The sequence below is a fragment of the Pungitius pungitius genome, chromosome 20, assembly GCF_949316345.1.
Source record: "Pungitius pungitius chromosome 20, fPunPun2.1, whole genome shotgun sequence".
NCBI lineage: Eukaryota > Metazoa > Chordata > Actinopteri > Perciformes > Gasterosteidae > Pungitius > Pungitius pungitius.
Genome location: NC_084919.1, coordinates 12875388 through 12947476, shown reverse-complemented (window position 1 = coordinate 12947476; position 72089 = coordinate 12875388). Strand labels below are relative to the sequence as shown.

General features: G+C 41.5%; 4 protein-coding genes across 7 annotated transcripts; 2 read left to right on the top strand and 2 right to left on the bottom strand.

Annotated features, from left to right (window-relative positions):
- The first annotated feature begins 15497 nt into the window (after positions 1-15497).
- Positions 15498-30118, top strand: agbl5 (AGBL carboxypeptidase 5). Of its 4 annotated transcripts, none has more exons than XM_037450333.2 (17): positions 15499-15655; positions 17033-17274; positions 17413-17584; positions 17695-17861; positions 17999-18176; positions 18306-18484; positions 19052-19583; positions 19754-19923; positions 20080-20215; positions 22738-22955; positions 23044-23246; positions 24187-24363; positions 26892-27028; positions 27169-27221; positions 27393-27580; positions 28146-28315; positions 28413-30118. In XM_037450333.2, the coding sequence occupies exons 2-17, from the start codon at positions 17069-17071 to the stop codon at positions 28470-28472; spliced, it is 2946 nt and encodes a 981-aa protein (XP_037306230.2). In that variant the 5' UTR covers positions 15499-15655; positions 17033-17068; the 3' UTR covers positions 28473-30118. The 4 variants fall into 4 exon arrangements, with proteins under 4 accessions (XP_037306232.2, XP_037306230.2, XP_037306229.2 ...); XM_037450332.2 differs by having other exon boundaries at positions 15499-15667; XM_037450334.2 differs by lacking the exon at positions 24187-24363 and having other exon boundaries at positions 15499-15667.
- A 125-nt stretch (positions 30119-30243) lies between these two features.
- On the bottom strand, positions 30244-30932 carry ost4 (oligosaccharyltransferase complex subunit 4 (non-catalytic)). The gene is made up of 2 exons (XM_037450337.2): positions 30797-30932; positions 30244-30363 (listed from the first exon to the last, which is right to left on the bottom strand). The coding sequence occupies exon 1, from the start codon at positions 30929-30931 to the stop codon at positions 30818-30820; it is 114 nt and encodes a 37-aa protein (XP_037306234.1). The 5' UTR covers position 30932; the 3' UTR covers positions 30244-30363; positions 30797-30817.
- Positions 30933-31958: 1026 nt separating this feature from the next.
- On the top strand, positions 31959-41298 carry selenoi (selenoprotein I). Its single transcript, XM_037450336.2, has 10 exons — positions 31959-32191; positions 33730-33798; positions 35462-35570; positions 36398-36472; positions 37050-37312; positions 37395-37503; positions 37679-37727; positions 37816-37996; positions 38099-38278; positions 39027-41298. Exons 1-10 carry the CDS (start codon positions 32135-32137, stop codon positions 39132-39134), a joined length of 1200 nt encoding a protein of 399 aa, XP_037306233.1. The 5' UTR covers positions 31959-32134; the 3' UTR covers positions 39135-41298.
- Positions 41299-54193: 12895 nt separating this feature from the next.
- On the bottom strand, positions 54194-65223 carry LOC119195369 (hormonally up-regulated neu tumor-associated kinase homolog A). Its single transcript, XM_062559833.1, has 12 exons — positions 64909-65223; positions 62782-62904; positions 62467-62636; positions 60163-60218; positions 59910-60048; positions 59629-59756; positions 58618-58753; positions 58101-58133; positions 56733-56877; positions 56567-56644; positions 55585-55885; positions 54194-55506 (listed from the first exon to the last, which is right to left on the bottom strand). The coding sequence occupies exons 1-12, from the start codon at positions 65167-65169 to the stop codon at positions 54728-54730; spliced, it is 2349 nt and encodes a 782-aa protein (XP_062415817.1). The 5' UTR covers positions 65170-65223; the 3' UTR covers positions 54194-54727.
- Positions 65224-72089: the final 6866 nt, after the last annotated feature.

Genomic DNA, 72089 nt, shown 5'->3' with positions numbered 1-72089 from the left:
TTCTGAGCTGTAATTTAAAAATAGCGTTTTAATAACACACCACTGCTACAGTACATTAATCTCAGAATTAATTATCTATCCCACCCCCAGCCTGTTTGCTTGAAAGAGGCTCTTTGGTGCATTTCTTGTGTTTTAGTTATATTTATTCCAAGAGCAAGCAGATAAAAGGATGCTTTTGGAGTGTCTTGTGTTAAGTGCAGTAATTATGCAGTTTCTGGTATATTACCAGTATGGATGTGAATACCAGCAATTGCATTAGTGAGTGTAAGGGTGCCATCGGCATAACTGGTCAGTAAGGTGTGATGTTCTTAAGTAGTGCACAATCTTTCTCAGACTGAGCAATGTAACAAAGAAGCAATTCAATTAAGGAGTAGGCCTACATTAAATAAGAAATGAGTGTCTAATCCAAAGATATTGTAGCAAACACTGTGGTGTAAAAAATAATTTAATTTTCATTTACATTTTTAACCAAGAAAACGTTTTTAATCAAACCATATAAAATGAATCCCGAAGAGAATAATGTGACTGCAAGCAAAGCCTGAGGGCACCAGAAATATTCAAAAACAATATTAAACTGCGATAAATGAAGAATAAATCTTCTCTGGTAATATTACAGCCAAGCATCAGGGGACCGTTGACACTTAATGCAAGTTAATGAAACACGAGAGTCTTGGTTAAAGGCACGGCAATCACTGGGCATTCACTGAGCATTGGTCGATAGGAGATGATTGTGTTGCTGAGCCCGCTGGCAGAAGTTGGGGGCTGACAAGAGATGAAGTTGAACACTGATGGGGATCATAAGTATATTAGCTGAATCCTCTCCCCCCCTTGCTTCCTATTTCCTTGATTGACTGATTGAATGACCTCGATTGTCATAGCTCCTCAGCTGTCAGTGATCTCCACATATGCATCACTTGGTAGGTTCTCGGCTGCGGCGCCGTGCACGAGCTCTGCATGAGGCAGCTGCAACAAAGGGAACCTTTACAAGGAGGGGCGGTTCACGCTTAACTCCCACATTCTCGCTATTACATCAAAGAATCTGGATGTGGTTCAATTCAGACACCGGAGAGTCAGTCAGGGCTCGGAGGGCATGGCTGATGTCACGTTTGTAACTTTAGTTATCATGAGGTGTAGTATAGGTGATAGTGTAGAGTGTAACATTGCATTTGAGCTTGTTGAAGGAATTTTATGGCTTCCTGCTGGTCTTTGTATGCCCTGGATATCTGACCATGAATAAGCCAAAAGCTGCTATTAATGTGTTAACTATATTTCATTTTTTTGCTATGTTTTGTCTTTAAATAAGTACATCGCACACATAGGGAATTGCCCGCTGACTTTCATTGAGTTATGAAATAATACAATTCTTACAATTAAGCCACGACAAAATTACAAAATTGTTTAACCATGTCCTTTATTGTGACATAAACCTCCTCACATTTCTCTGTCTTCTACTTGGCATTACTTTTGTTTATATCGAGACAGGTGGTTGTCAGTAAAAGTAATTTTGTCAATCAATTTTTTTCAGACTAACTATTTTTCAAATGAAAAAATAAGTTGCTAATTTTGTCAGTGCTCTTTCTAGACACTGCAGGTTTAATTGCTAATTGTTAACTGGGAATGAATGCATTTGCATATTAATTAGTTAGTCCATTTGCATTTTTAATTTGCTGCCTTCAAAGGGGGTGAGATAAAAGGTCGCACAATTCTGAATAATTTAAATAATTTATGCCCCATTGGTGAAAAGAAGCTGAACAGAAGTGTTCTGCGGATATTAACCCCTGAGAGCTTTTAGTGAATAAAACACTCAAAAAATTGTTTTAACAAATCTAATTAAACGGAAAAAGGTCTGAACACACAACCACCCAGAGCACTAGGCGCTAGAGTGTGTCCTCTGGAACAAAAACCGCTCTGGAGAGAATGATGGAGGGTGCACGGATACGGAGGACGAGACTTCCATCCAGCCCTCCATCCAGATATGAAGGCCTCTCGTAGTCTTTTCATCATTCAGATTGATCAAATACCCCTACAGGAATGCTGATGGAGTCGGTGCTTGGTAACAGTAATTCCCTCTGAAGTTAATCTGCTCTTTGCAATGTGTCGCACTCCATAAGCGATCAAAGAGATGCATGTACCCTTGAAAGTTAGCCGAGACTCATTTCTATGCGTCCGAGTGTTCATTTGAATGAAAGGACGCCGCTGACACAGGGCACGGGGTGAAGAAACAACGTAAAAAAAACATATGTTGCCATAGGTTCCTTACTTTAACTTTCTTCGGCTCATGTAACTACTAAGTGTCCATTAAAAAATAGACTTTTGGGTGCATTGTGCTAAAATGTTCTCTCCCTCTTCTTCTACCAGGTCCCGACTGCATTGTGAGACTGTCTCCTTGCCTTTGTCCCAGTGATCTTAATTACAGGCCCTGGGCCCTGAGCAGAGAAGCCCATTTAAATCAGAACACATCCAGCTTCCATTATGGGCTTGGCATTTGGTCTTTGTGCCCATGCTCTTAAATTACATGCTGCCAATCCTAGTGGGCACGGGCAAGATGAGGCACGGCGGATGGGTGAGAGATGGGGTGAAAGGGGGACGAGAGTCGCAGCGGAGGGGGCCACTGGCTACACTTGTCGAAAGAAAGCCCCCCCTCTGTCTCTCTCTCTCTCCTCTTCTGCCCTCTTTATCACTACATAACTTATGTAAAGTAGCAGATGAAACCCATTCCCGTTCACGTCGGCCTGATTGTCAGAATAAGCTTGCATTCCTTTGAAAAGTGATTGACCGTCTGAAAGGGTACAAATTAGGGGCCTGTTCGTCTTTTCTTCTCCGGTCGTGGGGTTTATTTGCGGCAGATTCACCCAGGCCCAAAATTAAGTGAACTCAGGCAGGGATGAATGGGAAAGCTCTGATTGAATAATTGATTTCCTTTGTGCGGCCTGTGTTTAAGAGGGATAACTAGACATCCTTTGGAGTGTAATGATTGTAATTACTGCGATGACTGGTCATGTCAAATATGACACAGGAAAGAACTGTTATTAACCTTTATTCTCCACATAGAACAAGAAACTAACCCAGTATCCTCTTGTCTCCGCAATCTTCATATGGGCTTCACCTCCGGCGGAGGCATCGCTGGCGTAGGTTGAATGCGTGGATGAACTCATTCCCTGTCTTCCACTCCTGGCCCATGAAAGGTAGATGGGTAATTGACTGTGCAGTCAGTGTCACTGGTGTGTCAATGACTCAGGCGGCTAGTGAGCCTTGGGGGTAACTCTCAAAGTACAATGCATTATGGCGGCAGAATTTAGTAAAAGATAGGAGTTATAGCCGTGTTCGTGATTTCTGTCAGATTCCCATATGCCTTAACCTCTCAAGCAGTGCGCCCCAAATCGCCCTTCAATGCACATGATGCATTTGAGGGCCGCAGTGAAACAGACATGAATCACGTGAGTTACTGCACATATGAATGCCAAAAACTAACTCTGATCTACTGCCCGGACCATGAGGTCTAAAGCAGCAGCTTTGTAGAGGAGTTTGGCTATAGGTGATAATTATCTGTGGGCTTGTTAAAATCAAGCTCTTTGTCATTACACATTTTTATTTGTTTCATTGATGATATCATGATATCAATGATATTGATTAGCGCAGCTTTAATTGGAGATGATCCACTGGACGAGTTAAATGGAAAAAATACCCAAAAATGTTAATTACATGCACAACTTCAATAATAAAGACCAGCTCTGATTTAAGTTAAGATGAACAGCAGAGAGTCAAACCAATCTTGAAGGTTTTTCATAGACGCTGCATAATTGAGGAATGGCCAAGTGTGAGTGCTCCTTTAACTAGACTAGAACTGGTAACTGCTTCTTCCTCTAATGTCTTTATCCACAGGGCGATGGTGGTGCATGGAGCAGTGTGATGCACTGAGAGCCGCAAGGCTGGCAGTTCGAAACCCGGCTGCCCCATGTGCCATGTCGAAGTGTCCCTGAGCAAGACGCCTAACCCCTAATTGAACCCCAGGCAGAATGTAAGCCGTGGGTTAAAATGCAACGTAAGTCACTTTGGATAAAAGCGTCAGCTAAATGACATGTCAGGCAATATCTTATCGAACACAATACATAGTTTGTTTTTTTTCCTCCATTCCCAGCAAAAATCATCAGATAATTGCCATCAGATGACATTACTCGTCACTGGGCTTCATTGCCCTTCAGTTGAGTTTCTAGAGTTTGCATCATCTGCCTTGCCAGTTGTGGAGACAACTGAAAAACTTCATTTGCAACTTAATTTGAAGCCTTTTATTAGGTACCAAACGTGTAGCGTAAAAAAAGCTTTGATTAGTCACAAAACTAAAGCATGATACAAATTAAATTCCTATCACCATTTGGCATGACATCTTTTGAAATCGGTGCAGACTCAAGTGGCATGACAATTACAATTCAGTACGTCTGAAATGATACGTTTGAGTGTATTCACACAAACGCATGTTGAACAATGATACACATGTTAAATATGGGCTGCATGAAATATACCTTCAGATAATTATTATTTGACAGCGTTATTGAATTCATCCCTGAATTGTTGGGGAGTATCTGGGGCATTGTCCTCAAGCCTTGGGCACCTATCATATGAGCTCCAGGAGGTATTTAGAGCAGAAAGTTGGATAAAAGATCAAACATATGCTAAGCAGCTATCTGTGTGTGTTATTTGACAAACCAATAGACACAGAAGATTTACATAGGAGTGATTTTCTTTTCAGTATGGCAGCTCTTTGTAACCAATGAATTCAAGTTGACCTTTCAATAAACCCAACATTGTTTCCTTGTGAGGTTTTGCATACATTATTGCATTGGTCTATCAATGGTAGAATTGAATCAAAGGCAATTCACTCAAATGTAAATACAAAGTGAGTTTTTTTCCTATCAGTTGATAAATGATTTGGTTGCAACTGTGCCGTTATGTTTCATAATTACAGTGGAGAGCAGTGGCAGGAAGCCATCCAGGAGCAGGTTTTCTTCCATGTCGGGGTGTTCATGTAGGCCTAAGTTACATCCTCATGTCTGGCTGCAGGCTGTGCCTGACCATCTAAATGAAGTTCCAACAGCATTACAATACATTCAGGGCTAAACAATGAGATGAGTGATTCTCTTTTATTGATTGATCTGTTTTCAAGATCGAGCTCTGTACATCATCATTAACATTAGGTCCAGTGGACAATAAATATGGTGTTTACTACTGTCTTGTAGGTTCCTGTTTCTGATTGCGTGTCCAAGGGCATCCCTCGCGCAGCCCAGGTCCACCTCGAACACTGGACAGACTGTCCCAGATGATTGGGCGATGGACCAAGGCCCGGGTACTGAGTGCACTACACTGTGTAGTGAACTACACACACACAGCATTTTCTCCAAAAAAGAAAACACCTGTCAATCAAAACTAAGTCAATATTTGCAGTCACTTTATGAAGATAACTACGTTTAAAGTCACATGAAGTTCTTAGGGAATGTTTTTCTCAATAATCTGAGCATCAGGCCAACTGAATATTAAAGACTTCTATGTTTATGCAATGCTAATGTCAAGAGCTTACATTACATTTTTCTAATATATTAAATTAGTCAGAATCATGAAGCAGCTCTTTTAATTTCCGGCGCATTAATGTATATATTCTACTCTCTAACCATTTCCCATCAGTGTGGTGACCACCTTTCACCCAGGTACAGACGTAGTGCTTCTTATTGGCTAAACTCAGAGTCACACTTGGCCAGCGTTCACAGTAATCACAACCTGTACTGCAGACAAGAAACTAATCAAGTTTCCATAGAAGAATAGAAATGATGAAAGTGTTCGTTCACCTTGATCAGCAATTGTTAGATTTTTTTTTTTCTTCTCCTGTGTGTTTGTGTGTTCTTTGTTGAATTTCATGAAGCTTGTTAAGGTTAATAACTTAATATCTCTTACAAATCTGTGTTGACGTTCAAAGTAGACATTATCATTGTTCCATCAAATTTGCATATGTCTGTACTAAATGGCGTTTCACCTAAATAAATTGATTGCATTTCAATCCGGCTTTGGGGTGGATGACGCTGCCGTCTACCTGCAACACAGATGCCTCTCTCACCTGGAAAACGCTGGTGGCACTGTGAGAGTCATGTTTTTTGGATTTCTCCAGTGCCTTCAACACCAACCAGCCTCATTGGAGCACTCCTAGAGACCTTCTTTGACTCTGTCGTGGCACCTGCCATCTTTTATGCAGTGGTGTGCTGGGCCGACGGGAAGAGACTCAACAAGAAGGCCAGCAGTGTGCTAGGGTGTCCCCTGGACGTGGTGGAGGTAGAGGGTGGCAGGAGGACGATGACTATGCTATCATCCCTGATGAGCAACACCTCCTACCCCATGGTGGATGCTCTGGAAGCTCTGTACAGCTGTTTCAGCCCGGCGGCTGATAGGCCCCCGGTGTGTGAAGGAGAGGTACAGCAGGACATTAAATCACTGAAAACACCACCAAACATTCAAACTTATATAAATAAATAAGATGACAATGTGCAATACAGTGCACAATCCATATTTTAAGTATTGCAGTAATAAGAGAAAACCCTTGGCTAGGCTGCATGCTAAGACAAGTCTCTGGATGTCACAAAGAACAACAAAGACAGTAGAAACAAGCTTGTGGTGTCTTGCTTAACCACAACGTGGTCATTCAGTTCAAAATGTTACATACCTTGAGCGTACGGCTTCAATTTTGCACAAAGATTCACTTACACCTCATGCGGCTCCTCTGCACCTGTGTGGCGGCTCCCTGAGGCTTTGACAAAAAGTAACATGGAAGGAAATTGTTTCTTTGTTTTTTTTTGCAACAATCTTTGAAAAAGGAAAACCTGTCAAGTTAGAGATTGAATTAATATTGTTTCCCTGAAGTAAATAAGGCTTTAATGCTTTGTCAATTCATATTACGCCGCTGTCAACCGCCTTACCCTGCAAGGGGCTCAAATATAAAGCCACTTCCAGTACAAGTTCACTGTGTTTATTGAAAAGCATCGACCTGGAGATGAAGAAAAAAAGCCATTCCACCACTGCTGCAACAATCTGAAGTAAAGACTGTTACTGGTCAAAATGCTTGTTGCCCTTTTATTGGTGAACAGGAAGCAGGCTGCTGAGAGCCTAGGGCTCACCAAGCAGTGCACACGCTAAAGGCTGGAACATCAGCTCCCAGTCACACCCATCTAGCACAACCACGGCAGAACATCCTCCTCTCCCCTCTCTGCCAATCATGTGTGACCCCATCATCATCAGGACCTCGGATGCCTCTCAGAAAACATGACAGAATGGTTCATTCACATATCTGGGCATCCAGAATGTATTAGCACTTCACCTTTTCCACATTAAATTAAAAGCTTGACCAAAACCTTTTTCAAGTTTATTAAAAATGAACAACAAAAATATAACATCTACATGTTTACAACCCTCAATACTTTTTGAAGCATTTTTGGCAGCAATTAAAGCCTCAAGTCTTCGTGAGTGTCATGCTAGAAGCTTGGCACACCTGTTTCTGGGCATTTCTCCCATTCCTGTTTGCAGAACCTCTTAGATTTCATCTGGTTGGATGGACACAGACATTTTCCGATCTCTCCAGAGATGTTCAACGAGGTTCAAGTCAGGGCTCTGGCTGGGACACTCAGGGACATTCAGAGTTGTCCCAGGGCCACTCTATTGTTGTCCTGGCGGTGTGCTTCCGGGTCATTGTCTTGTTGAAAGATGAACTGTCGCCCCAGTCTGAGGTCCAGCGCGCTCTGGAGTAGGTTTTCATGGAGCGAGTCTCTGCTGTATTCATCGTTCCCTCAATCCTGACTAGTCTCCCCACAGCATGATGCTGCCACCGGCATGCTTCACTGAAGGGACGGTATTGGCCAGGCGATGAGCAGTGCTTGGTTTCCTCCACACATTATACTTGACATTCAGGCCAAAGAGTTTAATCTTTGTTACATCAGACCAGAATTTTGTTTCTTGTGGCTTCAGCCTTTCAGCAAACTCCAGGCGAGCTGTCATGTGCTTTTTACCAAAGAGTCTCTTCCGACTTCCAACTCCAAGAGGAGTCCTGGTGGTTCCAAACTTCCTCCATTTCTCGATGATGGAGGCCACGGTGCTCATTGGGAACCCTAATGCTGCAGAAATGTTTCTGTACCCTTCGCCAGATCTGTGTCTCGATACTCAATTAGCTCAATTTTGAGTGTCATGGCAAAGGCCGTGAATACTACTACTACAAGTGCAACTATAAACATTTTATGCTGTGTATAGCTGTTGCATCTGAATTCTATTTAGTGGAAAAAAGCTGTTCAGATGGTAAAGGTGGCAGGCGCCTGGCGATCCCATCAAAAAAAACAATGAAAGGTAAAAGACAATAAAAATATAGTCAAATAAAATGAAAAACACTGGTTGGAAATGTTCACCAAGTAGAAAGTAACAACCTTTTTCCCTCAGGTTCTATAAAAATGATACATTAGTGGAGATTAGTTACCACAATGTATTTTTCTGCCTTATGCATTTACATGAAAATAAACAAAATCCTCATCATTCAAGTGCAGAATACCAAATTCCTGTTAGGAAAAGTTCATACAAACCCACACCTCCACTTCAGCACGCTGGTCAGATCGCTCAGAGCAACAACCCATCTACCGGGCCACGTCTGATCTAGGATGGAGACAACACTGTCATCTCACAATGTAGCATCTTCCACCATTGTTTAGTTTCTCAGACGACAAAGTCTTTTATTATCCTGTTTTAGGCCAAGAGGAGAGGAGTAGAAGATGAAGGCAGCAACTTCTTTTCAACTCGGACCCACCAAAGTGAAAAGAAACCGCGTGTTGACAGATGTGTGAAAGAGGTGCTGCTGGGTCAACTGCAGGACTTGAGAGAGCTTGAGTAATGTGGTTCACTGGTAGCAGAACCACACAGATCAACACAGAACAATCAGTGTGGAGCGAAGGCTAGCTTTCTATGGATGCCTGCACTTACTTTTACCATTAATTATTGTTTTCTCAGATTGAGCCGAATCAGAGGGGCTTGCTAACATGCCACCGAAGAGTCACAGACAGAAGCAGGCAGAGAGTTGCTCTGTGTCCTGAATTACCAGCCAGCTGTAAACTACAAGTCCCATTCCGCAGCAGGAGGATCACCCCCCCATTAGTTCTGGCATAGTGCTGGTAGCAAACGTGAGATCCGTGGTCGTAGGGAGGCCCACCAGGGACAAAACCCTCTGTCACTCACAACGACGCACGTCATAAACTGATTGTCTTGCAATCAATCCGGGGACCTAACCACCTCCACAGCAGATGGAGGCCCAGCAGGAAGACATAGGGCCATGCCTTGAGCCTCTGTTCCACACAGTGTGCACACGGCAGTAGTAAGAGGGCCTCGACTCTAAGGGCTGGACCTCCTGTGGACACACCTCTGGATGAAGGCCTAATGTTGTCCATGATTAATTACAGATTAATGTTAGTACGCAGTAACTGCAATGCAAAAAATAGGCATGCTTCTGATAGCCCTTTACAACTTAAAATGGTCTCCTTATTCATTTTCTACTGTACATCAGCAGTCACTATGCATCACAACTGCATGTGTAAATGAACTCAAAGAGGTCTAGAACCACAGAGAGCTACACATCTAGGAATAGTGATAAATGGTGTGCAAGTAATAAAGATGTCTTGCCTCCCTTGTATGGGTATATGTAATGATATTCATAAAGGGACCACCTGCTGGGACGAGGGAAAACTGTTCCTAGGCAACAACATGCACGCTCTTACAAGCTTATTTTTGGGACATTTGGACTGGATTGTGATGCAAACAACAGAAAACCCTCAACTAGGCCACATGTTACGTGTCTGTTCCCCGATGGATGGTAACTGGATTTCTCGTATAAATACCCGCCAATAATTATACCGAATTATGAAACAATGAAGACAATAGAAGCAATTCAGTAGTTTTTTCTCGAACCATATCTCAACTGTTGTTGATCAGTTTAAAATGTAAATGATGAAAAGTCATAAAATATTCAGCAATCCATCATGGGTGAAGGTCAAGTCTTATAGCTAGAAAAAAGCAAAGCCCTCATTTCATTTTTTAAAGTCCAGTTACCATACAATAGATGAATATTACATTACATTAAATGTAATTTACCTTACAATAAGTGCATAGCAGTGGATACTTCAAAAGTCAGTGGTCAACCCAACTCTCAAATACACTTTCACCCCCCAGCACCCATAAAAAGTTAGACAACCCAGCAGCAAGTCCTATGACCCTTTTTATGTAATGAATTTATTACTGAGTGTCATTAAATAAAGACAAAAACCTCAAAGATGTTTTATATCTAACACAAAGAATTTAGTCAAAACCATGTGAAAATATTGTTTATACATATTCTATATTCTATTGTATTTTCTTTATTTACTCATGGGTGACTGAATGATGTAAAACTAAAATCTAGACTTGTACATTTGCTTTTTTTCTCATCTTCTGGAAAGGCCTGAAACAATTAGCTTTTAATAATTACAGTAAATCAAAGTTGAGTTAAAAGAGCCGTGCTGCAAAGAGCTCCCAGAGGTCAACTGACAAAACATCGCTCCAGATGATCCAGCTGTTCAAGGAAAACAATCAAACAACAGCATGAAAAGAAATATTGTGTTTTATAACACAATGCATCTTTATGCATTACAAAATTATAATCAGTACTTAACTGCTATTAATTGCTCTGCAAATCAGGGCATTAAAGCTGAAAAACTTGCAAATAAATCTTTATTTCTTTTCTGACATCCTGAGAGTTAATAAAAAGTGTTCCCTTTACTGTGATGTGCATCGGCTTTTGTTGTCAGCAGGTGGCGGGTCTTTGAACTGTGTGTGCTGTGGGATGCAGGACAGCAGAAAGGCTTTAGTGCCCTCTTGTGGTGAAAGAACACAACGTTCACCAAGCTCCATCAGGAGGCCGCACAAACGCCCTTAATGGGAAGCTCACAATGAGGAACAATGTCGCACGGGGCACATGACAAGATGGGAAAGAGAAAAATTGTTTGGAGAGCGAAATAAGAAGAAGTTTCTATTCTAATATCAGTGATGTAGCTGATGAAACGATTTTTTTTTAAAATTTAGGTTTGGGCGGAACACGGAAGGATTGGGGATTGGGCCGCATTCTCTCACTACAGACAAACCACAGCAAACAACTTCATTTGCACATGGCTACAACAATTAGCAACGCTTGTTTCAAATACGGATTTTTTATTTCCAGCGCAGAGATATGATGATCAATTCCTTCTGAAATTACTTGAACACAGCTCGCTCTACTTAATTTAAGTTATTAACAGTAAAACAAATCCCTTCACAATTCAAATCTAGTACAAATTCTAATGAGTTGCAATAACAAAAACTTTTTAAACTTTTTTCAACACAAACACAAATTTCCATGTATCCAATTTAAGTATTTTATTACATCATGGACATTTAAGAGATCAGGTCAACATCTAAACAATTTACAATAGCATATATCACTTACATATGATGTTAAATGCATTGTACTTGTATTACTCTTTTTTTAGTCTTTCAACCTCTTGGAGCCCTTCAACACTATATGTCATTATTCACCCATTCACACCTATTCATACACTGAAGATAGGAGCTAACATGCAAGCTGTCATATGTACATCAGGATCTATCTACCAATTCATAAACTGCAATGAACAGCACAAGGACACATCCACACGGTCTGACGGATACCAAGTGGTAACTGCTGTACGTAATATATCAAAAATCAGTCACTTCCTGTCTCAAGGTGAAACAGAATAATGAGTTCATAAATGTCTTAATTCCAGTCTAGATTACTGCAATTTTTTTATTATCAGGCTCCTCTAATATCTCACTTGAACCTCTCCAGTTGATTCAGAATGGTGCAGCATATGTATTAACAAGAACTAAAAAATGGGATCATAATACTCCAGTATTATCTTCTCTGCCCTGGGTCCAATCCAATAGCGACGAGATCAAAAAGTGGCGGGTGGTATGTACGAATATCAGGAGCGGCATGTACTGATCTCTGAGCGGCATGTACCCCCTCATTCATACGCAAATCTGATGCAAATTTGTATTTCTATGAGAAATTAACACAACAAATCGTCTTAAATGCAGAAATCTTTCAATTTTAATGAGAAAGTAATACTACACAGCTTCTTTAGTAAAGGAATGCTCCTTTTCCATCTCATCCATTTCCTTCTTTGGCTGAATGCAAAAAAAGGTAATTCTGTATTTGCTCCATAAAGCCTAAAATGTGTAATTTGGCCAATGTTTTGTTAACCTACCGCAGCCAGTCTGACTAATCAATGATAAAAACGTGTGTGTGTGTTCTCCGACTCATTTCATAAAGCCGTCACTGGAAAATGGATTTTCAGTGACATACTCATGAACTGTATTGCAGTGTGAGCCATCAGCATGTATCCACTGATATGAACGGTATCGCACTTCAAATTCAACTAATATTCCTGCAAGGAGGGGGCAGCGTATTCATTTCTACTCAGAATTATCAATCGATCACTGAAGGAAATGGGATTTCCAATATTCCCAAATGAGGTGTAAACTGCCTTGAGTGTGTGTAAAACAAAGCACTGGGTCTTGTCTCATCCTCAGCAAATATTTGTGTGTGTGTGTGTGCAGGTTTTTTTTTTTTTTTAAATGACTGAAATGGCTGCAGAAATCATGGGTGAGGTGGGTTGTTCCTTGCAGTTCTCTTCTTTTCCCTTCCCCAATAACACAATAAGGCTCGAAATTGAATTGAAGCGTTGAATGAGACTTTGAACGAAGGAATGTTCAAAAGTTAACGGCTTAACATAAACCGGGGCTATACACCACATGTTTTCATGCTCTAACAGAACTCAAAAACATCCAACTGAATGACAAAATATCATAACTTATATGACGAAAATTGGATAATTGGAGAACTCAGTGTTTCCCCTACCATGCAATTAAAAGATTTTATATTAAACCATTTCTTGTTATCTTTCCACTCACAGCAGTTCCACAGTAACATAAATATGTTGCAAATATACAGTATACATAGAGCACCAGAGTGACTACTCCCCCTGTCGGCTGAACAGCTTGGCCAACTATTAGCCTGTTTGCTCGACTAATAAACGGGTGCATCGTCCCACATCATCAACGACAGGAGCAAGTTCAAGATCTTAGACAGCACCTACACTGTAAAAAAAAAAAAAAAAACAACGTGAAAAGAAGGTCAAATGACTGGCAGCAGCAGCTGCCAAACACAATCTGCACTATTAAGGTCAAAAAATGAAGTGCGAAAAACGTACATTTACAGGAATTTTCCTTTACAATTTTTTTTTTGCATTTGTTAACTTGGCAGCTGCTTACTCACCAGTGTTTGTATTTGTGTAAACAACATTGTCATCTGCATACATTTACAATTCTACTGAGGACACTGTTCTGGTAGATCAGGGGTGTCCAAACTGCGGCCCGCGGGCCAACTGCGGCCCGACATCCATTTTTAATTGGCCCATATCAAAGTCTAAAAATATAATGGACTATTTCCACTGTATTGTACTTCTTAGTTGTGAAAACTGTCAACATAATTTTCATTCGAAAGCTTTTACCACAGTGAATTTCAAGCCATCCTCTCTGATGTCGATGCGGAATACCATTCTGAAGTAGACTGGCTCAGTCATGGCTCTGTGCTTCAGCTGTGTTAATCCCTGAGCTCAAATATTGACAAGTTTTTGAAAGAAAAGGGTGGACCTCTCCATGAGATAACTGACCCTTTATGGTTGCAGACCTGGCTTTTTTAGTTGATCTTACTGATCATCTCAACACCCTGAACAAGAGAAAAGGCAAAGAGCAGCTGGTACCGCGGCTGTATGCGCACATGAAAGCATTCTGTGCGAAATGCGAGTCTTCAATGTACCACACTTCCCCATGCTGACCAAAATCAAATGGGCACTTCCAAATGCCAAGCTCTCTGCTAAAATGGAAGAATACGTGTGTTCACATCTCTCATGAAAGAATTCAGTCGGTGCTTCTGAGATTTTTCTGTCATTGACAAAGATCTCACATCTAGTGAGTGGCCCAGTCCTTTGTATATTTTTCTCTACGTGGTCCTCTGGAAATAACGTTTGGACACCTCAGAGGTAGATCGGCCCTCCGGAGAGCACCCGGGCCCAGAGGCTGTCTCTCCCTTTATCCTTAAGTATTGTGCTGATCAGCTGTCAACACCTACTGTAAATGGAGGGATGCCATGTGCCAGTAGGTTTCAAGCCCTCCTCCATCACCCCCATCATCAGCCGCAATCTGCCGTCCCTCCAGGACATGTTTGCCTCCGGGACTCTGAGGCGGTCGAGAAAGATTGTTGCCAACCGGTCTCACCCCGGACACAGACTTTTTGAGCTGCTTCCCAATGGCAGGAGGCTGCGGTCCATCGACAGCAAGACCCCTGCCACAGCAACAGTTCCGTCCCGTCGGCAGTTGATCTCATAAACCAAGTGCAAGTGTTGTGATAAGTGGTGTCAGACTCATATGCTGACAGGCCAGGAGGTAAGGGGGAACCTTATTTATTGTCCAGATCACCAGGCGGGGGAAAGAGCAGACAGGCAGAAGACTCAGGGAATGGATTAGTGCAAGGACACAGAATACAGGGTCGGGGGAACACAGACATATAAAGAGCGAATCTCTGAAGACACCTATCGAGGTGAACAGCAAAGCGTAGTCTCTACCCGGTGAGTGGAAACAACAATCTGACGATGAGTGGGTGAAGAGCTGAGGTAGATGTACTGCCAGGTGATGGTTGATTGAGTGCAGCTTGGTTGCCTGAGCAGGCGTGAGAATGAGTTTGGTTTGGAGCCACGCCCCTCCACATGACACCAGCAGGAGGCCTGGCCTCACCGTGACAGCAAGTCCCCCATTGTGTTCAATCTGGGGAGAAATGTGGCTTAGCTCTGCTCTTGTTCTGACAAAACGCTCCTGCAGAGCAGAGCTCTCCTCGCATGTGAGATTTAGAGACTGAAGGTCAAAATAAAGCCCAATCTACGTCTGTCCCCAGAGGCCCCAGCTGGAGTCTGAGTTTCAGGATTTTCAGGTGAACCTTCATGATTTCTTCTGATTTGACCAGAATAGAACCTGGTGGCACAAGCTTCAGTTTTATAAACTCTGATATATTTAAAGCTGCAAATTACTACAGTATGTAGTACAATTTTGAATTGCAGAGCCACCACAAAAAGACTAAATAAAGTCATACCAATAATGTTTATCTCTATGTGCAAATGCACATATAGGTATAACTATGGCTCTTTTGATATTAACATTGACCAATTATTTATTGCAAACAGCTTGTTTGAACAACCCACTTTGTTACTATAACTATCAGAGACAACGTTTCAAATCAGTAATCTTTTCTACAGAGAAACCTGAACGCAGCGTTAATTTGTACAGAGGAACCGGAATGCATCATTGATCTCTAAAAAGAAACTTGAAAACAGCATTCATTTCTACAGAAAAACGTGAAAGCAGCATTCTTTTCTACAGAGAAACTTGAAAGCAGCATTCTTTTCTACAGAGAAACCTGAAAGCAGCATTCAGAGCTACGACTTGAGGACGATGAAAACAAAGGCGGACATCCAGCGAAAATTGCTTAGTAAGACTCAATGTGCGTTGTCTATTGTTTTTAAAAGTATTGTCGTGATTATATGTATTAAACACGTAATGAAAGGGAGCTGCGTATTGTGTTAAAAAAACTGTCATCTCAAACAACGACGGTTAACGTAACGTTAGCTGAGTTAGCCTCCGTAGCTTAGAAATGTATGCTAGCGTTATTAGCCTTGTTATAACATAGCATGATAGTAAATGTTAGTAAATTAGCCCGTTTAGTTGGTGTTAAAAGAAACCATCTTTGTTCACCGACTCCAGCGCTTTGCCCCTTTACGCTGTGCCAGATCTCGGTCAGCTGTTGTTGTTGTCATTGCTCTGGTAGTGAAATCAAACAGCAGCCATGATGTTCCAGCACTGGAGCACTGGGGGGGTCATAAATGAATGAACGAATGAATGAAAGCAACCGTGCACGTTGATCTGCATTCTAAACACAGTGAATAGAGGGATCCTGCATATTTGGGTTATAACGTACGTGCAGAACGTCTTGTTTTGTTCGGCCATGGTTGTATTCTCTTTACTGGCCTCAGAATGTCGCTGTTATGCATTTAAACAAGTCAAACGTCGTCTTGACCTAACGTTAACTTATTTAACTTAATTGCATCATTATCTGAAGCCATGTTTCTCCCTTTTTATGTTTGGGTATTTTAAATGAATACATCTTCAATTGAATTGTATTCTGAACCGTGAATTACCAGTAGCTTCCTTCCCTTTCCGTTATACTTAAGTTTTCAACTATAGTTGATCTATAGTTGATCTTTAATTTCATAATTGGTGTAAAGAGTCACTCTGTTCCCAGAATCAAAACTAAACATAGAGAAGCAAAGTTCCCTTGGCTCCTTTGAATCCAGATTAAAGACTCCTCTGTTTGCTGCAGCCTTTAATGCACCATTTTGGAATATTTGTATTTTTAAACTACACTGCAAATTTTATTTTTAGTTTATTGACATTGCCTTTTTTCATCTTTTTTCTTTTTTTGTGGAAGCCCGCATGGAATGCATGTAAAGCACTTTGAATTCCCTCGTTGTTGAACTGTGTGCATGCAATTTCTCTGCCTTGCCTCACCTGTTTAGTTTGGTTAACTAAGACAAAAATGACCAAAGTCAACACATCACTACAACATGAAATAGCAGATATCCAAAACTGTCATCATGACCTCAAAAAATTCAGATCAAATCAAATACTATATTCATGCAGTAGCCCTGTCCTGTATCCAGTGATGGACCCAAAGCAGTGACTAAATGTATGATGTAACATTGTGTCGTTGCATACAAGGCTGCACAATGTAAGGCCCTGTGCCTTGACTTTTTTCCTCCTTTACATTTTTTTTCTCATTGTAAATTTCGTTTCTCTGATTTCCTTGCAGCTTTCAATTAAAAGTGAGAGTCTGGAGTTCAGAACCATGGAGGCTCGCTTTGGGAATATTTTGTTCAGCTCCAAGTTCGACTCGGGCAACCTGGCCCGCGTGGAGAAGGGCAGCTGGAGCCCTCCCGGCGAAGTAGCTACCGGCGGAAGTGCCCTCCCCGGGTCGAACCTTACCCCCGACTATGAGTTCAATGTGTGGACGCAGCCGGACTGCGGGGGCACAGAACATGAGAATGGGAACAGGTATAAACCAAGAAAACAGTCCCTCTTATGTTGCAATTACATTGTGTTAACCACATGATCAATAGGTTTACCTGCTGCAAACTACTCATACTCATGGTTCCATTACATTTAGAATTATGTTTTGTTTTGTTTTTTTAGATCATGGTTTCACTTTAGTGTGCGGGGTGCTGCACCTGGAAAGATACTGAAGATCAATGTGATGAACATGAACAACCAGAGGAAGCTTTATAGCCAGGGCATGGCTCCTCTCGTACGCACTTTACCCGGGAAGAACCGCTGGGAAAGGATCCGGGACAGACCCACAGCTGAGGTATGTCCCCGTGCTCACAGACTGTCAGGAACAGGATCAGGAGCCACTGATGCAGGCAGCTGTTATTCTTGTTCTCATAATATGCCCCATGTTCTTGTGGCTCTTTGCAGATTGTGGATGGCCAGTTCATCCTCTCATTCCTGCACCGGCTGTCGGAGGTGCGAGGAGCGACCACCTACTTCTCTTTCTGCTTCCCCTTCTCCTATAGTGAGTGCCAGGAGATGATGCAGCGGTTTGACAAAAGCTACCCTAATGCTGCCCAACTCAGTCCAAGCAGGTACCAGACAACACACAACCAAACGTCCAAAAACACACGCACAATATATATGTCTGAAACTGTTGGTTCTTTTTAAATGATCCTAATTTAAATAAATCTGATTTTTTTCTCCCAACAATCTCCATCCTCTCACTCAGTGCCCCGGACAGTGTGTATTATCATAGGGAGTTGTTGTGCCACTCTCTAGATGGTAATAGGGTGGACCTGATTACTGTGTCCAACTGCAACAGAATGCAAGAGGAGAGAGAACCCCGTCTGCCCAAGCTGTTCCCTGACACCAACACGCCAAGACCTCATCGCTTCTCCAGCAAAAGGGTATCACTGAATCACACTGTGATTATTGTATTAACTGTATTAACAGTCCTAACAAAACAGTTAATGCAATGGCAACACCTAAGGCAGAAGCAGGCGTGGAATCCCTAAATAATGTCAATGTGTTTGCAGGTTTTTTTTCTGAGCAGTCGAGTGCACCCCGGGGAGACTCCCTCATCCTTTGTGTTCAACGGCTTCCTCAACTTCATCCTCAGAAGAGATGACCCTCGGGCTCATGCACTTCGGAACACATTTGTTTTCAAGCTAATCCCCATGCTCAACCCAGACGGGGTCATTCGTGGGCACTACAGGTAAGAATTGCACATGTGCACCATTCTCACGGCAGCAACCTGAAGCATGTTTGACCCAGTAATCCATGATATTTAAACTTCTCTTAATAGCATGATTTATGAACTTCTTGTTTCTTGTAAATGTTTTGAAAGAGCTTCCTATTTCCATTTCCAATGTGTTTTTGAAAAGTTACGATGTCATGTCCGGTCAAGTTGCAATGATCCACCATTCTTATCACGTAGTTAATGTAGCTTTTTCTCATGGATGGCTCAGCCTGTAGCAGGGCTACAGTTAATGCAAGGGTGATGTATTTTAGAAAACGTCTTTGTTAAAGAATTAAACAGTGATACATTCCCTGTCGGAAGGCTGTAATTTTTAATATTAGATGTTAAATTGTGATCAGAAACCTGGTTACCTTATACAATGCCGAGAAGTCAGCTTCTCCAAGGGAAAAAACACCTGGATAAATCAGATTTTATCATGTACACATGCCATTTTTTTTTTTGTACATGTAAGTAAGACATTTTTGGTAGGGCACCTGCTGTGAGTCTAAGTTTGTGTATAATAAAAGTACTACTTTTTTACAGGACTGATTCCAGAGGTGTGAACTTGAACAGACAATACCTAAACCCCAGCCCTGAGTTTCATCCCTCCATCTATGCAGCCAAAACACTTTTACTCTACCACCACACTAGCAACCGCCTGCACAATGCACAGTCCATCACTCACTGTAATAGCCCCCCACACGTGGAGACCCCGCCCCTCGGCATCAAACTTGCCAATCAGCATCCATCTCCCACCTTCACCTCCCTCGAAGTCAGCTTGAACCAACAAAATGCGGAGAATGACACAAGTCCTGCGCTACCGGAGGTTCCCATGGTGATGGAGGAAAACGTCTGGGTCTCCTCGGGGATGGGGAGGGTGGACCAAAACAGCTCATCAAGCTCCTCTGAGACTGTAGCTCCTGTTACTGAGGAGGTAACCGCCCCAGAGGTGGAGAAACAACCATTTTTTCCACCACATGAAGGGGGAGTGGCATATTATGTGGATTTACATGGCCACGCCTCTAAACGGGGGTGCTTCATGTATGGAAATAACCTTCCTGACGAGAGCCAGCAGGTGAATATTATAACATTAACTTGCAGCCTCTCTGCGTTGTTATTGGAAAACATTAGTTCCTTTCATTTCAGTTGTTTTGTTTTGATAGTCACAGACAGCGACTGGTGATGTGTCCTGTTTTTTGTTCAATGCTGCAAATGTTCTGTGCAATCTGCTTCTTCTGTCTGCAGGTAGAGAACATGCTGTATCCCAGGCTGATCGCGGTGAACTCGGCCCACTTTGATTTCCTGGGCTGTAACTTCTCGGAGAAAAACATGTATGCACGAGACAAGAGGGACGGCCAGTCTAAAGAAGGCAGCGGGCGGGTGGCCATTCACAAGGCCCTAGGGCTGCTTCACAGGTCAGACCAATGGATTCACAAAACGGTCAAATAACATTCATTTTAATTCATTTGAACAAAAAGCTTTCTCACTCATCTTACTCATACGTTTTCAACTTGGTTTTCAAGTTGTAGATGTATATTTTTAACATGCTTCTCATGTGCGGCTCCCCTTAGCTACACTTTAGAGTGCAACTACAACACAGGAAAAACCATGAACACTATCCCACCTGCTTGCCATGACAACGGACGAGCAACCCCACCTCCACCCCCATCCTTTCCTCCAAAATACACTCCTGAGATATTTGAACAGGTAAGTGGGTTTCTGAGTCTGTTCACAATGAAACTTCACACCTAGTATCATTTTGACAAATGCAAATAATATTGACATGGGGCTAGGCTGCCACCTGCAGGTCTAAAAAAGTGAAACCAATGCAGAAGTGCCTTCAAATTGCAGGCAGGAGTCTTTGGCCCTTTCTCAATACCTGAGACGGGAAGAACGGACTTGTGTTCCCGTGAGAATAGACTCAGGAGACAGACTCGGGAGTCCTGACTCCCGGGCACTGCAGAGCGGAGAACGAATTGCGCAATTGGAACAGCAGCTGACTTGATGACGTCAGCTGGTCTTGCTAATACGTTTTAATATAGTTCTTGATTGTTAAGTATTTTAATATTATCAAACTTTTGTTTCATTTTTTAATTAAAATTAGCAATGGTATATATAATATTGAGCACTATATATATATAATATATATATATATAATCAGACATAAACTAATTAGGCAAAATATCTCAATGAATCAGATCAGAGTTGTTATACAGTGCAACATCTTTTTAAAAGATGAAGAGGAGCAGCTGTTGTTCTCGTGCTTCTGAACTTTACTGGATCACACTGACCGGTGTATATCTAATATTTATTCATATTGGATGGAAGAAACACGAAACGTTACTGAGGTGAATGTTTAATTCAGGACTGTTGTATTACATCACACTGGATTAGTTTTATAATGGTTTCATAAAGGAGGAGGGTACAGTAACAACAATTAAACAGTAACTATTTTACTGGATAGTAACACATTCCATACACACCTACTGTTTGTCTTCTTGTTACTCAAACATTAAGAGGCTGATAATCAGTGTGGTGTCCTCGTACAGTTAAATGCACAAACATCACTATAAATTAAATTGGTGATGTACCTGAACCTCTTCTGTGTCTCTACATTAATAGTGATTAACCTCATAGTATTGTATGTATATAATATAGTGATCAATGAGGCTACATACCGTAAGATAGATGACATGATCATTAGTGATTAACGTCGTAGTATTTAATATCTATGATACAGGGATTTATGGTGCTACAGTTTTATTTACATTTTCAAACAAATAAATAAATCAAAACAATTTCAAGCATATGCCAGCAGCTGACCAGACATTAAATATCATACAGATAAATATACAATAATTCATTAGTGGAATTCTTTTTATTTATTATTATTACAATTCAGAACTTGAGGAATTTCTTTGAAGCTGAAGCTGCTGCCGGTTTAGAGTCTCGATGACGGTCTCCTCGTGTCCTTTAATTAAAACATTGTTAGTTTTAATGCGCAATTATAGACAATTACTAGCTGCACTCTGTGGATACAGATAAGACATTAAAGTGACATCTAAATATGAAGATATGAATCTATAGCCGGTGCTGGAGGGTCTGACGGTCCGTGAACTACACCTCACTTCTCCATTCACGGAGCAGATTGTTACGAAGGCTGAATGTTGACAAAACCGACCGCAGAAAAGTTGCTTTAACAACTAACGTCTCGTCTGAAAAAGTTCTAACATTACATTCCGTTACTTAAATATATTAGTATTTATAAAATTTGACTTACAGTTGTGTTTATTTTCCATCTATCTTTGTTGCCTGTTGCAGAGGTGAAATGCATTCTGGGATATTTGGCTCTCACAAGAACAGACGAGCCTGCTCCGATGCATGCCCGGTAAAATGGGCGGGGCGAGTCACATCCGGGTATTAGGACCGTTCTCGGCCAGATGCGGACTTTAGAATTGGAACAGTACTCGGGCTGCGACTGATGACGTTTCACGAGTCCACGAGAACAAAAGTCCACACAAGAACGCCTATTGAGCGTATGGTAGTTCCTATCACCAGTGTATAAATGGGTGAATGATGGCACAAAGTATTGAAGTCCTATTTACCATTCATCAATCTTATATCAACCTAAAAGAAATTGAAAAATGTGAGTGATAACGTCATATAATACCCAAAGCGTGATGTCTAAAACCTCCGAAAATAATAATTTGGTAGAGCCCTTAAATGCACTTATGTCCAAATGGAGTTATTTTCATATGATTGGGCGTTCAAATCTTTTTAATGGCTTACTTCAAACAATAGACGGTGTGTTGATTAATTTCCAATTTCCATTGTAACACCAGCGTTGATGTGTTTCATTAATGCACAGTTATATCATTTTGTTTATCATTTAAAAAACACAGGAAGAAGTTTATGTGTAAGGATTGCATGTTTTTGGTACGTGAATAATCAACTTTTCATCCCAGGAATCCAAAGTTACTGACTCATCGGTCTGCTTTCCACGATATTATCGCTATTTCACAATCGTTGCACATTCATTTTTTATTTTTATAACTGCAAAAGTTACCTACCAACTTGAACTAAAGAGATAAAGCAGTGTACAATGTACAAAGTTGTGTTTTCAATAGATGGAGATGTACAAAGGTTAGAGAAATTGCTGACAGATTCAAGTGTGAATGTAGTAATCTACTGTTCTGTACGTACCTGGACTAATGGATACTGTGGGTCAGGTGGGCCGCGCCGTGGCCATCTCGGCCTTGGACATGGCCGAGTGTAATCCCTGGCCCCGCCTGGTGCTGTCTGAGCACAGCTGCCTGATGAACCTTCGAGCTTGGATCCTCAAGCACGTCCGCAACACCAAAGGCCTGAACGCACACATCCACGCTCATCCCCCGCCTAGAACACACCACAATGGCAGCAAGGCATCCCCGCCAAAGAGCTTTAACAAGTCAGTCTACACGCGCGTCTCTATCGAACCCCAAAGATCTCTGTGACATTGGGTTCACGGGTTTCTGTCTGGTGCCTCTTTCTTCCAGCTGTTTGTCCGGCTCGACTTCGGAGAACACTCTCAGTCGCATTCGCTGCAACAGCCACAGCAGCAGCAGCCAGACCCCCTCCCCAAAGATGCACACCTCCCCAAGCTTCACGTTCGGTTTCCCCCCATCCCGAATGCACGCGCAGCATAACGGCACGCACGCAGGCGGACGTGGGGGGAACAAGGCGCTCGGGCCGGTCAGGGGTAAGTCCATCTGTCCCTGTTGGAAAGGTTCTCACTTTACCTCACTAATATCATCACAACAGGACATTTCATGTTTGCAAACAGAAGGACACACATGGGTCACATAAGTCATGCGCCAAGGCTACTCAAAGGGTTTTCTTTTCCAGCACCAACAGATATACTGGGAGAAACAGGGCGCTCCTGCGCACGCACAATGGTTCCATTGTGCAGGGACCGTCATGTTCTTTTTCCTGAGACATGCATCTGATAATCATGAGACACCGAGTGGCTTCTTGACACCGGACACACACGTCACACAGATATCAGATTCTGAGAGGTCATCTTATCTCAGCCGACATGTCACACACACAACATATTGTACAAACGATACAGACGTGGTGTTGTTTTGTCTAAACCCCCCCCCTTCTTGACATTATGTCCAGCACTCCCCCATCCTCTCTGGCTGGCATGTTCTAACATCACCTCTCCCTTGGTCTCCCTCCACTCTTCTCTCTCTCTCGCTCTGGATATCTCATATTCTGTCACCTGGATTCTCCTTTTCTTGCCACCATGCCTTTTTTCTACTGCTGGAGTTATTAAGAAAGGCCAAAGGTTGACGTGTCTGTGTCTTTATTGCCGTGGGGGTGTCCAATTTGTCTCCGATTTGAACATGTGGACAAATGCATTACTGTGTTCTGGAATATCAGTATGACCCATGCAAGAACCCTGCACGGCCCCACCATGACGTCACATGCTGCAGCTGTCACTCTCCCTTTGAAGAGCATTTATTGCCCACGTGAGCCCCGTTCCTTTCGGGGATGTGATAGTCGTTCTTTGGCTAACAATGAGCATCTGTTTGAGGACACGGCTCACGTCGTGGGCTTTGGATGTGTGTGCGCATGTTCTCCCGGTCCCCTGCATGTCTCTGAGCGGGTGCATGTGTGTGTCTTCCTCTCTGTAGACCCTAAGCCTCAGGAGAGGAGACGCCCACCCCACCACCGCTCCATTCTACGTTCTCCCAGCAACAGCCACACGCCCTCGCTCCCCCCACTGTCTCCCCCCTCCTCCTCCTCCTCCTCATCTTCCTCTGTGTGTGCAGTGGACTCCCGTCCCCTCCCGGCCTCCGTCACCATGACAGGTCTGTACTCCATCCAGTCCCCGAGCCTCTCCACCCTGCTCCCCTCCCTGCAGGCTCTGCCCCGTCCCGGGCTGCTCTCCAAACTGAGCCCCCTGCTCCTTCAGGGCCTAACGTCAACCACCACCACTCCAGCTGGGGCCCCCCACGACTCAATCCAACCTGACCTATGAGAGCTTGCCATAGGTGTGTGTGGGTGGACGGAGTGAATGTAAGCTCTTAAAAGAACTTGGGAGTACCAGACGAGGTGTTTTTAGTTCTATCAGTGTTGCCATTTTGTACTGTCAGACAAAACACAAATCGCTATTTGATCGTGTGTGTGTGTGTGTGTGTGTGTGTGTGTGTGTGTGTGTGTGTGTGTGTGTGTGTGTGTGTGTGTGTGTGTGTGTGTGTGTGTGTGTGTGTGTGTGTGCTGGCATTGGCGATTTCAAACGTGCTTGGTGCTAGCACTTCTAAATGTTCCCTCAAATACGGTTTTTGCCCTGCGATTACCTGTGTAATGACATGTATTGTGTGTTTCGTTGTGTTACTGTGAATGCAGCACTGCTTCTGTCCCAGTGGTGACCTACACACTGTTTAATGTGTTTAGCAAAGACATGGAGTTGCTTTCCAACATAATTGTGATTGTTGCAGAACTTTGGGTAGATATTTTCAGACTACACGGATATTGGAAATATTCTACTAATAGATAAAACCACATTACTGTGCTGATGAGCTGATTCTTTTGTTCTTTTCACACACTGACTGTTTCGATGGGAGCTGTCCATGCTGTCCATGACAGTATCAGCACTTGTGTATTGCAATTATTTATTGGTCTGATTTTATTTTGAGAAATATGATTTTCAGATTTAGACTCAACAAAATGACACTGTGTACAATATATTTATATATATATATATATATATATATATATATATATGTGTGTGTGTATATATATATATATATATATATATATATATATATGATGCTTCAGTGGGAAGCAGCATTCTGTAGACCCAATTGAATTGATTTATAGATTGCGGTTTACTTTTAGTATGCAAGTCAGCCAATGAGTGCTTAGCTTTGACACCTGTAATATCCAAGTGTGTAGTTATTTACTGTCTGTCGTGTTTATAATAATTCAAATATAATTTCAGTTTTGATTTGGATGTAAATACATTTTTAGATCTTTAATTATTACATGTTTTGTCAAACTGGTTAGGAAAAGGCTGATTATTGTTTATTCATGTGTGTGTTGTTTTAGCCCAACGCGAACATTACCCGGTTATCTGTAGTCAAAGTTCATGTTACTGAGAATATCTTGTCCCGGCGGATCAATCGTGGAATTTTTGGAACATCTGGCCTTGACTTCCAGCAGCTATGTGGTCTGTTCCCGTGCTGTAGTCATGGTGTGGCTTCTAAAGCAACAGCTTGTGGAGGCTTTCCTCATTTTTTTTTTTTTTTTGCACCAGAACCTGAAGGTTGTATCGTAAAAAAGTATAGAAGGATAAGCTCAACACCACGTCACCATTCCCAAGCAGTTCTCGTTATCTTTTACCAGGTCATACACTAGCAGATCCTCTTCCAAAACAGCTCGGTACACAGGGGGTAGTCAGCCAGTCCAGTCAATCTGGTTACTGTAATGTTACACTTTGGTTAAATCTTCTTTTCTCTACCATCCCAAACTAGGTCTCACTTGGTCTTCTTCCTCCCCGTTGGGTTGTTTGTTCCCCTAATGCTCTCCTTAATTACTAAACTGTTCCCACCCTCTCCTCGTTAGGCAGGAAGTCAGTCCATATAAGGCTCGGGGGGTGGAGCCAACTAGCTGCAAGATACCCCCCCTCCATCACCGACCCCCTCATCTCTCCCTGTAGTCTACCACAAAGCCTAAACCACTCTGCGGTCTACAAAGTCAAAGGCAAATGGGTACATTTCACAACCTGCCTGACCTTTTACCAACACAAAGAGAGCGAGTGGGCTGCGTGGCCCCTTTGGATGAAAGGCGGCGTGGCCCTTGGCCTTATCATCAAAGGGACCATGTGTTTGATCCTAGATGTACGGGCCTTCTCTCAGGATGCCCCCCCGCCTCATTCAAAAGACAAGCAGCTGAGGTCAATGGAAGACTGTGTGGATGTGAGCAAGAATGCTTGTTTTGTCTCTCTTGCGCGCTTTGTCCCAATGTGGTGTTTACCTCCTACGCGAGACTAGGTCTGGTAGTTAAGTGCTGGTCCGTGCAATAGAACCACCTTCTTTATTGTGCTGCTGTCTTTTACCGCCTCTGTGTTCAACCATTGGAATTAAAGATACCCCTTTGTGAAGCAACGTCCATTTGTGTGTGTAATCTCTGTTGGCTCGTTGGTCACCAAGGGGTCAGAACATCTCTCTTATTAGATTAAATGAGAGTGTTAGTCAAAACACTGAAGGACCATATGCCAATCATAGATCTGTTGCAGATTCATCCAAAATTTGTTGGTTTCATTTTTTTTTAGCATCTCTTACTGTTTCTCCTCTGCACTTTTTCTCGTATTCATCTCCTGCCGTCTGCTTAACAGGCCTCAGCTGTCCAGATTTTCAGGCCAGAAGACCCAGTTCAGAGGGCTGGTCCAGAATGCCTTTCCCCATGCGGCGTGAAGGCAGGGGGTGCCAGACCCGTACAGTCACTCCTCACCAAGCAGAAGCCCACACAGAGGTCAGCTGACCTTTGTGGCTCACTCACAGCGCATATTTTTCACATTGCATGTACTACTAGTGTGTTTTACTACAACATACCCTTTAGGCTACATTGATTTGGTTTATGGAGTCTTATTGTGATGTCTCCATTCACCGCAGACTGCTAAAGACTGGGGGCCTGAACATATCCTTTCCTCCATCAAAATTAGCAAGTAAGTCCAATGTTGTCTTTTTATCTTGGGGTGTTTATACCATAGATGGGTTGGAATAACCAAATGGGAAGAGATCCATCTGAGAAACGGTACATACCCATAAAGGGAATTATGATTAAAAAGGTTATAAATGAGTGTTGAACCATGTTGACCTTTCTGATGGCCGTCCAGGTATGAGCTGCAACCTCACATGAGCCGCATCCCCATTCGGAGGGCGGCGTCCACTGAACGCCATCCTGCAGATGGCACTGAAACCTCCCCGACCTGCATCGACTCAGTTTCACCTGGAGAAAAGGAGGAGTCAGCCACCCTGAGGGTGTGGAAGCTACTTAAACCGGACCTCCATCACAATCTGTCAGGCATGTCTACACACACACACACACACACACACACACAGATGTTTGGCCATCAGAGTCTGACCAAATACTGGAGAGAAAAAAACTACCTCAGCTTTACTTTTCAGTGCTAATCAGAAAAGGTTAGCATGCTGACGGCCCAATGGTGAACACGGTAAACAACACACTAAATATCAGCATGTGACCATTGTCATCGGGAGCTTTGAATGATGCAGACGTACGCATTTAACTCAAAGCACTGCTGGGTCTTGGTACAGCTTCTCAACGCTGTTAGCGGGGCTGTAAAGTCCTGTTTGAAGGTCAGAGCTGTTACAACATTTAAGCTGTGATAACAGGGAGCACCACATGAGAGAACACAGCAGGCTTTTAAAGAAACAGGACACAGTCATCTTCAGAAAGACCATTTGATAGCTTTTTAAACGTCTGCTCCCCATTTCCATGTGTTTACCACTCTGTTTGGCTTTGATAGGGGCTACTGTATATTCCCATATTATTGTCCCATCATTACAGCAGATATTTTAAGGTTTAAGGTGCTGCATGACACTGCTTTTACAATTCCTCTTCCCAGTATGTACACCGCCCATGTTGCCGGTTAACACCACACGTGTATCTGCGGAAGAGGGGGCCAAGCAGCTGCCTTCTAAAGCACCAATGAAGAAAAGCCCAGACAGGAGTCTCCACCACACAGGAGACACTATTATAGAAAGAGCTGACGAAGAGGAGGAAGCAGTGCAACAGGTGAAAACAAACACACATTACTTGCCAAGTAGGGTTAATCGCAAATTATTGCTAAACATGAATGAATACAATGTGTACACCTTGTTGCCTTTTGAAGCTTGAGGAAACTCCAGCGATGCTCCTACCGGAGACTGTGACCTTGTACAGAGAAGCCTAGCAGCAACACAGAAGAGGAACCACCCGTGTCACCATCACCGTATTTTAGTTGTTGCTTTGAACAAAAAGATGTCAGAATGTCAATTCTCACTAATACTGTAATGCACTGGGGTTCATTTTCATTTGGACTGCACCTTTTTATAGCCTTATCTCAGTTGTGATTTTAAAAACAAATGTGAGTGAAGAGGGTATTTAATATTATTATTCCAGAGGTTTGCAGTGTTATGCCTCCTATTTTCCATGCCTTGTGTTACACAACTTAAAGGCAATTTTGACAAAGTGTGGCTGTGAAGAAACTGAAAAGTGAAACTGTAAAATAGCAGTGCAAATATGGAGAAAATAAGGAGCGAAAGATGTCCTTTTGAACTAAGATCACCTGTGTGATACATTCTGTGTGGCTTTGAAGGGTCCAGCTCCTATTCTGAAAGTACGGTAACAGTTAGGTTACTGAAAAAGAACCAACCCGAGGTGTATCTAAGTAACCCAAGGCTGTAAGTATTGCTTGGTACAGAGAAAGAAACCTTTCTTATCTGCTCCCAGCTGGTCACACTCTAGTTGGAATGCCTGTCAAAGACCTTGTCCTTGTGAGCACAATCTTAGTCCTGGTTCATTTAGAGTTTCTATTCAAGTGGAAACAGTAAAGTCGAACTTTGGGTTTAGCAGACTGTGGGGTCATATTTAATACACACCACATCATGGGTGTTGCATACACTTTCGCTGTCCCAATCCTGTGGAGCTTTTTGCTCATCAATATTGAAATAATAAAAACATAAATGTACACCCAGTACTACTAATATAGTATGTACTATATACACTTCCATCATCTCGAACGAGTCCGCCCCCTCTACTCTGACCTCTCACATCAACAAGGCATTTTCGTCCACACAACTGCTGCTCACAGTTGATATTTTCCTTTTGGGACCAATCTTTAGAACTCCTAGAGTTCAACATCACCGTTCTTCCCCATTCTGAAGCTGTTTGAACAAGTTGTCTTGACCATGTCTACGGGCCTAAATGCATTTGTTTTCATCCATGTGATTAGCAATTTGTGTTGACAAGCAATTGAACGGGTGTACCAAATAAAGTGGTCGATGTGTGTATATATATTATATACATGTGTGTATAACATACAAATTATACACTAGCAAGGTGTACCTTATATAGTGGCCGGTGAATGTCAATGCAATATATACATCAAACTAATTTTTATATTAGACAAAGATGAAACCTGTAACTAAAAGAAAATGCAGTTTTTAAAAGGATTTATTTGTATGTTTGTAAATAGGAAACCAGGAACCATAAATACTTTTTAGTGACCGTGTGTGTGTGTAGATATAGATATATCCACTACCATATCAATAGTTTGTGTAAGGTAAATAGTTGTATTTTTTTAATGTACTCACATATAACTGATTACCACTCACTGTGATAAATTATTTGTTGAATCTTCAATTAAACTTGCTGTATAAATACATGCACTTGAAAACCTTTTCCATTTGGTTTTTCCACAATAACTAACTTTTATATCTCTTTTCTACTCCTCCTACGAAGCTCTTTGTGACTACTTGTCATCACTCACCCATTCATACATTGATAACAGAAGCTACCATACACAGTGACACCCTTCCATCGGACCGCTCAGGGCTAATAAAAGCAGGAGCCATTGGAACTTAAGTACCTTGTCTCAGGACACATTGGACAACGGTGGAGCTGGGGGCAGTCCCCTCAGTATGAATGCATGAATAAAGGAATGAATGCAACAGTAACGCAAATCGGATTCACACATCTTTAATTAGAAAAAACACGACTGCAACCGTAGAAAGAAATTCATGTCTTGGGCTTGGAAGTTGGGAATGTTGTCTCCTTGGAGGTGGCATTGAGTCTCATCTCACCTGTGGGGAGAAGAAGACTAGGTAGTTTCACAGATCTTAAAAAGTATAGTCCTCTTTAAGCTTAATGTGCTTCAACTCTCAGGTGAGACTATTGCAAGTCCTTGGCCAGCATTTAGGCTTCCACCACATATTTACTGATGCTCTATAATCAAAAGGGTATCTCGTCATACATGTATTCACTTGGGAAGACTTAACTACATCTCCATTCAGTGTATCGGATTTGTTTAGCCCAATATTACAGAACACACATTTGACCTTTCATCCGCTGCATTGTACCAACTAAACACTACACTACAGAATTCACTTTCAAACAAAGAGCATAAGTGAACAAATCCCACTGTGTAGTAGCATCGTCCTGAAAACGATGCACAGGCACGATGGAGCATTATTGACAGTGTCAACCACAATGACGCTTGACCTGCACTGCACTCACCTGTCGGCCCCACCGGGCACTCTACTCCTGCTTCTTGGGGTTATTCACGGCAACATAGTGATACAACACGACCAGCAGGAACAACGACACGCCAAGCATGTTGGCAAAGATGGCCAGCTGCACGTCCGTCACCATTCTGGGGAGCAGGACGAGAAAACCACACTTTAGACGAAAGCAGTGAGGGAATATTGATTTTACTCGATTTGCTATCAAGGAATGTTTACCAAAAGGTCACCTTTGGGTGTCTCAGCAGTGATTGTACAATCAACGTGTTGGTTAGATCTTGTTATATACATGAGTATTTAATATACACAATAACAGTAAGGATGACGTTAACGTTTAAATCACTGCGTGTGACGTTTTTTAAAACTTAATTAATGAAAAGGTAATATATGACTCTAGTCAGGGTTAAGTGTACAGTTATAGTAAAGCATCAGATACCGGTGGCATCATCGTATATATTTAAATACTGAATTATGACATCTCCAACGTTAGTTGCTAACGTTAGCTTACACAATAGGCTGTTACCTGTCGTGTAGACAACGCAAAGCAAATTCTCGGCGTTGTATCATGGGCATAAATACATTTTACGGGATTTATTTTAACAATCCGGGATACCATGGTTGTTGTGAATAAATCTACCAGGTCGTGGTCCATTCGGATGTTGCTCGCTACCTAGCTAACGTTAGCTAACTGACTTGGGTCAATCTCAACGAGCACTAACGTCAACCAATAAAAGCAGACGCTATATATGAAGAATCGAGGAATTTTAAAAGTGAAACGAATTTATATTCAACTGAAGTATTTTCACTACTTACTTTATAAGTTAGTTTAGGATTTTTTATTCTAGATCCAAAGAATATCCCAACTGGTCAGCAGTAAATGAGCAAACGTGTCCCTCTCTTCCGGCAGGAGCGCAAAGCCACGTCACTTGTAAGACCATCGCAATACCTCTGCGACCAAATAACACAAATAAAGGTTTAACATTATATTAATCAAATCATCAACTGTTGCCCCTATCCATTTTCCCAAGTGACACTACGAATGATTAAATTGTGTCATTTTGAATAATGAGACATAATTTCATCGGGTTTATTTTCATTTAGTACGAGTCTCAGACACCCAGGACAGAGGGGGCAGTAGTGAGCTCCAGGCAACTAACCGAGCTACATGTTTGCGCTCCGCAGGAGTGGCTCAAATGTTTCGATCACCTCGCCCGGCGTGAACGATAGCAGCCGATCTGACTACATGGTACTTCGCCTCGGCAGCTAACGTGGGGATTAGCTTTTCCGAAGACACACACTTATTTATGTCCTTTTGGAGCCAGCCTGTACCACCATGGCTCTTTACGAATATGTCACTCACGACCAGCTTGCGGGCTTCGACAAATACAAGGTATGATTCATATGTCGTAATAGCATGCTAGCAACGCACCATTGTGTGTGTGTGTGCGCCTGCGCGCGTGTGTGTGAGAGAGAGAGAGAGAGAGAGAGAGTGGGTGGGGGCGGGTGTGTCAAACCAATATCTCTCACGATTTGCAGTATACATTCTCTGGCTAAATTAATATAGATTGCTTTAACCATTCCAGATGCTGATGAAACTACTCAAATAAAAATACACGGCAATATGATATTGTTCATTTTATTGTAGCTCGTATGCTTTTGCAAATAATATATGGGGTGGTCCTCACTGACCATCGATTAGACGGTCGTCAAGCTTGCAGCCGGAAAGGAGAAGACATCATTGGAGATGGGAAGCAACGTTATGTCTTCCATGTTGTACGTGGTGCTTGGACACTCGTTTGTTATTACAGGTTGGACTTTATTCAGTTTAAATTAAAACCGTAAGTATGGTCATTCGGGCTGTTATAAGACCGACAAGTACAGCAAAACAAATTAGGACATTTCTTATTGTTGACGAAATAGTCATGTAATTATTTTGAAAGGTGACTGCCGGAAGTGTCCGTGGGTGCCGGGTTCTGCTGGCCATTGGCGTAAGTGTGCTAATAGCTAGCTACTCTTCCTCTTCGGCTGTGCTTTGCCATGGAGTACCTCTTTACTTTTTAGTTTTCTGTCACATTTCATAAGTCCACCGTACGTGTCCTCCAGCACTTTAATGTGTGCTTGGAATGTAGCCACAGTAACCATTACAACAAGTAGCTGTTGTAATGGGGACTCCATTGAGGGGGAACCACTCAACATGGACCAGTATACCGATGAGAAAATAGTGTCAAATCCATTTCAGAGATCAGGAACTGTTGTAGCTCAAAGCAGCAGTATCCTCGCTGCATATCGCACATTATTTTAGTGTTGAGTTATTGTGTTGCAGCATTGACAGAGCTGTCACTGGCCATGCGACTGAAGTAAACAGGGAAGGCAGCGATTTAAACCATCTGACAACAGAAGCCAGTGTTTACACAGACTATTTAGTGGTACATAATGACAACCCGTTTTTGCGTGCATATTCCACGTAGTTCTTCAACACTGACTTATTTTTCCTTCAATGACACAAAGATCTGCATCATTTTATCACTGGTGTAAAACTTCTCCCACTAACTGTTTAACCAAGTGAGAGCTTTTTCCAAAACCACTTGTCAGGGGTTCATGCTGTATGCGTTACTAAAGCTCGATGATCGATGGCTAGGGGAGTGTGGAAGATAACCAATGTCAGAATGACATGACTCTATAAAAAGTGTTCGTATCATGTAGGTGCACAGAACAAACGATAGTTTCACTCATGCTGTCGTCCATCTTTTGATTCCTCTTTTGTCGCACCTAACCAGAGACTGCTGCCCCACCCTGAGGGGAAGGAACCTGTATGTCTGTGTGTGCAAGCGTGCAACGCATCTATCTGCTTTTACGTTTTTACATGATTTACAGTATGTGATTTTTTTAGGATTACGTCTTGACTGACTGAATTGTGTTGCTTTGCAGTACAGCGCAGTGGACTCCAATCCCCTTTCGGTCTATGTCATGCACCCTTTCTGGAACTTTGTGGTGAAGGTGAGAAACACCTGTTTAGCTCTGCATGTGTGCGTTTGTGTGTGTGTGTGTGTGTGTGCAAATACATCATTAATGAGGTTTTCGTACTGTCTGCCGTGGTTCCGGAGAGCTAGATTTATCGTTGCTGTAGTGAAGCATCACAGAAAAATATCTGAATCGTTGTAGTTATACAATCACATATAGTGAACAGGAAGTCTTAAATATCTAAATTTACGTATACATCATTAATTTTGGAATTCTTTTGCCAAATGAAAAAGGATAATCAACCTTTCTTCATTATAATGCATCTACTACGTGATGGATGTCTACAGATAGTAAAGTAGTTTATAGATAGGATATTTGAATCAATGGTTGAACAGTGAACACCATCCTCCTCCTTTACAATCCATTATAAATGTGCTCTGGTGTGTGAGATAATGATGCAACAAAGAGTGTTTTGAGCGCAAACAAATCTTTGTTTGATCATTGCTAGACTACAAGCTGTGCTATGTGAGTATAAACATAGCTTAACAAGATGAGCCTCATCTATTATCTTATTTTTCTGTGAAAGAAAACACCAGTCTCGGATTATAATTGATTTTTGTGGTCTTTTGATACAGTTCTATATTTGATAAAATACGTGTTAGTGCAGATATGATACACTCTCTCCGGATGACTTTGCTATTGTGATAAAGGTCCCCATGCATGTGCGGCCGCTTCTGCTTTTTTTATATCGATGATTCGTTTTGTACGGCACCCCCTCCCGACCGGAAGAAAATGATAAATGACTGTTCTTGTATATATATATAACCCTTTTCTAGTCTTCCAAACACTCAAAGCTCTTTAACACTTCATGTCATCATTCACACACTGATGACAGGAGCTACTATACACAGTGCCACCTGTCCATCAACGACTAACATTTGAATCCTTCACACGGGTTAAGTGTGTTTTCCAAGAACACATGGACATGCAGGTTAGCAGGGCCTGGGATCAAACCGCCCATTCTCTGACCTAGAGGACAACCGAGCTCTCCACTCACACACGGCTGCCCAACAAGTACAATGGATGTGCACAGAATGAACAGCATAATATAATTACAACATTTATATTATCTATTTTAAAGATTTTATACATATGAGAGAACAACTAACAGACATAGTAATGGGGAAAGTATCACTAATACCAATAACATGCAGTAGATACAATAGAATGATGATGAAAAGCGGTGAGAGAAATGCGTCTTACAATAATAGAGTAGCTGTGTGTATCAACAAGAGAGCAACAGTCCAGATATACCCATAATCCACAGAAACATCCAAGAACTTACAGTCTCAAAGGAAAAAAAGTTTGCCACCTACATTATTAAATGCTTTATGAAGAAGAGAGGACCTCAGTGTGTCCTACGGCAGTCTAGGCCTACAGCAGCTTATCCGAGGCCTGGTCCAGGGGGACCTGAGCGAGCAAACTATACATTTGAGCCAGCCTTTGAGGTGACTGTCTTGTATATGACGTTTTAAAGTTTGAGGGTAAATCAGTTTAGGGCAGAGGTGGTTAATATTTTTAGAATTGTGCTAATGTGACAACCAAAATAATCAGTATTCTGATTAGAAGAAATTAGATTTGTGAGCCAACTGATGCTTATCAACTGTTGCAGTGTAAACTGTTATCTTTTCTTCAACAGTTTCTACCAACATGGTTGGCTCCAAACCTCATTACGTTCACAGGGTTTATGTTCCTTGTATTGAATTTCCTTATGTTGGCATTCTACGACTTCGACTTCACTGCCTCTGGTAGGTCCTCAGTGATGTGTGTGTATATGTATGTGTGTATCAAGGTTATATAAAAGGAAACATTGATCGCTTTAATCTGCTCACAAAAACTAAAGACTTGTATGTGGCCACTTTTTTTATTAAACACAAAGTCCATCTCCTGCTGATACAAGTGTAGGTGCTTGGAGTAATCACTAACCCATTACACACACACATACACAGAAAGAGCTACTACTAACATGTAAAACTAGATCTCATCTACAAAGACTAACACACAAGTCTATGAACGTACTTTTCTTTTTCATCTTCTGACATGACTCACACTTCAACCTCTACTACAGTCAGAAATATCCTCTCAACAATGTCTGCCCTCAGGAATCAGTCCTTACAAAAATAGTTATACCAAGTTAAACACATGTCTGGCATTCACCTACCAATACACCACCCCGAGGTGCTCGTAGTATGTAGTAGTCTGTTTCTCCTTTTAATTTGGATGTGACCTCAAAGATGTGATCTACATAGTCTGATTCAACTTCTAGTTAGTGGGAATATGAAGGAACAGCACCACTTCCATTTAAAAAAGAAATAACTATATTTAACTCCCATAACATTGTAGAGCACTAAATATATTCAGACGTTATGAATGATTCTCTCAAATCAGTAAGGGCCCATAGAAACAACTAGAAAATAGAATTCGGACGTGTCTGTCTATGGATATGCCAGTGCCACCTCAAGCTACACACACTCACACTTATTATTATTTTTATTATCTGACACAATAGTTGAGGAAGATTTATCTACCTGTGTATGTGTGTTGAACTGTATGTTTAAAGTGTTTTCTTTCTCAGCTGCAGGACATAAACATGTGCCTAGCTTGGTCTGGGTTGCTGCAGGGATCTTCAACTTTTTGGCCTACACACTCGGTGAGTCCTCACCCTGTGTGTTGTTCTGCTCTGACTTTTGAGAGGGTCACATTCTTTTCCTTGGAATACATTCAGTACAGTGACTGGAAACATGTAAAGGTTTGATCTTGGTCCATTCTTTCTTTGTCAGGTTTTGTTCAATAAACAATCAACCACGTTTGTGTGCTAGAATGTGAGTGATGAGGAGTGGACACTATTGGAAAGTGAGGGATTGGAGATTTTTCTCTTTTCATATTCAAAGTTTCCGCAGGCTATTTGGCAGCTAACGAAACACAGATTTATGATTCTGTAGCATTCCTGCACCGCGTTTCTGCTTTTATTCAAGCACGTACTCTGCGATTTTTAAGTGAGTTAAGTCTAGCTGACAATTTAGTGAACCATTAAAATATATATATATATATATATATATATACTATCAATGGGGTGTCAGTGTCAATTTGTGGATGAAATGACTGAAGTCCACTTAACTACAGTTTTCTGTGTGAGTGCAGTAGAAATGTTTAACATTGAAAAAAATGCTTGTTTTTTTGTTGTACTTTTCTAATGATGCCTGTCTTCATACCTTTGTTACATATAGATGGTGTTGACGGTAAACAGGCACGTCGCACCAACTCCTCCACACCACTAGGGGAGCTGTTTGACCATGGCCTTGACAGTTGGGCCTGCATCTTCTTTGTGGCGACGGTTTACTCCATATTTGGGCGCGGGGAAAGTGGCGTCGCTGTGGCCACCCTGTATTACATCCTGTGGGTGGTGTTGTTCTCATTCATTCTATCTCACTGGGAGAAATATAACACTGGCATCCTGTTTCTTCCATGGGGCTACGACATCAGCCAAGTGGTAAGGACACACAAATACGGGTGTCCATCAGGACCTACGAGCCTTCCAATGCACTAATGTCTTGTGTGTCATCTCCTTCCAGACAATCTCGCTCGTTTACTTGGTCACTGCTGTGGTCGGCGTGGAAACCTGGTACCAGCCAATCCTGTGGAGCTTCCTCTATAGAGACCTCTTCACCTTTATGATTATCGGTGAGCTGTGATTTGTCACTCCAAGTCAATTTATTCACTTCCTGTGCTGTGTGTCAGGAATTAAAAGCGCTATTTAATTAACGGCTGGATGCTTACCGTTTGGTGCAATTGGCAGACCCATTGCAGGGATATTTTAGTAGCACCTTAATAATAATCCATACAATTTGATTGCCAGCTTGCTCCTTTACTGTCACCGTACCCATGAGCCTCTACAATGTCCTGAAGTAAGTCAAATTTTCCATAGCGTTTCATTAAATTAGAGGATTATGAGTTCACAGTGATCTGAACTCTTCAACATCTGTCGTCTTGCAGAGGTCACCGCGCAAACACTCTGAAGCATAGCAGCTTGTACGAAGCCTTCCTGCCCTTTCTTTCTCCCGTCCTCCTCTTTCTCTTGTCTACCATCTGGGTGGTTTTCTCTCCATCCGACATACTCGAGCTGCAGCCCAGGATCTTCTACCTTATGGTGGGGACAGCCTTCGCCAATGTTACGGTGAGGGTCTTCAGATTTTTAACTACTTTTTTTTTTTTTTGTGCTTTGAACACATCATGCAATGCATACATGTATTTATTCATGTGTGTATTACTCTTGCAGTGTAAACTGATTGTGTGTCAGATGAGTAACACGCGTTGCCAGGCGCTGAGCTGGCTGTTGCTGCCCATGGTGCCGGTGGTGTTGTTAGCGGTAACCGGGGTGGTCGCCAACGAGGTCGCACTGCTTTATCTGTGGACAACAGCTGTCATACTAGCCCACATCCACTACGGCGTTTCAGTGGTAAGCACAAACCCATACCGTGAAAAATAATGTCTTGCGCTAAATATGAAACTACAGATAGCAGCCGGTTGACTGAGCGTAGCTCACTAATTACCATTTTTGTTTAAAGCTGAAATGTAACTGTTTCATTCATTACTCTATAACAGCACATATATGCGTGTTAAACAAACAGGACCTGGCTTGTGAATAAATTAACTTCCCATTCTCGTAAACGGGATATCTCAGGACCCCTTGGAGGGAGACACGTTAGATTTGACTTTAGGTCACTGTGACCTCACAACAAGGGTTTTTAACCATACCGTATTTAGGTCATACATTCATATGCTAATTATGCATGCTAATTACAATTTCATAGTGTGATTAACAGGGAAAAATGAGGACACTGTTAAACTGATTTAACCTTCAACCCGATTGCTTCGAAGCAGTAATTCTAGTTAATGTGTGCAGAATGAACAGCAAAAATTCATACGACAGAAATTATTCAGATATTGCCAGATTCGCGTGGAACTGCCATGCGTGGAAAAATAACACACCTTTTGAGCAAGGTGGGAAGTAATTTCAGGGTGGGGTATGATTGATATTCATAATGATTATAAATCGAAAAATAGTGCTGCTAGCTATTTCCAATGCAACAATGCTGCCGTGATCTGCCCTGATGGGGATTTAATGTTAAAAATTATGAAAGTGAAATGAAAGTTGTTTTTGTTGAACCAAATCATGAAACCATATAAAATAATTGTATTTTCAGGTACAACAGCTCAGCCAACACTTCAGTATCTTGGCCTTCTCTCTGAAGAAGCCTAACAGTGACTGACAGGAGGTGGATCGAATTGGCTTGAAAGAAGCTGAGGTTTAGGCTCCTCCTCTCCTTGGCTTATCCACACTTCACTGTCTTCACCAGGGAAACCGCATCCCCTCCCCTACATCCATGAGGACACTGCAAGTGGAAGGAACTGACTTTCTACTTCTCTCAAACGCACGCCTGCACACACACACACACACACACACACACACTCCCGCAGAGACACACAATCAATCCCACTTTACCAACCAAACTGGGTCTGCGATGGGGGGCGGACCCAGGGGCTCTGGCTTCCGTCATTGGTGATTGGCCAACTTGTTGAACCAATGAGGTGCAATTGTTTCCTAAGGAAATATGCTTCAGTCATGCGGACAGGAGTCACACATACTCAAACATACATGTACATACATTATTCTGCTATAGTGCAGATCATTTTTCTTTTGTCAAATACGAACACATACAAACAGCACTCACGTAGTATTATGAATGTAAAATATGCCTTGGGGAAACAACATTTAGGTTTTATTATATTAACAGGATTGCCTCAATGTTTTTTCAAACTCAACCAAATCTCTAGATTGTTTCCGTTAACTTCTATGTTTAGAGTTTGAAGGTTAATTACCTTTTTCATCATGGGATGATTTTTTATTTGTGTGTGTGTGTGTGTGTGTGTGTGTGTGTGTGTGTGTGTGTGTGTGTGTGTGTGTGTGTGTGTGTGTGTGTGTGTGTGTGTGTGTGTGTGCGCACACACTGCGTTGAGGCATTTTATTTCCAGACTGAAAACAATTAATTGAATTCTGTAAAAAAAAAAAAAGGTCTGCATTTCTCTTTGTGATGACTGAAGTTTAGGGTTAACCACGATAAGGGTGATCTCTGACCTTTCTTTAATTCTACTAACCCATAACCTAAACCTGTTCTGGATTTCCCTACCTTCTGAGGTGTTGTTCATGCTAATTCTGTCATTTCAATTTTAACATTTTTATATAAATACATATTTGGGCGTATTTTGTTAATCTGTTGCCATGGCAATGGTTTGTTGTTTAGTTGCGCAGCGCTTGAATGAAGAGTGCGTTCAAAAACCGTTAATGGAGCGGACTCACTCTGAGGGAACGAGCCGTTGCACAGGACACGGATACAAATGTACACCCCCCCCCCCCCCCACACACACACACACACACACACACACACACACAGATATCATCACTCTTTTTATACTGTCTGTCAGATCATTTCTGGATTGTTGGTTTTTTGATCTGTGAAGCACTGTTTATCTGTGTGATTCTAATGATGTTCCGGTGGACTGGACTCTGTCTCTAATATGATATTCATGGGCAGGCTTGGTCAGCTGTCATTTTTCACATAACAACATAAGAGTGTTTGTCTATAGTTCAGAGGAAATATAATCTTTTTGTGTGTAACCTGACTCCTTTGTTGAAAAGTGACCGGTCTTGTCTATATACAAGGACTTTCCCACATCTCCAGTATCTATTGAGAGTACTGCCCCAGCGACACTCGGTTATGTTTGTCGGCAATATTTTTTTAACCGTGGTTTTCAACCAAATCTGTGCCCACAAAGTCAGGTTCACAAGTCATTGTCTCACTGTTAGCTGTGAAAGACGCCTGATGTTCACACCAACAACGATACCAACTGTTGGGAAAGCCTTTGTACATCCAAGTCCACGTCTGTCTGAATGTGATTCTCTCGTGTACAGTGAGTGTTACCATACTCTATGATTAAAAGGTACAAGGAAACATGAGAATACACTGGGAATGAGAAATGTACAAGTGCACTTGGAGCTTGATTTCACGTACGCAGTTCTACGTCTTCCAGTAGTTCTTTTCTTTGTTTTTGAAGAGATGCCAGGTGCAGTTATATGTACACAAAATATTATTTGAAATTAGATTAGTCCCAGAACTGTGACTTAGGACACTGTAAATCTTGGTGGTATGAGAACAATTGACTGAGAATTCTGCAGCAAGAAGAAGACATGCGCTCTCTGGGTATGATCCATGTGTACAAATCCCTTAATAGATGTTAGAATTGTGAGGATATCTGTGGATATACAGTTATAATTTAATTTCTTTAATTTGATTAAATGTGGGGCAGCATCAGCACCTCATTTTGCAAAGCTATAAAATAAATCTGTCAATGGTGATTAAGGCTGTTAAAATTACTCAAATGATGTTTGAATTTTGTCTTTAAAAACATATATTTGAATATTTGGTTGTGCATTGGGCACGTCAATAACCGGACAAATTAATACGAGACATAACTACTTTTGTATAGGTAATTGATTTAAGTTTAAACACGTTTAACAACATTCAACCTACACAAAAATAAGTAAGTGAACTAATGTCTAAGATCGCAGACCGTGCTCTCGCTCTGTCAAACATTAATTGAAGTTGATAGAACCGAGCGAGCTGTGCTGTGGTGAGCCTGCAACTTTTCCTTGGCATGAAACAAATCAGGTCTATTTTATCCATGCATAAAGTCCAATATAAAGTCACGCAGCTGCTGCCGCTGACGTGTTTTTTTTACATTTTGAATGTTTAAAATAATTGTTGATAGCCCTAATGGTGGTTACTAGTTTCTCTCAACAGTTCTCCTCACTGCTGCTTCACTGGCTCATTAGGATCTGGGCCCTGTTTTTCGTAGGTGGTTCAACTAAGTGGATCAAATGTCCCATGATCCAGCTCAAATTACCGAGATGATTGACATCAGGCTTTAAAGATTCCTCGAAGGTGGATCGCGGATCAATTGAACATAACGTACATCTTTTAGGTTGGTCATTCTACACGTCATCGCAGTCCGTCCATCCCGGGGGAGGCTCCTCCTCTGTCTCTATATAGTCGGTGAGCCAAGTCTCAAAAATGGGTTGAACCTGACATGGTCTGCCATTCTTTTTTATTTGTGTTTTTTTCTGTTAACTTTGACCCTCCGAACCAATAATTGGGTCTGCTCTGCCGAAAATATCGCAAAAAAATGTGCCCTTTTTAGTGTATGCATGCTTTATTTTTATCAGAAAAATGTGAAAAAAAATGTTTTCCTCAAATCCTCAGTGAGATGGGTAGGCCAATAATAAATGCATTCCAGATACACAGAACTCATGTGCTGACAACATCCACTGAAAAAAAGAAAACGCGTGTCTACATGATTAGACTTTAGACAAAGGTTAGACTTTTAGAAGTATTTCTGTGGAATGAGTACGGGTTGGTGAAAAGAATGGCATATTGACTGATGTCACAACTTAGGGGAATAGTTGATTACCAATGAAGTAAAGCTAAAAATATTGTAAAAAAATGAGGAAAAAAAATTCTTTGCATTAAATTAATGCAACATTATGTAAAAACGTGTTATTTTTTCAGTGAATGTTGTCAGCACATGGTTGTGTGTATCTGAAATGCATTTATTACGCCCCTCTCAGTTGACGCCCCCTACGCCACATCAGTGTCAAATGTGAAAAAAAAGATCCGAAAGTGAAAAAAACCCCTGATCTACGTCATCTCATCCTGAAAATTATCCGGCTAACTCGGTTAACCACGTACAAGGAACCGGGCCCTGGTCTTATCGCTGGGATACTTTGTCAGGGGGATAAGCTCTGTTTGTGAGATCCTCCCACGCCAAACACTTCTGTGGGATAGGAAACGCGATTCATGCAAATTGATCAGAACCGATACCCCGAAAGTTCAGGGTGCCTTTTGATTGTTTCAGGCGACAAGAAATATTTGTGTTGTGTTTGGTGTGAACACACCATAGTCGGTCGTAGCCAGATATTTAATTTTTAGAAGGCTGAGTAAATCCATTAGAGAGCAGCAGAGAGCACCTTCGGGGACTGTTCCGTAATGTAATTTCATGTTTCTCAAATGCATTACAAATGTAAGTGTTTTTAACTGAATATCGCACCACCACTCGGTCATAACACACTTCAAAAGCAACAAACCTTTCCTACACACTTACACACGGCTCCAATTTGAAGCACGTGTAGAAGGCTCTGAATATGGCACAGAATTCCGAAATATTGCTGCAAATGTAGGTCCACACCATTTAAAATTGTAAGCATTCGAACCATAGCAAGTGGACCTGCACTACACAAAGCCGGCAGCAGAGGGAGTTGCGCGCCAACTCATCTCGTATTGGACCGGATTTTCTGCATCTCTTAAAGGTAAGCATCATGCCCACTGTGAAGCATGGAGATGGGGACCAGTACTTTCAAGCATAAAAGCAAAAAACTAAATTGCAAAGTATCTTAAGATAACTATAAAAAACTATAACAGTATGAAAAACAAACTCAAACTGGAATGGCTACAAACAATTTGATGAATATAAATACAATGAGAGGGAGACAAATTGATTAAAATCAGGACCATTTTTTACAAAGAAAGTGGGAAATAAGACTCAATCTAAAAGAGGACACTGAGTCAGCTCAGCAGATTATTCCAAAGGCTCGAACTTAATATGGATGACTGATTAGTGAGTTCAGCTTATGAGACGAGGAACCGCTGAATTAAGGTTTGACCCTTTAAAGCAGGGGTCATTTCAGGTTCGGGCAAGATAGTGCCCACTTCGACCGAATGCGGGCCACTGACGATCGGTACGGCTGACTGGGGGAAGTGCGCGCTGACGGTCCGACCGTATGTGGCCCGCGGGCCGGGAGTTTGACATATGTGCTTTAAAGGCATATTTTTGGTGTGGGTTGTTCGATAGGTTTGCCGTTTGTGTAATACCTGCTGGAGACGGTTCTTTTTGGATCAGTAGGCAGGGTACTTCCAAGGAAGCGAAACAAAGTGTACGCTATATTTAGAATATCTCCAAAAGAGAACTGAATTGTTTCAAAATGGAGTGTCTTACGCCTTGTAGAGAGAAGAGATATGTTTTATTTTTTTCTGTCTGAGGGATTGATAAACCCTGAACGTGTTTAGAGGAGCCTTTCGTCTAGGTATCTAAAGCAGGTATTGCTACTGGCCCAGAACACATGAGTACGTTGCTTCTGCTTCAATTTTGGTTGTCCTCCTACTGAAGGTACGACACTAACTATGGATGATGTCCCTCCTCCCAAACATCCAAAGTATTTCTTAAAAATAAGAAACCATAAGTATAAGTATTTATTAATGTGTTCTGTATTATCCGGGCTATTTGCAAGTTTTGATGAATAAACATAGTTAATGACATGATCTTTTCATGAATGATGTTTCTAGATGATTCTATAATTAATTCTATAATTAATTAAATTGTTTGTTTTTCTTTTTTTGGAAGAATTTAAATTCCAGCCAAATAATTAAGAACAGCGATGCATAACAACAATTCCTACATTCTGTATGGTTGGGTTAATTTCCAAGATATTGTCTTGTTTTTCCTATTTCTATTAAAATAAACTTTATCTAGTAGCGTGGTTAATGAGAAAAGTGGCGTTCACTTCTGAGATAAACATGGAGGGAGAGTTTACGGCCGTTTTTACATGACCCGGTGTCCCTCTGGTCCTGCCTTTAAGTGAATTAGCTGGTGTTGATCCTGGACTGACAGTCCATCGCAGGGGGCATTAATTAAACAGCGTTAAGCTCGGGTTGCTGCTGGACGTTTTGTGTGCCGCTGACCCCTGTGACTCAGACACACAGAGCCTACTTAACACCACGGCTCGCCCTGTGACGTGACACTCAATTATGGATGACCATCATTAGGAATCAGACACGCCGGGACACACACACACTGTTAATGGCATGGCGGTTATTCTAAAAGACACCCAAGACCATTGAAATGCCAATCGAGTAACACCATCCATTTAATTCCATAACCTCTGAACCTGTAACCCCTGCGGCCTCCGTGTGACCAGTAGTGTGAATATTCCATACAGCGTCCAACTAACCCCAAAGTAATTGCATCATGAAAGTGGTCTATACAATAACAATGACATATCCATTGTATCTGGAATAAGGTTGGGGAGAGCATTGGTTCTTTTTTCTCATGTTTTTGTCCTGGATCTCGTCTATGAAAGTCACAAAAAGCTTTTATTAAAAGCAATCAGAACAAAGTAAATACACATTCATCATAGCTGCATATTGTCACAACAGGTAGGTGGAAGCAGGACTGTAACTATTGAAGCCAGCTGTTTAGGGGCGGAGTTGGGTACTACCAGCCAACCCGACCTGGGTGAAGGTAATGAAAGGTGGGGATTACCTCAGCTCTGACGGCATCCCGGTCCCTGTTCTATCTTACGGCAGTCCAAGCCCCAAACACATTGAAATATCAATATGTATGCCTAAAGCATAAAGCAGTGTTCAAACTTCAACAAGTCTCTCTGGATTGAAATACATGATGGCTGTGTCTCAAGCACGTTGCAGTGATGCATTTCCAATCGATTACATTTTCAAATCCTCTCAAAACTTCAATTTTCAACTTTTTTATCTTTTCCAATCTTTCAGCTAAAGACACCAATTTAACTTTAAAATGTTGACACAAGTCTTAACAATTAAAAAACGGTTTGTTGATATCTATTATACTTTTTTCATAATAACTAATTATGTTTCATTAGTTTTTGGGTCCCTTTCGAAGTTAGAGTGTGGACAAAGTCAGAAAGCAACAGAAGGTACATGTTTTGTAAACTGCTATATGAGCACTTTTAAAACACATAGAGACATGAAAGCTACACTCATGCGTTCGGTAGAGTCTTGTGTCTCTCAATATCCCATTATTTTTTGGCTACCCCAAATAGTTTTGCTCCAGAAAGCATTTGTTTGAGGTGTGGATTCTCAGTAACTCATCGTCTGTCTGCCCCTGTGTGCTCATTAGTGGCCGCACCTTGCTCCGTTGTCACGGCAACTAGCTGGGGCTCTTTCTGTGACCCACAGCTGATCCATATTAGCTGATTCGTGCAGCCTGACATGACCTCCTTCTTTCCACCTTCTCTCATGATTTCAAAACAACCCCCAGGGAGAGAATTCTTACTGTAATGTTTGATGAGGCATATAAATTTATAGCTTCTTATTTTGAAAAACAAATATTCTGTCTCTCAACCCCTCCACCCACTCACCCAATACCATCATTTCAAAATAAAAGCTGCAACAATTATCTGTAATTTAACTATGAAGCTTAGGATAAAGCTGTTTCGTTGAATACTTATTGCTCTTTCAAATAGTACTACAACCACTGCTAAAATTTCTAGTACTTCTAGTAGTACTAGTCATAGTATTTCAACTGGTATTATTACTAAAATAACTTTTACTACTACTAATATTACTAGTACTACTAGTATTTCAACCACCATGGAGGGAATTCTTACTGTTATGTTAGATGAGGCCCATCAATTAATAACTTTTTTTTTCTTTATCTTAGCTTAGTGCGACTGTGGGTGAGTGGGGAGCGCGGCTGTCCTCCAATCAGAGGGTTGGCGGTCTGATCCCAGGCCCGGCTAACCTGCATGTCAATGTGTCCTTGGGAAAGACATTTAACCCCAGCATTGCTCCTCTAGCTGTGACTACAGTGTGTGTGAATGTTAGTTACTGATGGGCAGCTGCCACTGTGTATGGTAGGTCCTGTCATTGGTGTATGAATGGGTGAATGATGTTATGTAGTGTTAAGGCGCTTTGAGTGGTCAGAAGACTAGAAGAGCGCCGTACAAATCTATTTTACCAAGTCCATTTGCTTTGAATAACAAAAATTCTGTTTCCCAAACCCTCCCACCCAATTCCATTATTTCAAAATAAAAGCCTCAATGATTATCTGTACCTCAACAATAGGTACACCACAATTGCTTTCAAATAATAGTGAAACTAGTACTGACTTCTTCTACTGCTGCTAGTACCACAATTACAAATATAGTACTAAACCTTATATTACTACAAAAAAATGTATTTTTTAATTCACAGCTTTTCCTATTTCTATTCTTTCAACAACGCTTAAATTCATTTCAGGTTTTATTATTTCTGTGTTTTCAAATTCATAGAAGCTTCTACCATTTCGTTTTTTTTGCAATTCTTTCAAGTTCATTTTAGCTTTTCTCATTTCTGTATTTTCAGCAATTTTTAAATGTATTTCAGCTTTTTCTATTCATTCAGCAATGTTTAGAATAATTTCAGCTTGTTTCATTTCTGTACTTTAAGCAACTTGTTGAAATTATTTTCAGCTTTCTGCATTCCAATGCATTTTCTAGTTTTATTTAGTTGTTGTACCAGTACCAATGTTTTTTATAGATCTGTTAGTTGACGTTATCAAATTTCCTCTATAATCCACTTGTTTGTGTAAAGAATTTGAAAATTAAATCCAAACCCAATGGACGATCTTTATGCCCTTGAATTTAAATTAAGATAAATATTGCACTCATGGATTTAATTCAACACTGTGTTCTTGAATTTGCTTGAGTTACTCCAAGAGAGGAGAAATAAGGCAGCCTTTTGGGCTGCCTCGTTGGCCCCCACCGTTTCCCCCCACACTCTTACAGCACGCAAAGATTTGTTAAGTCTTCTCTCGTCTTTGTTTTAAAGAATGTCTCTGCATCTCTTATCTCTGATCTTGAGTCTCTTTTCAGTGCAAGTCACCAAATTTTATTCTCTTAGACAGTTAGGAGTTACTTCATAAATCTTTTGCCTTTCTGTAACAAACAAATGACCTCTTATAGGTAAATTGTAGTAATAGCTTGTTGAATTAAATTCTTTTACATCAGTCACTCATGCTTCAACCGCTTTTCATTTTTTTTTCACTGCCAGCCTTTTTTTGCACACAGCTCTGGTCTGAATGTGAGAGATAGCCACGCCCCCTGATTTGCATATAAGAACGTGAAATGAAATAAAGTGGCATTATGAAATAAAAGGGCCATTAAGTAAATAGAAGCGCCATTATGAAATAAAAGTACCATGAAATGATTAAATTTATTTAATATTTATGTATTTATTGCCTCATTTATTTATTTCACGATGTATTTCAAATGCATATTTCATTTATTTAATTTTGAATAAAACGGCATTCCATACTACTATATCTGGACTAGTTAGCACTTACAAGTGCACTTAGTAAATTAGCTTTTCTTTGTTAGCTTCTTGCTTTGCTGTGGAGTTGTGCATAAGCACCGCCTTGTGCACATTTTCTAGACTAATTTGGAAATCATATTTTATAACTTGTTGAAGAATTTTAAAACAGATTAGTGCCAAGACTAATGTTTTGAACTGTGTGAAGCATTTATTTATTTGTTTGGGATGAGTGTACAATATTCCTGTAGGAATTCTGTTCTGTTCTGGCTCGGTTCTCTACCCCTTAGATGGGGACTCTCGGGTGCAACAGGTTTTAACTACTAATCATTCACTTGTCTCTCCTGATTGAAAAAACAAGTGACGTGACTTAACTGTCTGTAACTGGTTTCTCAATTAGTGTTGCCTTTTTGCAAAATGATTGTGTTTGCATCATGGTTTGTATTGTTAAGTAACTGGAGACGTAACTGGAGTTTCGGTTGTGTCTCAGTGGTTTTAATCTGTCCTCATTGGGCTTACGCGGCATGCACGATACCCCAACACACACACTAACAGGTTTGAGCATTAGGTAACAGCGCCTTAATTATTTAGCAGTGAAGAAGAGCGGCACAAAGCAGATTTTACCACATCCTTCCATATTAATGAACTGGAAACAGTGGCACAAGGGAATAAGCAAAATGGGAGAAGAATGGAGGAAATGCTTGTCAGTTATTTGTGTTTTTTTTAAAGTTTGAATTTTGAGGTTTGAATCAGCTTTTCAATAGCATGACACATTATTGAGCAGTCACAACCAGACATGCCAACCCTCCAGATTTTTCCGGGAGACTCCCGAATTTCAAAGCCCCTCCCGAAAATCTCCCGGACCGACCTTTCTCCCGAATATCTCCCGATTTCCACCCGGACAACAATATTGCTACACCATCCGTCACTGGGCACGCCATTTCAGACCGAAAGATAATAAAGGTTACCTTGAAGTCAAGCGCGGCAATTAGAACGGCAAAAGATGAGACTGGTGCTGCAAAGAAACACCCCCCCCCCGTCGACCGCTAGTGAATGTATAGGAAGATGTTACCGCCTGCTGGGCATTGCTGCCTGTCACACCTCTTCCGGTGCCAATGGGTCAGCTGGTGGGTCATCAACCAGAAACCACCATTCACCAACGTTTTGCTCCTTTAATTCTGGAACATCTCCTGGTGGCGGAGCAGTGACAGGGACATCTCTCTGTCACCCCCTGCACCTGATCGTTGTTCTCCCCTGCTGCTGTTGTCTGGGGTTAGGTGTTCTTCCCCCAAACCTATTCTTCCTCCTTAGCCAGAGCCAAAAGCTCCCTTTCTCAGCCTCCTCTGCCAGGTCCTTTGTTGCCCTCCTTAGCCGCCCTCCAGTCACTCCTGCATCCCTCAAGAGGCGTGTGGTTGACAAACCCAAGAATCCTCAGCATCCGACCTCCACTGGAGCAGCCAACTCTGAATACTTGGCCTTCTTCGAAGGCGGCCTTAATCCCCTCCTCCAGTGGTACTGTGAGCTTGATGAGGTGCACAGATCTTGCCTTGGTTGACCACACAACTATGTCTGGCCGGAAAGATGTGGTGGTGATCTCCGTGGGGAGTTTAAGCTGCCTGTCGAGGTCAACCCTCATCTTCCACTCCTGGTCGGGGGAGAAGGTTCTTGATATTTCTCTTGGCCTGGTGTTTCTCCTTGCCCCTCCTTCTGAGACAAAGCTGGAGTGGTCCTCTGCTGATGGTTTATTGTTACCCTGTCGACACACCTTCAGCACTTCAGCTAGCTTTCTCAGGACCTGGTCGTGGCGCCATCTGTAGCGCCCTGTGAAAGTGCGATCTTGCAGGCTGATAAGATGTGCTGGAGGCTTGCGTTGGGGGCATTGCAGAGTGAGCAACACTCCTCATTCCCAAACCACTGGTGAAGGTTCCGAGGACAGGGAAGCGTGTCGTATGTAGGAAGGAGAGTCTTGCCTGCAGAGTCTTGCCTGCGGAATCTTCCACACATCTGACCAACTGATTCCGGTTTGCAACTCCCTCCCAGGTTGTCCAGCTTCCTTGTCGACCCTGCGAGACCACCTTGATCTTTTCACCACCACCATCTCTTTCCTCTCCTTACGGTTGGTGTAGGAGCCGCATTTAAGTTTTTGGAATTTTGAGTGATTTATATTTTTTCCCTTTTTTCTATGGAATTGCGAGTATGCGCCCTCTGTAGCTGGTGACGGTGCCACCCTTGAAAGGACCGACGGACGCGCATGACGGGAGGAAGGCGGGCGCAAATATCGTCATTGACCTCAGTGCTGAGGCCGTGAACCAGGCTGTCTCCGTTTTGGGCCTGTTCAGCTTGTTATAGTGATTTTGTTTTTGTGACAATTTTTTGTACAATAAAACCGGCAACATTGGATGGTCAAACTCCCTTTGCGTTGAATTATTGGATTGAACTGAGAGTCTTGACATTGCTTTTCCTGCTTTCCTCATGGTGGTAAAATCAACAAGGACATAGGAATAGGATCTAAGTGTGTTACGTCCCCTGTTCTGTGTATAGGTTTGTGTATGTGTTCTGTTTTGTGTGTGTGTTCATACAGGTGGTACTGATCATTCATGATCTCCGTTCATCTTGGCTCCACCCCCGCTCGTTACCCGGTTCAGCTGTTTCCACTCATCTCCAATCCCATCATGCCCTTCTGTCAGTATATGTACCCCTGTGTTTATTTCACAGGGTGTGTGGCACTCTGGTTGTGTGTATGCGAGTGCTGGTGTATGGTGGGGTAATTATTAGTGCTAGTGATTTGGTGTACTGTGTATTCAATTAATTGAACAAAAATTTTTCTTAGTTCTTTTTATTACAGGGGGATGAGGAGTAGTTTAGCCCTGCTCCGGAGTTTACATACCTGCATGTAGGGTTACTCTCCTGTCTAATCACACTAGCTACACCTGGCTGGGCCACCTACTGTAAGTTTGGGTAGGTTTAAAGGAAAAAACTGTTTTTTCCACTACAGTTGGCCTTTGACCAGAAGTGTGGCGCTTCTTCCAATCCTAGCCATGTTTTTCCTGCCTGGACTCTGCCCATTATCTCCCGGTGTGGCAACCGACCGACCGCTTGGTCAACCTAGGTTTGAGGATTCCACTTGGGGCCGGTAGGGACCTTGGCATTTGCATTCCTTACAGACTGGTCTGTGGACTCCTGTAGTTCGAGAACCAGCCTGGTCTTCTCCTAAATATAGCCCAAACGTATGGACTGCAGTGGCAGCTGCAGTGTGTTCTTCCCAAATAGACCTGTTTCAGATTGGCACCGTGGCAGCCCCAACCACTTTTGGATGAATGATTTGGCTTTTCCATCCATCTTACTTGCGGTCGATGAGGGTATCCGACTCATTTTCAGGGGCCACATTACCCTCCTGTAGTGTGTAAACTGGTAGCACTTCCCAGGGAGTTGGCTTTGGTCAATCCTGGTCAGGCCGTCAGAGAGCTGTTTCTTTACAGTTTTCCCCATCTGCTTGTCAGACAGTTCTGCAGTATACTGCCTCCCCAGGCAAAGACAAAGATGGTGCTGTCATTTCTGGCTCCCCTTCTGAGTGACAGGCTAAGAGATTTGGAAGGCTTGATCTTCCTCCTTGCCCACTCATCCATCCTTTAAGCAGTCTAGATGTACATGCTGCTGTCTTAAGGAGGCTGGTGACATCATCCATGTAGCTCCTCTGTGTGGGTAGCCTCTGATCAGTAACCATTTGTCTTGCGCCGATGAGAATTATCTCAAAGGCTGCTTCAAATAGTATTGGAGAAATGCCGCAACTCATAGCGATTCCTACTTCAAGCCTCTGGCAACCGGTGGTGTAATCCTGGAGGGAAAAGCACATCTGCAGATCGTTGAAATACTGTGCCACGACATTCCTACCGCAAGTGGACATGTGGAAGAATTCCATGGAATAGTTGATCAGCTGATATGGAACTGATCCGTATGCGTTGTCAAGGTCGAACCAGATGACATGCAAGTCAGTCTTCTCCCTCTTGGCCTTCTGGATCAGGTCCCAGTTTATCGTGGAGTGCTCTACACATCCTGGGAAACCTGGGACCCCTGCCTTCTAGCAGTTGGTGTCGACATAGCCATTCTCTCTAGCAGGTCATTCTTCAGGCTAGTACTGAGAAGATCTTTCCTTCTACATTTAGCAGGGCGATGTTTTGGAATTGGCCAATATCTTTGGAGTTGGTTTCCTTTGGAATGAAGACTGCTACCGCTCTTTGCCACTCAGATGGTATGAATTGCTTTTTCCAGGCAGTTCTCTTTAGGTACTATAGCAGCTCTAGTACCTTGGGGTAGTTCTTGTAGAACTTGTAGGGAACTTCATTAGGCCCTGTTTCTGAAGAGGACCTTGTCTTCTTAACGACTTGCCTGACTTCACTGAGCTTGGGGGGCATGATGTTGAACTCAGCTGTTGGCTGTGCAGGCTGAGGCACGTATCCTGGTGTTCCTAAAGGAACATTCCTTCGTGGATCACTGTACTGTTCTTTAACATGTAGTTCCAATTGCTCCCTGGTTTCAAGCTTGCTGCTCTTCTTTTCCTCCAGCAGTTGTCTGGCGTGCAAAGGGATCCTTGAAGAAACTGGCTTGCTCTTTTTGCTTCCGTTTGCAGAGCTGAACGCATTCCCAAGCGCAGCAAAGCCCAACTAGCCTTTTCCTGACCTCCTCCCACATGGCTTTCAGACCTCTCTGTGTGGGTTGCCTTCTTCCAGTTCCTGCGGAGTTGCCGAAGCCTTTGCACCAGCTAGAGGATTTCTTTTTCCCTCCTTCCCTTCTCTCTGTTTGGGGACAATTTCACCAAACCTGTCCTTGCAGTTCCGATATATGATGTCCCCAATTAGGTTAAACTTAAACTCTCCCATGCAGCGATCCCCCTAGGGTCTTGATCAGGGCAGTGTCCAATGTGCGCCAGGCCTCTGCTTCATTTGACTTTGGCCACTTGAGCTTGCTCCTTCTGGCTGGTTTCTTGGTCTCTGTGTTTGGCTCTGACCACACTTTGCTTTCCCCTGGTGGATTCATAAGCCTCTAAACGGGGTCACTTTCTACCATCTGCATGCACACTTCCGGAGGATTTTCTCTTCATTTGCTGGAGTTCTGGTATTCTCAATGTCAGTTTCGGTTGCCATCGTCACTGTGTGGTCCGTCCTGTTGGGCCTACCTTTCATCCCGCCTCTCGGAGGGCTGGGGTTGTTTTGGGTGTCTCTCTCATGTTATTGGATAATTATTGTCCAAAAGTGTTGGTTCTCTTCCATACAAAAAAAAAATACAATTTTTTTTTTTTTTTTAAACTTACGTTCCACCAAATGTTGTGATGTATGAACGTATAACGTATTATAATAAGGGTAGATTAAATTCAGTGTTCTAATTTGTTAAGAGTGATTCACGGGGTGTGCATTATTCAGCGATAATGCACAGTTGCTGTTCAAATTAACCCGAGCGTTCGAAAGGAGACCCAATGCTGTTTACATGCACTAACGGGGACTATTTCTCTCTAGACTACTGAAATGCGATACACAACGTTTGGTGGCTACAACTATTTTGTGAAGAAAAAGGCAGCTATTACTATACTATTTATAATTTGAGACAGTACTTTGAGGGTTGCTGTCCCTCCGCTACGTGTCAGGTCTAGCCGACACCCCCGAACTGTTAACGATAAAGTACCGCCTTAAGTACTTAAGTAAAACATTTTAATGGGTCTTAAAGTCCACTTGAATTATTGAGATGTTTCTAATTTTGCATTTCTTTGTAACATACTTGCCTTCTGTCGATTCCTTTTTGGTCAGGTCATTACCTCAATTAAGACCTTGTTTGTTAAATGTCTTATTTGGTTAAATAAAAGACAAATTAAACCCTATTTGGCTCGAGTGGAGATGTCATAGCTGAGCATGATGTTGAAAGACAACTCAAGAACATGACATGTCAAAATCAAACTCAACTCAACTACTACTACTAAAAATTTGTAATTGAGCTGGAAACAATGCCAGTCTGACATTTATCAACATGGTATGGTAGCATTGATACTTGGGGCAACTTGTGTAGTACCACACAATGCCAAACCCCAAGTTTCTCCCCGGGGCCCTTTACAGCATCCCATTGCTCATAAATTGCTTTGCAGGGCTAAAATACAGGACACAATTCATGTGTATATATTTCTTTAATTGAACTTGTGTTGGTACAAAAATGTATTCATGGACAACAACTACTATCTGTGGGCATTCTGCACATCCCATCAAGCTGGAGATGAAAATGGAATTTCAGACGAAGGAATTCTTGCAACTAAAGGCTGAATTAAAATGGATGAGCTTTGAGTTAGACTATTTGGCACTGCAGCATATATGAAGGTTGCATACTTTTAGACATTGTTGAGCATGGCCTAAATGGAATGAGAATAATAGTAACGTTAGAATCTTTTTGTAGCTGCCATTACACTTTCCACAAAAGGTCTCAAAACAGCTTTTATCTGCTGCCCAATATTTACTCCAGATTTCATAGCATCACCCCCTATTCCTTATCCTCTTTTGTTCCCCTTGATGTTGCCACTGATTCAAAAGAATCAAGCCAGTATTTCGAAAATGCTAATCTGTTCTAAATGTGACACTAAATTCAAGTACTCTTTTCTTCTTTTGTCAAACCTTTTTTCTGGCCACTATCAAGGCATTTTTATTTTGGCCTCCCATCTATGGAAGGACACTAAAATCCATGTTTTGTAGTTGGCTTTTGCTATTTGTCATCCTCTGCAGAGTTGTAGGAAGCAGTGGAAGATTTAGGTCCACCACCTGCCGCTGGAGAGATGAACGTAACTGAATTGAGTTCCTTGTAGGTCCATTTAGCCCTCCTCCTGCAATGCCTCTCTCTCCTCTTCCTGCAGACAGATCTCTCCTCTTCCCCTTTTGCTTCCTTAAACTTTTAATGACCATAGTATGTTGTCTCTGTGAGGGAAAGGCGGTAGGTTTAGACCCATTCAACAGCAGTCCTGGGGGCCTGGGACGGGTTAAACCTACCCATGTCATCTTTCTGCCTCGTCCATCTTTTAGCCCCAGGTTCTGCAGGCGGGGCAGTGGGGTAGAGGGTGTCTGGGGGGTCTCTGTGACACCGAGCTGGTCTCTGTCTGAGGAGTGTGTTATGTGTTTAGCCTCAAGGAACATCCTTGGAGAAATGCCCTTATTCTCAGATAAATAGAATGTCTGCAGCTTCTCCAGACGCTCGTTGATGCTCAAGTGATGAGAGTGGTCATCTTGGCGGCAGTTGTCATGGCAGCACTGTGACACAGGGTTAGCTGCCCCATCTGATTGCGTTGTCCTTAGCAGATGCGTCTGCCGAATTGGCCTCAACGCGCTGCTGTCTCTGATTGGCTGAGCAAGTAAGGAGACTTGGCAGGGGGTTGAGTCACAGAGTTGAGATGCAGAGATTTTAGGAGGAGACAGATGGACGAGTTCTCTTTCTCCGAAAACAGACACTGGAAAACATGAACAGAAAGACACTCAGGTCATAAACTTTACTGCAAATACATGTAGCTTTGGTTGTAAATTCTTACCTCTCGGAAACAGAGTTTCTTTGTTTTCCGACTTAATGGCAATCTCCTCATCAGTGGCTCCATCTTCTGTAAACTGAGGGACGGGGAAGGGAGAGGTAAGACGAGGTGGTATTGAGGGGGAAATAGAATGAAGAAGCTGGGGTAAAGATGGAGAAGGGGTGCGATTCTCCATATCCTCTCGTTGATCCTGTCTGTATAGGCGGTCCTCACTCCTCTTCCTGTTGATTGGACATGCAGTTGTCTGTTGGGGTCTCAAAGGCTTGCTGGACTGCTTTGATCTTTTTTCATTGGTTGGTTCATTCTAAAAAGAAGAGGTTATTAGTCATACAGGCTAGTGTAACACAGACATATCACATCACCTTATATTATAGTTTGATATTATTTTCCTTGGATGTTGATTAAGCTCAATTATTGCACAAGGTGAAATCGTCTTTCATTACATGCAGAAAATTGTCCCCAAAGCACCCACGTGCTGCAGGACTTCTGAAGAATTATAAATGAGCCTTTTTAATCCATCCAACCACATCCGGGGCCCATTTTTACTTAATGTATAGCAGGGGGGCCCACAACTTTGTTACTCGCAAGCTACTTTTTAATTGACAGAGTCATGTCGATATATCCCCCTGACCCCTCCGTTGGGTGGTCCTGGTCAGTCACTGACCACTACTAAATTAGGATTGCTAATTAGAACTACCATGGTTTTCATTATCTCCTGCAGTCGACCCTGCATGCCCGGTGACCCTACGTGATTTATTTTCAAATGGCAGGCGTCGATCGTGATCGACCTAATAGCCTGATCCATAGGATCAAATGGTTACTGGTGTATTGACACGGACAGATGGGAAGTCAGAAAGTGTGGAGTCATGGGCCACTTTGGGATTCCTTGACAATAAAACCCTTTATCCCCTTAATGGGTGCATGCCATTTTTTGTATTTAAATCATCACAATATTTTGTTTTTTTATGTAATTTTAAAAAATTACCGGTTTCCTTGATTCAGAAGTAAGTTTCTCTCTCCGTGTATTCTGGCTTGGAATACTCAAGTAGCTGCCTTTGACTTTCTGCCAAATCAATAATTTTAAGATGTTAAAATTCCATCGCAAAATATTTTTGACTCACCTGTGTCTTTGTGTGCTTGAAATAAGGAACCTTGCTGGGCTTGGCCCCCTTCTGGCTCCTACTAAGCTTGTTCAGCAGCAGATGATAAGAAGCCATGATTGCAGAGGGTCGGTTGATGGTGAGTGTGTGTATGATTTCAGAGAGTGAATAGCCCAGTGTCTCGGTCATATACACTCACCGGCCACTTTATTAGGTACCCCATGCTAGTAACGGGTTGGACCCCCTTTTGCCTTCAGAACTGCCTCAATTCTTCGTGGCATAGATTCAACAAGGTGCTGGAAGCATTCCTCAGGGAGTTTGGTCCATATTGACATGATGGCATCACACAGTTGCCGCAGATTTGTCGGCTGCACATCCATGATGCGAATCTCCCGTTCCACCACATCCCAAAGATGCTCTATTGGATTGAGATCTGGTGATTGTGGAGGCCATTTGAGTACAGCGAACTCATTGTCATGTTCAAGAAACCAGTCTGAGATGATTCCAGCTTTATGACATGGCGCATTATCCTGCTGAAAGTAGCCATCAGAAGTTGGGTACATTGTGGTCATAAAGGGATGGACATGGTCAGCAACAATACTCAGGTAGGCTGTGGCGTTGCAACGATGCTCAATTGGTACCAAGGGGCCCAAAGAGTGCCAAGAAAATATTCCCCACACCATGACACCACCACCACCAGCCTGAACCGTTGATACAAGGCAGGATGGATCCATGCTTTCATGTTGTAGACGCCAAATTCTGACCCTACCATCCGAATGTCGCAGCAGAAATCGAGACTCATCAGACCAGGCAACGTTTTTCCAATCTTCTATTGTCCAATTTCGATGAGCTTGTGCAAATTGTAGCCTCAGTTTCCTGTTCTTAGCTGAAAGGAGTGGCACCCGGTGTGGTCTTCTGCTGCTGTAGCCCATCTGCCTCAAAGTTCGACGTACTGTGCGTTCAGAGATGCTCTTATGCCCACCTTGGTTGTAACGGGTGGTTATTTGAGTCACTGTTGCCCTTCTATCAGCTCGAACCAGTCTGGCCATTCTCCTCTGACCTCTGGCATCAACAAGGCATTTCCGCCCACAGAACTGCCGCTCACTGGATGTTTTTTCTTTTTCGGACCATTCTCTGTAAACCCTAGAGATGGTTGTGCGTGAAAATCCCAGTAGATTAGCAGTTTCTGAAATACTCAGACCAGCCCTTCTGGCACCAACAATCATGCCACGTTCAAAGTCACTCAAATCACCTTTCTTCCCCATACTGATGCTCGGTTTGAACTGCAGGAGATTGTCTTGACAATGTCTACATGCCTAAATGCACTGAGTTGCCGCCATGTGATTGGCTGCTTAGAAATTAAGTGTTAACGAGCAGTTGGACAGGTGTACCTAATAAAGTGGCCGGTGAGTGTATGTCAGCACAGAAGAGTTGAGATCCTCTGGACACAGCCTGGGAAATAACAAGGGTGTGGGGACAGTTACAAATATAACGTTTAAAAAGTGAAGCAAAGAATGTTTGAATCATGAAATACTTGTTGAATAGCAGTACCATTAACTGAAGAATGTTACATATCAACTGTGAGTACGAAAGACTGGAGCAGTTTGTGCTTCACTCTTGTGAAAATAAAAAAACCCTTAGGTTTGCTTTTCCTGAGTAGAGTAGGTTTTATGATACAAACATACATCCTTTGGCTACAAATATATAAATATTATATCAAATTTGATAATGTGGTACTGATTTACACAGCTTTTTTATTTTGTAAGATATGTTAAAATGTATCAGCATGCATCACCTATTTAAATAAATTAGTAAATTCTATTAAATGAAGCATTAAAAGTATGTCAGATTGTTATACCTGCATACAAATAATATGTGCTTGTATTGCCTCAGCCTAGCATTGTATTGTCAAACTATAGTTGTTATATCACTTGACCGGTTTTTATGAGAGTGTGTGTGTGGTGGTTTCTTGGCATGTCCCTCGTTGATCCATCTCTCCTCTATTGCAGCTTTGACACTAGGTCTCTTAGCTGGGTCAGGCTCCAGCAGAGACAACACAAACGCAACCGCACCTGAAGCAGGAGCATAGGCGAATCAGCAACATTTGTTTTCTTCATTAATCATTGGAAGCAGTTTTTGGTCAGAGTTGTTAGACTAACAGGCACTACAAGATTTATTCATGCAGTTTTCACTGTTGCAAAGGCCAAGTAAAACTGTCAATGTTGCAGGACTGCTCAAGACTGACAGACTGATATGTGGTTCATTAGTACGTCACTGAAAGTGCATCAGAGAGAACATGGATAGAAGCCGGATTTCAGCCTGTGACATGGAGCTTTGCTCTGGCAGCCAAGGAGGGTTGATAGTTTGGCTCCAGATGAGGACACAGAGATTTAAGCCAAGATTGCTCCATTCAATTCAGTAAGATTGTTCATTGATTTTAAACGATACATTTCCTTATCATAATACGGTGGAAAACAAAACAATGATAAAAACAGTCGATACAAAAACTGAGTGAGCTAATGGACTAAAAAAGGACAGTCTGACAAGAATTCCCGGCGGAAGATAACTCATCAAAAGATTAGCGGAGTTTGAAGGAAAACAATCCCATTCGGCGGACCGGTTGAAAGTAGCTGTGAAGACTGACTCCCAGTTCGCGTTTGCAGAGGCTCATTTCCAAAAAGCTTGACAAACATTGTTCACAGTTTACGTTGAGCCACCTTTATGAGATACTATTACCCAATTACTGACTGTATAACTAGGTGACCATTTCACAAATGCAAGACCAAAATTGGACTTTTATATCTGCTGAACATGCTTTTGCTAATTTATCCAATTTCGCAGTACATCTTGTTTATTTTCTGTATTTTGTTTAATTTGTTTTAAAGTCATGCAAGTCATATTCACTCAAACAGAAATACATTTATTTTTGGGGGAAATCTCAAGTTACCTTTGCTGATGTCACTGGGAATGCTGTTCATCTCTCTGTTGACCATCTTTTGGTGCAGCTGCTTGATGTTGAATGGCTCCACAGTGAAGGGCAAAGTTCCTGTCAGCATGGCAAACATGCTCACACCTCTGCTCACACAAGCAAAATGTGAAGAAACAAACACATTCTCAAGATGCATGAAATGCATTGTGTCCGCTGTTTCAAACAGTGTTACAGAGATGCACACTCTTCCACACTCTTCCAGCAAGCTTCCTCAAAAAACACACATTTGTAACACTTACATGGACCAGACGTCCACTTTGGGTCCATACTTCCTGTGAGCTAGCAACTCAGGGGCTGCGTAGGCAGGGCTTCCACACTGGGTTTTCAGTAGCTCCAGAGACAAAGATTCAGCCTTCAGAGTGTTACTCAGGCCAAAGTCTGTTTGAAACGCCATCATTTTACCACAGGAGCTCATGCACAGATGTACTACATGGCTGGGGGGGATCTGTCCAACACGGGATCAACAAAAAGGAATAAAGAATATAAACATACCTACAATCTTTATGTTGTTATGCTCGTCCAGCAGAAAGTTTTCAATCTTTAAGTCTCTGCAGAAGAAAAGAAGAGAGAAAGAGAGAGAGCTGTTTGGTCACTAGTGTTTTCATGAGCTTTGTTCTTAAACCTATGGGAATTTCTAAAGGAATTTTTCCCTCCTTGTTTTGGAGTAGTTAAACCATTATATTGGTAGTTAAATTGAAGAACTCTAACAGTGTGTTTATATTTACCGTATATGGTACCAGACAACACCCACAGAATCAGAACCATATAAAAACCCAAGCTAAATGTTTGTAGGGCAGGGCTCAGTGTGAACAGCAAGTGGTAATTTGGAGGATACATTATTTTAGACTCCAGTCATCATAGGGTTCAGGCTCAGGTCAAATACAAATGTGGCCGAATTAAAGCCATTCATGACAGGGCGTGTTCACAAAGAGCTGCCTTCAGCGCTTTTCTGAGCGCTTTTTGCTCTTTGAGCACTTCACAGCGAGAATTCTGTAACGCCCCTTAACAACAGGCATTAGACATTCTAGCAATACATTATGATCTGTTGGTTATCAATTACTTATTGTTAGCTAGCTACTATGGCAAATAAAATGCAATTATTTGCTTTACCTTCGGCTTTTGAGAAGGAGGAGGAAGAGGGTGTTTGGGAGCAGCCAGGGAGCCGTTGATGGGTGTATAAAAGATCTATCAATCTGTTTCCAGATGCACGCTTTTTTATGTTTGCTGTATCTTATGTGACTCATGTCATATAGGTCTGTTTAGTGTAAAACGGCAATCACAAGTTGTTTTACTGGTACCTTGCTGCACTTTTTAAACGTTTTTTAGAAAGGTGTCCTTTTACCATCCTTTTCCTATAGGGTTCTCTCTCACACCATGATACGTGTGTTTTTACCTGGAGAGGTTATCTCACTCTACTTAAATTACCCAGTTCTCAACACCCACAACAAAAGCCCTGCTCTTCCACTACCAAGCTAAAGTAATATCTGGGGTCTGAAGAAACAGCTACCCTCTATAAACTATAGCCTGGGAATCAGACATTTTCCTTTCATCTGCCTTCATCTAACCAACAGAAACTCCAGAAAACACTGCTCACACAACCCGAATAAAGTTCAAAGACATACAGAGAAAGAGCGAGAGCAGACGTCGTTAAGGAGAAATTGTATGTGGTAAACCTACTGGATGTGGGTGGTAGGAGGTGCATTTAAGTGCAAATTTTCCATTTATTTCCAATTTAATCATCTCTATGTGGGACTGCGGTGGAGAGCGAGTGCAATAGAGTGTGTGCCAGTGTACGAGTATGTGTGTGAATGTGACCGGAGAGAGGTGCTGTTGAAGGGTTGAGAGCGCCATCGTTGAGGGAGTTCATTAGAGAGGAAGTCCATGATGTTGTGATGATGTGTGAATCATGGCGCCGGCACAGGATGATGAGGTCATTGCCTGGTAATTACATTCCCACCTTCGGAGGAGCCAAGGTCTTAAACCAAAACCCAGTGTGTATTGTGCGTGATTGCAGCCTAACAGGGTGTACTGTATGTAAGTATTGAGTCTCTAACACCTACACATAATAAAATGCCAGTATAGTAACACTCCTAGCTCCCACGATGCAATGCATGCATTGCATTTCTTGTAGCATTGCCTTGTGTGTTGATTGTTAATTCCCTTAAAACTACTCTTATTGTGTTTGCACGTGTATGTGGCGTATTTGTTAGGGGCAAAACACATTTGAGTGCCTTTCTTAATTTTACTTACTTGATTAAATCTCTAATAATCATATGCGCTCAGTAGTCTTACTTCAGATCAAGGAGCATTGCATGCCAGAAGGATCTCCAGATCTTGGTTTAAAACTTTGTGAATTTGTAGCAATTAAGGTCCAATTAATACTGAAAAATATACAAAATATCTAAAAATGATGTTCACTAGAAATACATGATAATATTACATATGAGAACTATATGGTTTGGATAATGGATTAATAATTAGAAATACCATGCATTTCTTTTCAATTGATTAATCAACGTATTCATTAATTCAGAACTCCTATTCCCTCCTGGATGATTATGAACAAACAAACATTATTAGCACACAGCACGTCATCCAAAAGCCAAATCCGAATCGGCACCTGTCTATTTCATTAAGGATTTGGTGCAGTACTTTTCTATTAATATTTTCACCATTAGTTAGATTAGTTTAGATTAGCATGTAGTTTCATTAGACAACTCCTGAGACCATGCAACAATTTAGAATACTAATTGTCTCCAATAAATGTAAAAGAATTGCACATTGTGTGTGTGTCACCTGTGTACGATGCCACGTTGATGCAGGTGTTCCACTGCAGAGAGGATCTGATGAGTGTAGCGCCGCACCTCCTTCTCCTCTAGCCTCTTCCTGTCACAGATCCTGTCCATCAGGTCTCCCCCAGCACAAAGCTCCATGGCCATGTAGTAGCTGTTCTCTGTCTCCAACGTCTGAGACACGGTTATCAGGTGCATATTCAGTGGTAGACAGTATAGTATATGCAGTATATAATACTTACAGGTGACCTCATTATCACGACAGTATATGCCATCAACATATTACATATTAATATTAATATGGGTTTTTAATTTCTACCTCCAGCAGAACAACAATGTTTGGATGTCGGACCATCTGATGAATTCGAGGTTCTCTTTTCATGTTCTTCAGCACATATGGGTCTTGCCGCGCTTTCTTCTTGTCAATCACCTTAATGGCCAACTAAACACACAATACACAGACAGTTATCAAGGGATAAAGGTTTTGTCTTTTTATGAAAAGTTGCTGAATTGGATTATCTTTACACCAATCACTATTTGGTAGAAGTTGAGGCTCTCAATGGCACTTAAAGAATAATTGTTTGTTTTTCTGATGGTGATTTGAGAAAACACAAGTAGCCTGAGAGTGGTGAGGGGGAATAAACCTGGTGTGAGCAACAATGTATCTGCAGGGCAGCAGAGCAAACCCAACTGGAGAAAAATACATTTTTGAATGGACAGGAAGTGCATCTTCTGGACGAAGGTTTACATCTGTTCGAGCCATCCTCCCCTCTGCAGCATGATATGGATTCAGGTGAGTTTACTACATTGGAGTAAGATGTAAGTGGACAATGAGGAAAAGAGACCAAACTATGATGCATTGGAAGGGATGACAGGCTGCATGATACAGTACCATTGTAAACATGTGACATAGTAAATAATTAAATTGTAAATATTGTTATATATTGCGTTTATTTGAGTCACTATGACCCATTTTTGCGTGAAATGTGAGTTTCTATGTCCTTAACTTGGCAGCTATTTGAGTTCAACTAATTTTGCGTCAATGATGATGAAAAAAAGGCCAGAAAATGCAATTCTTTAAGTTGATATACAGTTCATCCATAATTAGTTTGTCCAGATAATAGTAGTTCAAATAACTAACACATTTAGATGACTAAGTTTATTTCCATCATTTGTGTAAAGTGTGCCATCAAAGTATTTTATTTTAACCCGAAAAGTTGTACTGTGATTGCACACTTGCATTCTCCGCCTCCACAGATCCTGTGCCTGCATAGGTAACTAGGGTCAACAGACGCAAACACCACAAGCGTGGTTTAGTCATTACTATGGCAACCAAGTCAGGTGTATCGGAGCTGGTTTGAACATAGGTGGTGAAGAGTGTGCTGATTTGAGTGTTCATAAAATAATTTCTAAGTGTAAATTACTATATTCAAACAGCTGGAAACAATAATGACTAACAGCCTTATGACATTGTGTATCAGCTAAAACATATTTAGCCTAAAAGAAGTGATGTTCGTTTACATGGAATGAAGAGAGTTTCAGGAAGAGGGCCCCCGAGTAAATTAAAATGGAGGCTACGAGATACGACAAGATTTCGCATAGATTGTTCTTATGTTCGGGGTTCTTGAGTGGAAGTATTGACAGTAGTGAACTGTGTGTGGTGAAAGCTCAGAAAAACCTCTCTATCACAATTTCTAGTTTTTATTAATACCACTTTATTATAACTCAACAAATCCTGAAGTTCTTTGTCCCATCCTAAAGGGTAGGAAAATACTATTAGAGAATGAACATGAATCCTAATTGCTACCTCAGTTTTTGCACTTCTCTTGTGAATTATCTGTTTATTTTTTGTATGGGAGTCTGAATCGTCTATATTACTACTCTATATTTGAATATTGAGAGTAGTAGTAGTAGAAATCGAATGTATTGTACATCTTGTAAGTTGTACATTCTCTACACATGACAGCCATTGCATTATGTCCATCCTGATAGAAGGCCATTCTCCCTAAGGTTTCTTCCTTTATTCTCCCCATCAAATGTTTTTTTTATTTTAGGGGAGTTTTTCCTGTCCCAAAGTGAGGCTTTTGTCACCTGGGTTCAGACGGTGAAGTCCTGTCAGGCAATTTTGCAATTTTGAGCTATATAATATAAATTGACTTGAATTGAATGTATTCATCAGAAACAGACCCAGTTCCGACCATAACATCTTTTGTACAAAGCTCTGTTCATGTAAGAACCCTCAAATATTATCTTTGTGAAAAAAGCAAATAGAGATAGGCCTGAGAGTGTTTTTTGTAGACATAACAATAGTAATAACAGGCAACTGCCTTCTTTACAGGTGCAGATAACAATCAGTTTAAGTAAACCATGTGATCATAATCTTGCATGAGTCTCTTCATGTCAGGTTCACGTCACGTCTCTTCTCACCACGACAGAAAGCACTGACCTTTTCCCCCGTGCCGATGTGCAGCCCCTCCATCACTTTGGCAAAAGATCCCTTGTTTATCATTTTCCCTACCAGATAGGATCCCACCCGTTTGGAGTGGGGAAAGCTCCGCAGAAGCTCCCTGGGGACCTTTAGAGAAGACAGGGGCAGTCGCTCCCGAGCCGGCCCTAAGGCGTCTAACTGAGACCCGTGGTCCTCTCGGTCGCCTCCTCCCTCTGTCGCAACGTCCTCCGGAGCAGACTTCAATGCTACAGCTGGCATCCCGGACAGGACCAGCACCTGGCATGTGTCTGCCCCTCACTCAAACATACAATCAAGCCCCAAAACTGGACAGATCACATAGAAGTTCACATAGAAGATGGTGGAAAGGAGAAAGCCACTTAAAAATCCTTCTTCAGGAGCAAGTGTATGTCCTTGGATACAGATTTGTTAACCTTCCATTGTCAGGTAAGTATAACTTCATCCTTTAGTCCAGTGTTAGACGACCTCTCTTTTCTTTGCTATTCTGACTTTTTATTAAAGGCAAGTGTCTCAGTTTGAATCAAACTGTGAAGAATGCAACTCTGGCTTCTCTCCCGTTCGCTCTCTCTCTCTCTCTCTTCAAGTTAGTGGATGATTAACTGTGCTCTTAGGTCAACTCCAACGACGAGGAGGACATTCTACACCGTAATCCCCCCCACCCCCCCAAAAATCCTTTGCACACAGAACCTTGCTGTTTTCAGTTAAACAGTAACTCTTAAAATGCTATTACTTGGGAAGTAAATGATTACGGTTGATGTAAATCTTATTTAAATAGTAAGAGGACAGTGACCGCTAAATACTACAGCCAAAAGCTTGTATGACTCGGCACAGGCTTTCCAAACATAACAAAAGCTTTTTGTAAATACAAGCTACTTTTCTGTTGCAATCAAACAACACAATATTTTGTTAATTGCTAATTAATAAATGTACGAGGAGCTGGCTGGAAGATTTTGTTACATATCCATTTGTTCCCACTTTTCATGCTAATGTTAAAATAAAAGTCTGCTCCTTACGTCATATTATATATACATATAAAATGTAGTTACCTGAAGTGAGTTTTCAAGTGATAACAATATGATATGATGTAATACTGAGAGGGATCCGAGCCTCAGAGGCATGTGTTATGAGAGTGCTAATAGATAGAAAGCTACCGTGAGGGTTTGTGGTGACGAGTGATTGACAGGATTAAAGTATGTCTGCTGATTTGCTATTGTGTGTATTGAAGTCCATTTGTGTGTGAGTGCACACGTCGAGCTCAGGTTGCAGTGTGTTGCTGCTCGATTCTCCCTCACTCAGCTGATGAAAGGAAGGACAGAGCCTTATATCTAACATGTAACCCTATATACTCACACACTGTCAAGCATGCACACCTTACACAACTATTACTGAGTGACTTTGCTATCCAAGTGAAGCTTCTAGCTTATTTTGTTTTAAATATGTCGTCATTCATAAGGCATGAAAGTTCTCTTCTCTTGTATGTGCACTCAGGTGGCTTTAAACTAATTACATTTAAGGGAAATCACTTTTTTCCCTTCAGATGATCAGGCAACCATTTAAAAAACTTAAAGGCATGTAAAAAAGACACATGAATATAAAACACACCAATATTGTACATCAGTATCAACAGTGGATACAGAACATTTTATATTGAGCCACAAAACAAAGAGCAGTCTATCATAGTTTGTTTTAGTAGAATCCCCTCAGAGCAAACTTCAAGGAAATCTTCAATTCAAAATGTCTTCCTTGTATCCTTCTATTGTGTATTTATCGGTGCCCATATGGCAGGGGGGGGTACACTTCATAAACAGGTCTTAAGGCCCTGGCGTGTGTGTGGGAGAAGGTGTTAACACACCCTCCCTAATGCAAGGTAAGGCTGTCAAGCTCTAGTTCTGGCTCTCTATCAGACAGAAAGAAAGGAAGAAAGAAATTGCAACTGATGAGGAAAAGGAAGTGAGTGACTAACTATAAAGTAACAAACCAAACTTTGTTTAACACTGCATTATCTAAAATTATATATTTTGGTGTCTGTGTGTTTGCGTGTCGGTGTGTTTGTTGGTTTCAATATGTGTGTTCAGAATGTCCTTACTACCAATCACCACATTCGGTGTGTGTGGTTGGTGTTTATAAAACACATATTTGTTAGGATTATTTCCAACAACTACTCGCATGCATATTTGAGCATAATTTACATACTTTGCAGAATAATTCTGCATGTATACATAGTCAATTATGTGTGTCACTTTGGGCGGAGGAATGCTGGCTTGGCCGCCTGCTCAGCGGTCACATTAAATGAGAAGAAACCCCCCCCCCTCTGCTTCCTGCCTGTAATGAATGGATCCCCAGCAACCATTAAGGCATATTTTGACACCAAATAACTCCCCAAAACCACACCAGACACAGCAGGCTCCATTCCTTTGTCATTTCTCTCACGCCACGTCTTTTACTCGGTTTCTTTCATTTCTCTATATTGCCTTTTGCTATATGTTTAAGTAAGATATTTCCAAAGCCACAGTATGACATCATCACTTTGTAGCCTCTTAGAGTATTTCATGAGAGTTAATCTTTTCACAGTCTCAGTGAATGAGCAGCAGTGATTGTGGACAATTTGTGGACCATTCACTGTGTCTTGGTGTCCGAAGTTTGACCCCCAACTCCACCAGTGTGTCCTTGGCAAGACACTTGTTGATCTATAGCTGTGAATAAGGTGTGTGAATGTTAGTTACGGGGAAGGTACCCATGTGTGTGGAAGCTCCTGTTATGTGTATGAACAAATCTGAATGGGTGAATTATGACATGTAGTGTTAAAGAGCTTTGAGTAAAAGGAAGACTAGAGAAGAGATAAACAAGTAAAGTCCATTCAATGAGGGATCAATTCAAGCTGGACAATTTTATAGAATTCATCAAATCAAAATGTGTACCTGGCACATGATTCATGGGACTGTATTGATTTAGTTTATTGTACTTATTGATGAATCAATATCCAACATGGAAGCCTACTTGAAGGCTCCTGACTTAATTGTATTTACAGTATATCTGTTGTAACATATTATACAGGCTGTCAGTGTAAATGTTTATCTCTTGTGTCCACCTGATCAGAGCTCCTGTCATTTTCTGCCCTCCAGTGGAAACAAATGGTACATTTTAAATGGACAACAGTTTAATTTCTCTTTTCTTGTCTCCTTCCTATCCTCTTCAACCCTTCATGTCATCATTCAAATCCACTCATTCACTGATGACAGGAGCTTCCATGACATCTGTCCATCTGTAACTAGCATCCACATACCGTAGTCACAGCTACAGTAGCAATGTTGGGGTTAAGTGTCTTACCCAAGGACACATGGAAACACGAGTTAGCAGGGCCTGGGATCCAACCGCCAATCCTCTGATTGGAGGACGGCCACACTCTTCACTCACCCACATTTGCTGCCACACACTGATGTCTGTGTCTTTGATGGTGGTTGTTCCTGCAGTGGTCCTGCCATACACCTGGCTTACTACTCGCAATATGCGAATCATTTCTGTTGTAGGAATCCATTGTAGTCTGTCAATCCCAGGAGAGGGATCTCTCCTCTGATTTCTTCCCTTTGTTTCCCTATGGAAGGGTTTTCATTTTTTAGGGAGTTTTTCCTGTGCCGATGTGAGGGTCGTTTCAGGATAGAGGATCTCGAATGTGCACAGACTGTAAAGCCCTTTGAGGCAAATTTGAAATTTACAATTTTGGGCTAGACATATAAAATGAATTGAATTTAAGTGTCACATAACAGATTCATACAAGGCCTCAACTCCAGAATCCAACATCTCAACTAAAGGGAAGAATTGATCAGTAGATGAATATAAATAGGTGTTTCTGTCTTTCTCTTTACTTTGTTTCTCCTAAACTTCATCAAAAACATTTTGGATCAATCATAGAGGCTTCCTTCCAAACTCAACAATGGCAATCACACAACAAAGCATGAACACACTGCTGCATTATATAAATGTTGTGGTTGTTTGTTTAAATGGATTTGCTTAAATATAAGAAATAATTAACTGAAGCCATTGATGCAGCTTGAAGGAATGTGAGTCACTTCATCACAAAACAACTTGTGAAGAGCATAGATTCATGTTGTGTAACAGCGACTGAGATGCTTGATGGACTATAGGAGAATTATAAACCTGATAAATAAGCTGATATGAGAACAAATGCTGACAAATGTCAGAGAAGAAAGTGCTAGCGCTCAGTTCATGTTTTTAATTAACTGATATTTCCTTTCCAGGATTTGGCCTAGTTTTGCCATTAGGAAGAAGGGTAACTGGCTGTCAATCCCTGATGACTTAATCTGAGGCCGCAACCTTCTTGACATGTTATATGTCAGTGACACCCGCCATCACTTCCCTGTGTCATCATTAGTCAGTTAGGCGCAGGATGCGTAACATGTGATCAGTCAGTGCATGCTGTTGCTGTGGCTTAAACCTCTCATTTTCTGTGGTTTCTGCTTCACAGATGCTGATTGGAAATGATTATCTATGGTTTCTAAACAGGCAAATAACTCACTACACTCAAAGACTTTAAGCTGCACCAAACCGTTGCTGCCCACAGAAACACTTCAATGAGATCAAGTTACTTCAGCTATTTCACTAGAAATTGTGCTGAATTTCTTCTTTTAGCTGTTAAGGGAAGCATCATGTGCCAAGGAAAACTGAAATAAATACAGGGTTGAATTAGACACCAAAACACTAGTAGTATGCTTTGATTAACGACTATTCTGAATTTCTCTCACGTTTAGTGTGCAGATGAATATGTGTTGACCGATCAGTTAAACTTAGCATTACTTTCCAAATGCAAAACCTTTTGAAAAAACAGCTATTAAAAACTAAATCCCGGACAACTGACTTTCACACTCAACACTTCAAGGCACTAGAGCATTTGTCATGCAACTTAGTTAAAGAATGTGTGACAATACAGAGAAACACTGTATTTCAAACAGTAAAGTTGTTTATTGAACTATTCTGCAATAGTTTATGTACAACATAGTTTTCTTTATACTTCTGCACAGGGTTTTGCTGCACTGGATATCTTTTTTGGAGTAGAATACTGAATCCTTCATTTAATTTAAATGTTTTAATAAAAGCAGCTCATAAACTCCATCTCAAATGACACTGTAACAAATTGGTGTAAAATTATGATATATTTTTCAACACCTATATACTCGTTAATACAGTTGAACACTAAAATATAGCAAAAGTTGACATCTTATAGGAAAATATTCTTTTACAGCAGGCTACTGTTTAAAGTTGCGGTGTACTACTGTATTTAACTCCACCCAATACTCACATCATATAATTACATTGCATCAAGAGTCTACTTATTTATCACATTCAAAGACACATTTTATTCTTACATTGCACCCATTCAGCAGACCCGTAGTCCATCCTGCCCCTGTGGCTCACTAACCAAGGTAACATGGATTTTATCACTGTCAGCATTACCGTGTTCAGTCATTTTGTGTGTAATTTACATTGTATTGATTTTTGCCGATAACATGACTTGTTAACCGGATGTGTCCAGAATGCATGCTGTTTATAGCTAACTTAAGCTAACGTTACTCTCTGAAGTGACAACTTTAATGTCTGTAACGTTGTCTGTTGAATCAAGTTATTTCCTTTCCATCCCGATGTGGCCACACTGATAAAAAACCTCTTTGACTTTATGTGGCCATCTGTATATTTCCAGACACGACATTGGACATTGGAAAGATGAAGAAGAACCCCAGGATGCAGTGTGCTACCTCTCTTTCCTCCCTAGGTTCAGTTCCCTAGAAATGTAATTCTAAATTTTTGAGAATGTGTTCAGTGTTTCGATTGTATTGAAGTTATTTAAATATTTTGAAGGTTTTTTATTGTTGAATATGTTTGCATTTGCAATAAATTACATTTTATACGACTTTGTATTTTTCAAATCCATTGCTGACACTGCTTTTAATTTAATAAGTTTATTATTGAAAGGTTCTCTTGTTTGAGTCCTTTTTATGTAAGCAATTCTAAGGGGTTTTATTTTTAAATGTAACACTTTTAAATCATTAAATTATAATCGAGTCATTCGGTAAATTTACATTCTACAGCAGTGTAAAACATTTTACATTAATTAACTCAACTAGAAAATGCATTTCCTGCTGAAAATGCGTTGGAATGCAGAAAGCTGAAATTAATTTCATAAAGTTGCTTAAAGTACAGAAATGAAACAAGCTGAAATTATTCTTAACATTGCTGAAAGAATGGAAAAAGCTGAAATACATTTAAAAATGGCTGAAAATACAGAAATGAGAAAAGCTGAAATCAACTTGAAACAATTGCAAAAAAACAAAAATGGGAGAAGCTTCTATGAATTTGAAAACACAGAAATAAAAGCTGAAATTAATTTAAACGTTGCTGAAATAATAGAAATAGGAAAAGCTGAGAATTAAAAAATACATTCTCTGTAGTAATATACGGTTTAGTTATATACTAGTTATAAAACTAAACTCTGTCCTCAAACAGACGTAACCGGTGAACAACATCAGTCTCTGACACCACATTAAAACGTATGAAGACTCGTTATAGTATAGTTATGTAGCAGGTCGAACCAACCATATAGAAAGTTAAATTTCAAAGTATGATTTAATTAGAGAATTTTAGAACAATTATTTCATACTGAAACATTTCCCCTTGTTCATGACCATGCTTTAACAGGGAAACACCAGTCTTACTCAAGGGGGAGTTATTCTAACTGAAGGGGGCTCAGTAACCAGAACAAAACAAATAAATTCCCCGTAACAACGTACATTAATTCCACTGCGTGGTAATGTCATTAGCAACATATAGCCATAGATGCAGTAAACGACAGGCCAAGCTTAACACTGTACTGTAACACTGAATGCAGCAAACAAGTAATCACAGCATTCAAAACTACCCATAACGTAGACATAAAAAAAGGAGCCACGATCAGCTGATCACGTTGCTGTTCGTGGACAAGGTGGATTCACGTGTGGCAGGATATTACTCACGTCGGGTAGTGGCGTGGGAGAGGGAGGGAGAGAAAGCATGCGTGCTGCTGGCACATCACGGGCTGTAGAGGTGAGGCGGCTGGCCGTCGTTATTCGCTGGCGCGGTGAAGCCTTCAGCGTTGGAGACGAGCTAATAAA

Coding starts and splice junctions, on each gene's coding strand:
- agbl5 (XM_037450333.2), top strand. CDS start 17,069: ATGGAGGCTCGCTTTGGGAATATTTTGTTCAGCTCCAAGTTCGACTCG. Junction 19,924..20,079: donor GCCCTAGGGCTGCTTCACAG/GTCAGACCAATG, acceptor GGCTCCCCTTAG/CTACACTTTAGAGTGCAACT. Junction 28,316..28,412: donor AGGAGGAAGCAGTGCAACAG/GTGAAAACAAAC, acceptor TGCCTTTTGAAG/CTTGAGGAAACTCCAGCGAT.
- ost4 (XM_037450337.2), bottom strand. CDS start 30,931: ATGGTGACGGACGTGCAGCTGGCCATCTTTGCCAACATGCTTGGCGTG.
- LOC119195369 (XM_062559833.1), bottom strand. CDS start 65,169: ATGCCAGCTGTAGCATTGAAGTCTGCTCCGGAGGACGTTGCGACAGAG. Junction 60,049..60,162: donor TAACAACATAAAGATTGTAG/GTATGTTTATAT, acceptor CGTTTCAAACAG/ACTTTGGCCTGAGTAACACT. Junction 55,886..56,566: donor CTTCTGAATCAAGGAAACCG/GTAATTTTTTAA, acceptor TCTTCTTTTTAG/AATGAACCAACCAATGAAAA.